General features: G+C 42.3%; 1 long non-coding RNA gene across 3 annotated transcripts; it reads left to right on the top strand.

Annotated features, from left to right (window-relative positions):
- The first annotated feature begins 19,626 nt into the window (after nucleotides 1-19,626).
- On the top strand, nucleotides 19,627-47,210 carry LOC310675050. Of its 3 annotated transcripts, none has more exons than XR_014509889.1 (4): nucleotides 19,627-19,757; nucleotides 40,158-40,259; nucleotides 43,836-44,002; nucleotides 46,046-47,210. It is a non-coding gene; the product is annotated as an uncharacterized lncRNA (long non-coding RNA). The 3 variants fall into 3 exon arrangements; XR_014509890.1 differs by having other exon boundaries at nucleotides 40,158-40,274; XR_014509891.1 differs by having other exon boundaries at nucleotides 40,158-40,301.
- The last annotated feature ends 24,879 nt before the right edge of the window (nucleotides 47,211-72,089 follow it).

The following is a 72,089-nucleotide window of genomic DNA, read 5'->3' as shown; positions in this document are numbered from 1 at the left end:
ACTCTAGGAAGCTGGAGAACCTAAGTGTGTGGGCAAAAGATGGCAGAGCACACTTTCTGGAGCCTGGGGCACTTGCCCCTATTCATCCCCACTAAGTGTTGCTAATGAATTTATTTACAAGTTTATATGTAGTAGTAGCAGAGCTGGTACTACAGACCTGTAAGAGGATATCTCCTGGCTGTAGGGATGAGGTGAATCTGGACTCTTGGCTGTCTTTAAGAAGAAAGTGCAAAGATAATTTGCTGTACCTGAACACAATAAATCTGTCATTCCTGATCTTGCCACTGAGGACCAAAACAGACATGACAATAATCATGGGTTTGGTGTTTTAAAGTAATGGCAGCTATGAAGAGGAGCAATCTGGATTGAGAATACGACTTGGTTTGAACAAAAGGGGTGTAGTTTTGGGGGGCTTGCTGCTGTCCTGATTTGAACCATTTCCCTGTATCTTTAACAGTTTCCAAGAGAAAGAAAACATTTTGTCCAGTCAAAGCTTTCTTTTGCCTGTGCAATGCTAGAACTGTTCTGGTTCACCTGCCCAAATTCCCTCTTCTTCCCAGCCATTAAAGGTCAAGAGGGCTTGTGTTCTCTGCTTCATCTGGTCCGTGTAGGTGACTGCCATTTCCCTTTGTGGGTTTTGTTCCTTAGGAGCAGTGCTGTGAATGCACACCAGTTCAATCATAATTTAGTGCTGCAAATAGAAAAACCCATTCAAGTAATAACAACAACCCTCCGCTAATGAAAACCTTGTGCAAATTAAGTAAACACAGCACATAGTTTAGAAAAGATGTAGCAGTATTAGAATACCAGAAATGACTAATCATGTTAAATAGTATATTCTAATTGCACTAACCTCCTTTTCTTTCTTTCTTTCTTTCTTTCTTTCTTTCTTTCTTTCTTTCTTTCTTTCTTTCTTTCTTTTTCTTTTTGTAGCAGTCTTTGCTAAAAGATAATTGACCTCTTTCTCTGTTATAGCACTTTTGCATTTGGCTTAAATGCATAACTTACATCTCAGCCAATTACAATGTGATATAGCCTACAAGGAAGATTTGGCTGTTGAAGTATTGTTACATGGTGGGATTTTTGTAAAATAACACATAGATATATTTTTTTTAAAAAAGTCAGTGAATTTAAATACCATCATTTTCTTGTTATAATATCTTAGCTGGTTAGAAAGCTCATTTAGGCTGACAACTGAGATCTGATTTCTCGTCTTCCCTTCCCTTCCTCCACAAAAAAGGAGGGTGTGGGGAGAAACACACACACATACCCAGAGGAATAAAAATCTCTTTTCAGTTTATGAAGGCAAATTGCAATTTAGAGAGCAGCAGACAATAGGACTCTGTTAAATATTGCTGCTAGTCGATCTTGTGTATAATGCCTTTGAATCTGGACAGCTCTTACGTATAATAGGGTGTTTCATAAAGAAGAGCCCATGTTGTACAGGATAAATAGCTATTATTATTTCAGTAAGGTTATTCCCCCCTCCTTTTTTTTGCCAGGATGGATCTTTAACAATGAGTGATTCTTTCCTATTTTAATTAATTGATTTCAAGGTTGCTGCCATTATAGCTGGGGAAAGGAATTTATTTATTTATTTTCTTTGTTAAAATGTCTACAACCTTGAGAACAGCTATCAGTTAGAATCCTGTGCTCTGGCTTTTTTAAATACACACACAAACACCACACCATGCAAAGCTCATCAGACCTGGTTTTTGACAAACTGCCAGAGAAAGCAGGTTGCAAGAGAGGCCTGGTTCTTCGTCCTGCATAATCATCGCTTGGAGGTTTCTGTAGAAATGTGAATAAGTATACAAGTGAACTGAAGAAAATCGATAAAAGGAGTTGGCAGTGAGGCTTGCCCATGGAGTCACACCCACAAGAAATGGACTGTGTATGTTGGTCGAGAGAGAACCGAATGCAGTAACAAATGAAGGCTGCTCAAGGGCCAGAAGATTGGACTCATCCTCTGCTTTCAGCTACAGCAGGCATGGGGAGCCTCAGGCACAGGGGCCAGCACTCTGAGGCTCTCCATCAGGCTGCCAGGACTTTCCCCAGGCCACACCCCCTCCCTAGGTACACTCCCCTCTTCCTAGGCCATGCCCCTCACCACCCCTGCTTTGCATCCTCCTTTAGTATTTTTGATTGACTGGGATGGGCCTTCAAAGACTCTTGCTTGCCTGGATGGAGGCAAGATGGAAGGAGTGTTGGTGTGTGTGCGTGCAGAAGTTAGCCTACTGTACAGTTACATGTGTCCACTTCTTGTCTACTGCTGCATGTGGCTCCTGGAAGGTTGCCCGGAACCAGGATGTGGCCCTCATACTGGAGAAGATAGCTCATTCCTGAACTATGGCTTCTCCTACACAGTTTCCAACAGTTGTTGAAGGACATGCAAGTGCTTCTATTCCTATTGCTCCCTCTGCCTGCATATTTTGAATGTCTTGGATGCACCATCATCATCACCTTCACTGTTGCAACAAGATATATTAGTACAGTGGTACCTTGGGTTACATACGCTTCAGGTTACATACGCTTCAGGTTACAGACTCCGCTAACCCAGAAATATTACCTTGGGTTAAGAACTTTGCTTCAGGATGAGAACAGAATTCGTGCAGTGGCGGCACGGCGGTAGCAGGAGGCCCCATTACTGTATACTACATTATGGAATGGATGTTTAGGAGATGAATCCCAAAATCCCAATGTTGTGGACCAGCACTAAAAAATGGCCATATGTGCCTGTAGGTTTAGCCACTGTTGTATCGGGAGTGGGGAATCACCTTTTGAACTTTTCCCTTTCTGGTTTTTACTGTACAAAACCAGCAATTGCAGTTGTGGATTAAAACAGGTTGCTTGCTGTGAATCCCTTAAAGTTACATTGAAACATGTGCAAATATTTCTTGGCAAATACTCCTTGAGAGCAATCCAAATTCCCAGTGTTTCCTTAGCTAAGCAAATTTCCAGAGAACTCACTCTTCCCACATATATTGTCAAATGCAGATGCTTTTTTTTATGAGCTGCTGTTCCAGAAGCAATGGGAAGAATTAGCCATGGATAGATATGAAATGTTAGGGGGAAAGTTCTTCTTCTTTTCTTTTTTAAATGTTTGTAGCCTCTATTTTAGAATACATCTGCTTCAAATCTGTGTCAATTCACTGCACGCTTTCAGTGCAATTTGTTTTTGCAGTATTGTGATGGTAATGGAAATGTTTTTGTTCAATATAAAGCAATAAAAAGAAAGCTCTGTAACGTCAGACTTGAGGACCCGTGTCCTCCCAAATTTTTGTTTTTGTGATACCCCACAATCAGATATCAAAGGGGGGGGGAACTACCTGTTTTACAGTGTCATGAGACATATGCTCTGTTCGAACAACACTTTAGGTCAGGGGTCAGCAAACTTTTTCAGCAGGGGGCCAGTCCACTGTCCCTCAGACTTAGGGGGGGGGGCTATATTTTGAAAAAATAAATGAATGAACGATTTCCTATGCCCCACAAATAACCCAGAGATGCATTTTAAATAAAAACACACATTCTACTCATGTAAAAACACCAGGCAGGCCCCACAAATAACCCAGAGGTGCATTTAAATAAAAGGACACATTCTACTCATGTAAAAACACACTGATTCCTGGACCATCTGCGGGCCGGATTTAGAAGGCAATTGGGCCTTAGTTTGCCTACTGGGCCTTAGTTTGCCTACCCATGCTTTAGGCCCTGGTCCTCAAACTGTTTTCTGGGCTACATTTTCAGACTAAAACTTCGCTCGTGCCACACCGATTTCTTATTGATAAGAAATACATTGAAAAACACAACTAGGATTGTCCTCAGTATCACTTGGTGCTGTTGCTCTCATTTTGAAAAAGAATATCTATCAATATTCTGCAAATAAGGTTACATCAGAACTACACTACACTGAAATGTTTAACTGTTTCTTTGATTGCCCTCGAATCTTCCTGCCACACTTCCCACCCTCTCCTGCCACACCAACTTGCTGCTTAAGATGGGATGTTGCTGCTTTGATTCACTTGTAGTTCACTCTCTTTTAAATGACTGTTGATGGTTTCTTGGCTTTTTATTATTTTCTTTTTTAGTTATTTGCAAGATGCCTAGAACAGCCTTCTCTAGTCTGATGTCTTCCAGATGTTTTTGACTGCAACGCCCATCAGTCCCAGCCAGTATGGCCAATGGCTGAGGGATGGTGCGAGCTGGAGTCCCAAACATCTGGAGGGTGCCAGATCAGGCAGGCATTTGAAGAGGATCTATCCATATAGTCCGTTCAGAACATTTCACTGCACTCCTGATGCTTTAGTGGGACCAAGAAATAGAACCCCAGTGGAGCTACTGCAGAGAGAGGGAAACATTTTTGAATTGCTGGAGTTATCAGGGTCAGAAAACAGGGCTAGTCTTCATTCCTGAGTGCATCCCTTTGCTTTTTGCTACAAAGGTAGATGGCTGGCATTCCTTCCCATGAGAAAAAAAGGTAAACATTGCACTTAAGGACCTTGTTGCATTAGGGAAAAACATGCCCACTGGGTAGTCAAGCATCCATCATAGGGCATGAAATGTATCTCTATGTGCTGTGTGTGTGTGTGCGCGCACACACACACACTCTCATAGCAGGAATCCCTGCAATATACTGGCCTTCCATTCACACACCCCTTGCCATTATAATAGGCAGTTGAGACTAGATTTGTAGAAATTTTATTTTGCGAGACATGGAATAGCTGTAATAAATTTACGTAAATGGCCTCAAAGCCACAATTGCAGAAGAGACCTCTTCATTCAAAACGGTTTGTGATTTAAGAGGTAAAATGAAAACAGCAGGCACCTATAAAATAAATGAAAAAAAAGTGGGCAGAAATAAATCTAATTCAAAAGTTAAGACAATAAGTAAACAACATCAATAGCTTCAGAGACCTCCATGGCCAAGGACAGCTCTTTCTAAGGACATATTTGCACAAGGCATTTAATAAAGAGGATTGGGCTGCCAGTTACAATGTATGTGACCTTGCACAATATGTGCCAAGGCTGCTTCATCCATCACCTGTTCCATCACCAGTTCTACACCAGTGTGCATAGATGAGAGTATGGCTGTTAGTGGCCACTATCCATGAAGGCGATATTCTGCCTCTGCCGTCAGAATGAACAGCAGTTGGGGAGACTGCTGTTGCACTCGTGTCTTGCTTGGGGGCTTCCCATAGGGATCTGGTTGGCCACTGAAAAATCAGGATGTGGGACTAGATGGGTCAGTAGCCTGACCCATCAGGGTACTTCTTACACTGGGATGTGCTTATGATGGCAATGAATGTGAGATTTGTGGGTTGCATAGCAGGTCCCTGTAAAAGGTAAAGGTATACCCCTGGACAATTAAGTCCAGTCAAATGTGACTATGGGGTTGCGGTGCTCATCTTGCTTTCAGGCCAAGGGAGCTGGTGTTTGTCCAAAGACAGCTTTCCGGGTCATGTGGACAGCATGACTAAACCACTTCTGGTGCAATGGAACACTGTGACAGAAACCAGAGCACATGGAGACGCTGTTTACCTTCCTTCTGCAGCAGTACCTATTTATCTACTGGCACTTTGACATGCTTTTGAACTGCTAGGTTGGCAGGAGCTGGGACAGAGTGATGGGAGCTCACCCTGTCGTGGGGACTCGAACCGCTGACCTTTCAATCGACAGGCCCATGAGGCTCATTGGTTTAGACCACAGCGCCATTTGTGTCCCTGTATTGAATCTGAGGAACCCTGGAAGTCTGAGAGGATAGAAAATTGTAATACTGCACATGTTCACCATTGTGTGGTACATTGCCCACAATTAACATAGACCAACATAGTATGAGGAAATATTATCTCATGTTGAGAATAATAGAGGCAAGAAACTTAGATGATGGCTCAAAATAGTACCTTTATATTATTATTTACCCTCCCTTAACCTTAAAGTCCCTGAGTGGGTTACTACAATTTGAATACAACATTAAAAACAGTTTAAAAACTTACATGTACAAAAACATACATTCACAAAAAAGTATGCTGTGATTCTTTTAGTTTGATTCTGAACCCTGAGATTAGAATTAGCCAAACAAATCCAGTTTTCCTGGTATTTGTCAGCCAGTTTATGTGGAATACATCTGTATTCCAGCTGTTTCCTTATGTGTTGTCATTTCTTGAATACTCTAAAGAGCTTACTTCAGTTAAAGGTCTAGAATCGTCCCCCTTCTTTGCACATGTATGTGCTGCAGTTACACTGCACCATAGTTTGTTTACTTGTTGAGGTTGTGTGTAAAGCATTGTTCTTCAACATGTATATTTCCACACAGGCATGAAAATGGCTTAGGAGAAAAAAGGAAAGTATCTTGAGAAAACAAATGGTTGGCACAAAATGTCTGAAATCCTGAAAGAATATAGAATGATCATTAGAGTAGCTTATGAAAAGGGTTATCAAAACATGGCAACTTTCAAAATGACTGGTAGAATTTTTTTATTAAGATTCGGAAGAGACAGAACCACAATTCAACCAAAATTGCTTGGTTTTTATTATTATTATTACTTAGTTGGGACAGTGTCCTGTACTCACTTATCACACACAAGCAGAGGTTGGGTGCAAGAAAGAGATCCCTATTCAGGCAAGTAATGGTAGATGCTTGGCAGCAGATAGAGTGCTCGGGAATCACGAGTTTGGAGTTCAGGGACAAGGCAAAATCAGAACTGGACTGAAGTGACGTTGATGTCTCAACAAGTTTCATGAACAAGTTTCAGCAAGCTTGAAAGGTGAGGTGTGATGTGATCACTTTGTGAGACTCACTCACTTTGCAAGAAAATAGGGGTTGCAAATGCACACACTGTTGGGGCAGGTGCGTCTGCCTTTATCTGCAAAGGGGGTGCCTGGTTCTAGGTAACAAGACTGCATCCTCCTTTCCAGGTTACTGTTCAGTTGTTGCTGCCTCCTGCCTGCCCCTCCAGCTGGTCAGAGCACTCCCCAGCCTCTATGGAGGCTTTGACCTTTGCAGAAGGGTCACTGGAGTAGGCAGAGCTGGAATCCTGGCTCCCCATTCTAAAGTAGTCATGGTGAAGGAGGGAGATCCACTCTCTCTGATTCTTCCTCCTTCTGCATCACAGCTGGCCGATCCAAACCCGATCCCTTCAGCTCTTCAGGGTTCTCAAAACTGTGCTTTTGTTGCTGTTTTGTTGTTGCTGTTTCTGTTGCTGTTGCTGCTGTTGTTGTTACTCCACATTTTCTCCTGGAGGGACTCAAGGCAGCTCAGGGGTAACAGCGCATATTCCTGATATTCTTGATTTGTTCCGGGTGTTCCTGATATTTATTTCTGTTTCAATTTCACCACTCAGGGAAACGGCAACAGAATCAGGAAAAATGCATATCCTTCTATGTAACAAACCTCAGTATTAACTATAGCTATCGTTACTATTTTGGTCCAGTAGGCAGACAGGTGAGATACAACTTAAATAAAAGGTATGTTTAATAGCTACGATCACTGTCTGCTGCTCAGCGATCCCAGTTTTTAATTAGACTCACCAATGCTGGGGACATAACTAGCTTAATGTCCAGGTAAATTTTATGTGTGGCTAAACACAAGGCATTGTCTGAACTTGCTGGCATGAGGTTATATAGGAACCATGGAGGTTTTTCTTCCTTTTCCGGTATTTGAAATGTCCTCTGAATGTACATTTAAGTCACAGACAAGTCCAGTGGATGGTATGCATGCTAAATTGTGCCTAAAGCTTCTTCATGAAATTGATGATGTTGCCCACAATGATCTTGAAAGATCTTATGGCAAATTTGTCCTGGAGACCTTGGGAAATCTTCTCTGCATCTTTATTAGCCAAGTCATCTACAGCATGAGCATTCTTGAATGATACATGACCGTGAACCCGTGTTCTGTTACACTTTCCCTCCCTCTCTACCTTGTGGTTATCTGTGCATCAGCAAATGCTCTTTCATGATAACTCTCAAGGTTAATGTGCATAATGATTCAAGATGTTCAAACGCTGTGACAGTTTTAGCTTAGACACCCTGGACTAGCTCACTAAGTGACAGTTTTTCAGAAATGATCAAAGCTGAATCTTCATGACATCAGTACTCTAAACTATAGTCAGGCTCGCCCTTGGGGTTTAGCTCAGGGACAGATCTATGGCGAGCATGTTGAACTGCTTTGGCCCAATCATGCCTTTTGGTGCTCTGCACACATCAATAAAGGGTCAGCATTAATTTTCCTGCATGATTATTTGAAAGAGTATGGCATTCCAAGTGAATAGCTGTACTAGCTATCTCTGTGTCCATTGTAGCTAGTGGTACAGCAATAAAACTACTACCACATCTGCAAAGCTAAGCAGGGGCTGGTGTGGTTTCAAACTGGATGGGAGACTATGTATTGAGATTGCTGCAATGCAGGGGGTTGCACTAGATGACCTTGGGGTCCCTTCCAGCTCTACATTTCTATGATTCTATGTAGAGATAAAATAGCACCCTTTTGTGGAAACAGGCATGAGGGGAAGACTAAAGGAAGAGCTTTATGGAATCTCAGACTGAAGGTTCAGTCTCAGTAAGGATGAACACATTTGTCAGTTTAGGTTCTTCTCAGCTTCTCGTTTATCCTATCTGTAAATGCAGTTCTCCACATTGCCACAGTAGCTTATCCTCACAACAATTGATCAGCATCTAGTGCACATTTTTCCTAATGTACATATTTAGGTATGCAATTCTGCCTATTGCAATATTTTCTTCAAATCAGATCATGTATCGGCAGATCGAATTAGATGTGACATAGCAAATTAGATGCCTTTACACGGTGATGTGTGCCATAAAGACATCTCTGAACTTCAGTAAATAAAATCACATGGATCAACACAGCCCATCAGATTTACGTATTGACATTTGACCAAATGTTAATGCAGTGCCACACTATTCAAAAGCAGGTTAAAATTACAAAACTAACAAACAGATCGTCTTGAGGGGGCTTGCCAGTAATATCTATGGAAAAGCGAATCAGTTTTCACTGTACGTGAAATTGGAAGTTAAAGTGTGGGGTCAGCCCTAATCAAAGTATTTCTCTTTTTTTTAAAGACTCCCCTGCCCCTTTATGCTTAGACTTCCACCATAGGCTTTCTGTTGTGCCAGAAAAACAAATGTTCTGGACAACGTGAGTATTTTTCTTTCACACGGTATCAGGCAAAGTCTATAATGTGCCTATGGAACAACAGCATGCAGATGGAACTTTGATATACACCATTGAACACCCATCTGTTTATCTTGCATTTGCTGTTCTTTACCTTATATTTGCTCTTCTTTGCCCTCTGAACACCTGTGTACTCACTTTTCTAATACTACTTTCTAATACTTTAAAACTTGAGTGCTGCTGACATCTCACAGGGTCTTCTGATGAGGGCACTGTTCAAGGTAATAACAGTTGTGAACACTGCTTTTTCCTAAAAAAATGTTTGGGGAACTCTCATTTGGACTTAAGAAAACCACCATTTTATAGTTCAAATCGGGGGGGGGGGGGAATACAGTAAATGGACAAAAATACAACGATTCCAGGAAAAAAAAGCACTGGTTGTAAACATCTAACATCTTGGTGTGCCAAGAGCCAGTGTGGTGTAGTGGTTAATAGCGGCAGACTCGTAATCTGGTGAACCAGGTTCGATTCCCCGCTCCTCCACATGCAGCTGCTGGGTGACCTTGGGCTAGTCACACTTCTCTGAAGTCTCTCAGCCTCACTCACTTCACAGAGTGTTTGTTGTGGGGGAGGAAGGGAAAGGAGAATGTTAGCCGCTTTGAGACTCCTTTGGGTAGCGATAAAGCGGGATATCAAATCCAAACTCCTCCTCCTCCTCCTCCTTCTTCTAACACTGCAACCCTATACAACTCTATGCAGATCTAAGTTCGACTTTAATGTTTGACTTTTTAAAAAAGCTGCTTGTTTTATAAATCAAAGGGGATCACCTTTTTAAAAAAGCATAAATGTATTTTACAATACTGAGTGTGTTTGTGTGTGCATGTGTTTGTGTGTGCATGTGTATAGAGGAATCTATAAAAAAAAAACCCAATAAAAAAGCATTGACCTCTAAGTGTAAGGGAAAATGTAACAGGAAAAAAATGAAGTGAGTCATGGGTGAGGAAAACAAATGTGGAAAATACTAGTGAAAGCTACTTCCAGATGGTGAGGGTATTGAGATAGGGGTCATTATTTAAATACATCATAAAGGTCCACCAAATATCCACATAATATCTGCAGTACACAGAAATGTTAAGTACCATATATCATTTCCCAGAATGCTTTTAGAACCTTACAGGTCCACCACATATGATAGAAGGTGCCTTCCTTTTGCTTACATTTCCAGCAGATATTTGCACTTATCTTATACATTTTTGCAAGCTTACTAGGAGTCAAATACCACCGGTACATCATTTTCATATAATTTTCTTTCAACGTACAACATGCTGAGAATTTCACCACTGCCCAAGCCTCCCTTACCTGGATTGTGCAGCGGTGCCTGGCAGCAACAATGGCAGATTCTGGTGAGATCTTGTGACAGGGGTTAAGGACTGACCTGTTCCTTTGGAATGTTGGTACCTACAATTCCTAATAAAAGGCTTCTGGGTTTGTTTGTTTTCACAAAAGTTATTTTAAACATTTTTTTCAATTCATTATGCCGTATTTTTCACTCCATAAGATGCACCTGACCATAAGACACACCTAGTTTTTAGAGGAGGAAAACAAGAAAAAAAATATTCTGAACGAAACAGTGGATGTATGATTTTTGTGGTTCATGCTGTGGCCACAGACATGATATGTGATTTGATGGTGAATTTGAGGTGACCCAATGCAAAAATCCTGAGTATCCATGTGAATCCATGCTTTGTAACCATGTTTTTGTGCCATTGTGGCCCCACGAAATAGTGGGTGCGTGATTTTTTTGGTGCAGGCTGTAGCCATGGACATACCGTGTGATCTGATGGTGAATTTGGGGTGACCCAGTGCAAAAATCCTGAGGATACATGTGCTTTTACCTCCCGCCTCCCAGGCAGCCTCCGTTATCTCTAGCGTCCCTTATTTCCCTCCCAATCCCTTGCTGATCAGCTGATCAGTGGCTTTGTTTCAACACCCCCTTCCCTCTTTCTAAAAAAATGAGCACAATCTGCTTTTTGCCCCTGGACAATTTGGCTCCAGGGACCACGCACTTGCTCCATTAGATGCACAGACATTTCCCCTTACTTTTTAGGAGGAAAAAAGTGTGTCCTATGGAGCAAAAAATATGGTAAGTTCGATCTAGTTCCATGGGGCTCACTGCCATGCAAATGCATATAGGAGTGAACTTCCCCAAGTATCCCTCTTCTTAAAAACTGGGAGTACTTTATTAGAAGCAAAATATGGCAATTCTAGTATGGAAGGAAGTAACAGGAAAGGATGGAGCAGTGAAATAATGCCTTGAAAAAGAAAGAGCCAACACTTCTTTAAACCAGTTAAACCAGTTTAAAAATCCAGCATGCAAATGTTCGAGTCACAATGAATCCTCCCTGCATCAGGTTGACCTTGGACATTTTTTAACAAACTGAAACGTAAAAATGAATTATTGTCCTATGCACTGCAACTAATTAAGAAATCACACATATATACATCTGGTTCAGACCCAGATGATCACCTGCAGCATCTTGAAGGCCATGATGCAGCAGGGATCACATGGTGATATGTGCCAATAGCATGAACTGGAGCCCTCCACTGGAGCCTTCCACCTGAATTACTGTGACTCAGGTAATGAAACCCTGGATGGCTGAAGTCACAGCAGCCATGTGTATAAGGTGCCAGTTTATGAACCAGAACCTACAGGTGATCTCTGATGGTTTGAGAAAGCACCATGGACTCTGCACACTCTCACTAGTGGGGCTGTCCAAGACCAGGCCGTTCTGTGGATTCAAGAACATCCCATTGCTTTCGGAAGATTTTTTAAAGACTCTCTCAAGCCACCCAATGAAGGAAAACTGTGAGAGACAGTGCCTTATAGTGGTTAGTGTGCGCGACTAGAACCATGAAGACCATGGTTGAAATCCCTGCTTGGTCATGAAACTCTGTGTGACCTTGGGCAAGTCTTTGCACCTGAGCCTAATCGACCTCCTAATGTTGTATGGGTTAACACGGAGGGACAAGATATCACAAGTACCACCTTCAGCTCATTGGAGAAAGAAGGGGTATAAGTTCAGGAAATCACCCATGCACCTGCTCACCAACCAGACAACCAATAGCAGAAAAGCGCATCATTTTGTTAGGGTGGCAAAACCTCCTTGGTTACGTAGATACAAGATGAGAAAATGGGGAAATATTTAGTGTTGTCTTTTACACAGGATAAAGTAAGTACTTCTGTCAGTGCAAGTATTTCTAATTGTGTAATCAAACCTTCCCCCCCCCCCCTTTTTCTCTCCACACGCCACTAAATCTGTTGTAGGTGCTTCCTCAATCCTCTAGAGCAGATATGGGAAGGTGTGGGTTGAGCACAAGGGTGTGTGTGTGTGTGTGTGTGTGTGTGTGTGTAAGCCCTGGAGGGGCCGTTGCACTGAGGGGATGGATTAGCAGAATACCCCTCATGCCCCTCTTCTCTGCCTCTCTCTCTGTGTGTCTCTCTCATACACACATGCAAGACACTAAGGAAATGCTAAATGATTTGTCAGTTTTGAGGCAGTTCATTTTTTATAGTTCATTTCCTCGACCATGTAAAAATCTATAAAAAGCCTCCACAAGGAAGTTCTTGGGGAGAGTGTGGGGGTTTCATTACTGGAGATGAGTTGCCCTGTGGCCATTCCTTGCTGTTAATCACAAGGCGACAGCATTGGCTAAAAATATAAAAGGGCAATTATTACCAACAGATTATTTATTTCTCTTCTGCACAAAACAAGGGAGTTAAAATGCGCAAACACACACAACAAACCACGAGAAACCCGGGCTGCTTTTTGTTACGTAGGCTTTAATTTGTATCTAACACTGTGTTCTTCGCACTTCATTAGCCATCGAATTTGTATCTGAGGCGCAGTGTTTTGGGCAGGCTGCTGCATAGTTGGCTATGTCAGAAGCAATTACTTTCATGGATTTAAGATTTTATCATACGAGCCTCTCTTTTCTGCTATCAGACTGGACAGCGCAAACAAGGCCATTAAACATTTCATCATATCTTATCAGCTCTCTGGAGCTTTCATCTCAGCAGAGATTATATCTCACTTTGCATGTGAACAAGGAGGGACGCTGGAGAGAACCTTGGCTAAACCATGTCAGTCAGGCACCCGAAACCTATTTTTCTTTTCTCTCCTGGCCTCTTTCCTGACGCACAGGAATATTTTCCTTGGGCAGCAGTGGCAAACGTAACAGTTGATGACGAACGAATGTTATGTCAAAAACCATGACAGAGAGCACAAGGGGATTAATTGGAACTGGTGCTTGCCAAGGTTTGGCACTAGGCCTCACACTCAGTTCTGATACTCAGAGGTTAGGGCCCTGGCCTGCAACTCATTTTCAAAAGGGCCATAGGCCAGTTTAAGTTATCTTCTTAAAAATCATGGGATTATGCATGATTCTAAATGGTGTGGGTAGGTTCCACCAGTGCAGGAGAATCACTCCCACCCCCCCACCATTTTACCCACAAAGCTTCTGGGCTGCTTTGCCCACCAGCATTTAAAACAGCTCCAGGGTTTACAAGTGAAGCTGAGGCAACAGAGATGCGTTCTTAGCTTGTCTCCAGTTAAGTACTTTGGAATTCATTTCCACAGGAGGCAGTGGTGACCACCAACTTGGATGGCTCTAAAAGAAGACTGTGCAAATTCATGGGGGATTAAGACTATCATTGACTACTAGTTATGATGGCTATATTCTGCCTCCATGGCCAGAAACAGCAGTGCTCCAGTCACTGGCAACCATGGAAGGTAAGAGTGTTCTTGAGCTCAGGTCCTACTTATGGGTTTCCCACTGGCATATGGGTGGCCACTGGGAAAAGAGGTTGCTGGACTAAATGGACCATTGGTCCAGCAAGCCGTTCTTATGCTTTTTAAATGACCTCTATGGACTATGGGGAAAGGGAAAACAGAAGTTTGTGTCAAGGGTGAATCACAGAATTGTAGAGTTAGAAGGGACCCCAAGAGTCATCTAATCCAACCCCCAGCAATGCAGGAATCACAGCTAAAGCATCCCTGATAGATGACCATCCAATCTCTTCATAAAAACCTCCAAGGAAGGAGAGTCTCCCACTGCTCCAGTCTCCCACTGCCTGCTCCTATCATGTGTAGTTTAGCCCAGAATAATTAGGGAATAGGATGAAAGAGCCCTTTGCCTGTGTTTTAGAGTATGTGGATGAGGTGTACAACAAGAGAACCATGTCAAGGCAGCAGTTGTTCTTTATGCTGAGGAGGAGGGAATTAAGCACATCAAAAAAAGTAAGATCATGGCCACTGGTCCCATCACCTTCTGGCAAATACAAGGGGAAGAAATGGAGGCAGTGAGAGTTTTACTTTCTCGGGCTCCATGATCACTGCAGATGGTGACAGCAGTCATGAAATTAAAAGATGCCTGCTTCTTAGGAGAAAAGCTATGACAAACCTAGATAGCATCTTAAAAAGCAGAGACATCACTTTGCCAACAAAGGTCCATATAGTTAAAGCTACGGTTTTCCCAGTAGTGATGTATGGAAGTGAGAGCTGGACCATAAAGAAGTGTACACCTGATGACTGAAGAATTGATGCTTTTGAATTATGGTGCTGCAGGAGACTCCCATGGACTGCAAGAAGATCAAACCTCTCCATTCTGAAGGATATCAGCCCTGAGTGCTCACTGGAAGGGCAGATCGTGAAGCTGAGACTCCAATACTTTGTCCACCTCATGAGAAGAGAAGACTCCCTGAAAAAGACCCTGATGTTGGGAAAGATTGAGGGCACAAGGAGAAGCAGAATCTACTAACATGAGTTTGACCAAACTGCGGGAGGCAGTGGAAGACAGGAGTGCCTGGCATGCTCTGATCCATGGAGTCACGAAGAGTCAGACACAACTAAACAACAACAAACTATGGATGGAAGAAGAATATGCAGAGCGTGGATTTCAAAGGAGAATCACCTCATCTAATCTGGATGGGTTGTGACTTGGATCAGGTCACAAGCCCACTACAGTCCAGTTTTGAGTCTGAAGTCTTGTGGATCCCTTTACCCATGGCCTGAAGGTCCCAGCTGCCTCTATCCATTTTTAATTGGTTTTCTTTTCTTTTAAAAAAGTTGCACAAATCACTTAGCTGCTCACAGCCTGGAGAACGCAGCATGTGGCTCTTCTTGCTGTCACAGGCTTTCAATAGCATGGAACAAGTCCTCCCGGGAGCAATGGAAGTGTATGGTGCTCTGCTGCTCTCAGAGAAGCTTACATGGGGAAACCGTGGCTTCACTCTGTTTTTACATGCCCTGATGTTTTATTTGTTACTTCATGCATTGATCCTGTTCTCACAGTTGTGGGCAGGAAGCCACAAGAAATGAGGCAGAGTGTCCATACCAATCCCCTATCCCTCAAAAGGTATGTTTGGATGAGGTGAGGAAGAGGGAAGAAAGAATAATTCTGTGAGGAGAATCTCCCGGGTATTTAGTCTTCGTGTGCACATCATATTTACTTGCTATTTCCCTGCATGCTGTTTCTCATGTTAAATCTTTTTAATGTATGAACCAGGCCTGCAAAGGGGTGAAAGGTTGGGGTGCATTAGGTCCTGAGGTACGTATGCTGTGTGGTGCTGGAGACCAGACTGAGCCAGGATGCCAGCTGCATATCCAGAGCATATCTAGAGCATGTGAAGAATCAACACTGATTTGATTTATTTTATTTTATTTTATTTTATTTTATTTTATTTAATCTTTATCCTACCCTCCATCCAAGGAGTTAAGAGTGGCTGAGAGCTAGCTTAGCCTGACAGACAGTAACTGACCGGAGGTCCATGAGTAAGCTTCATGACAGGGTGTGGATCTCTATCTGGAAGGGGAAATATTTCAAGGTCAGTGGGTGTTGTATTCAGGCAAAAGCATCTCTCTCTCTTCAAAAAAACCGAACAATCTATTGACAACATATGCTACCTATTTAGACTTTCCCTTTGCCTCAGTGTTAGCTTTTAAACCTGTTTCATTTGAAGGATTTGAAGCGGGTAATATTTAAAACAAAATGACATAAAATCAATTGATCAAAACCAGTACTATACATTATAAAAGAACCAGTACATTATTGAACTTCAGCCCCAAGGGACCAGATCACACAAACATGGATTTACTGCACTCCTCAGAAGTGCTCAGGTTCTGACTTTGAGCCACCAGGGGAATATGCAATTTAGTACTGGTTTTCAATTTGCTATTGTGTTTTGTAGTCTGAATAATTTTATATGTGTAAACTGCCCTGAGGTTATTCATTACAAAGGACAGTATGGAAATGGATTAAATATTTTTTTTCTATCCGTCTGTCTATCTTTATATCACATACCAAACAATCATGTGTTAATTTTTATAAGCAAGACTTCCTTGTTAATAGTTGTTATAAAAGCTGATGTATAGTAAGTCAAATCCTCTGTCCTAACTCTTTGGTCTTTTAATATGTCCACCTTTTGATCTCTCTATCTCTGAATTTTCCCATTTGCAGCTGGAACCTCTTTTCAGTTAAACTGTTTCACTCGCTCACCCCTTTCTCTTCCCCCATTGAACTAGTTTTCTCTCTCTCCAAGCAATACATTTTCTGCCTCTAAGTTGTCTTTTTGCTCTTCTCCTGCAGTCCCTTACATCACTGCTCCTGTCTCTTTCCTCCATGAATTCTTATTTCAGCTCCTATCTTGCCTCATTGTTGGACGCTTTGCTTCTGTCTCCTGCTGTTCTCTATACTTTCCCAAACCCTCCCATCTGCTGAGATACCACAAAGAAAGACTGGAAGAGAAAGCAAAAAGTAAGGCATAATTAGAGATAGTTGGAAATCCTTCGTTCTCCCAATACAGAAAGGTTACAACAGGCTTGAATATATAGTTTTGACATCCAGTTGAGAGAAAGCTCTAGGGCAGTCAGGTCAGCACCAGATTTCAGGGGTCTTTGTCATGCTCCAGCATTTGTGTTTAGAGTGGAAGCATGACTGGCTGGGCACTGGCAGATTTCTAGCTATATGTCATAGGTGCAGAATCCAGACCTTCTGCAGCAGATGGGCTCCCAAGTTACATATTTCTGTACATTGATACATTAGACCAGTGTTTTCCAACCAGGGAGCTGTGGCACCCTGGGGTGACTTGAATGGTGGTCAGAGGTGCCCTGGGCAACACTGGCCTCTGTCCCTCTTTCCTTCCCTCCCTCCTCTGATGCCCTCTCACATCTCAAAAGCTTGTACTGCCATTGTTGCAATAAGCTATAAGCTCCACAGGTGAATGGTGCCTCTGGCCATAAGCTTCACAGGTGAATGGTGCCTCTGGCTATAAGCTCCACAGGTGAATGGTGCCTCTGGCTACAAGCTCCACAGGTGAATGGTGCCTCTGGGAGGCACCTCTCTTTGGGGTGGGGAGGAGGGCAGCTCAGAGGCCAGGGACAGCAGCAGCAGTGGCCTGGAGGACCCCCAAAGAGAGAGAAAAGGAGAGGAGGCTGAGGGAACACTCCATAAGGGAGGGTGTTTGAAAAAGGGTGAGGGGCTGTCAGCTCTGCAGGCAAGGGGTGACATAACTGGGCTGCTGAGCCCCCCAGGGGCGCCGCAGAAAGAATGTAGTTGGTCAAGGGATCTGTGGACTTGGAAAGGTTGAAAACCTCTGAGTTAGAGGATACCTTTGAAATATGACCACAAGCAATGAATTCCATTGTTGAATTCTAATATTTCAGTTTGTTGTCTTTTTTCCACTCTTCATTTTCCTTGCACTCCCAGACTGCAGATTTCATGTCAGAAGGTACTGGATTTGCATGACAAAGAGGTGCAGACATTCTTGTATAAATAAAAAAGAATGGTGCTTTCTGCATGCAGCTGGTTGGCCACTACTAGACCCTTCATCTGATCCAGAAGTCTTCTTCTTAAGTGATGATGATTGGACAAATTTAATTTATGTAACATTTAAAAGTGAACCTACCTGATTTGCACCTTTGAAAATGCTGCCATCCTTTAAATCCACACTTCTCTGAAATCTGCAATGCAGTTCTCCACCCAAGTAATGTGTGCAAAAATGCATATATTTTAGAATGCACGTATTAGAGCAGGGGTCAGCAACCATTTTCAGCCATGGGCCGGTCCACCATCCCTCAGACCATGTGGTGGGCTGGACTATGTTTTTTGGGAAAAAATATGAACGAATTCCTATGCCCCACAAGTAGCCCTGAGATGCATTTTAAATAAAGGCACACATTCTACTCATGTAAAAACACCACACAGGCCCCACACATAACCCAGAGATGCATTTCAAATAAAAGGACACATTCTACTCATGTAAAAACATGCTGATTCCCAGACCGTCTGAGGGCCAGATTGAGAAGGCGATTGGGCTGCATCCGGCCCCCGGGCCTTAGGTTGCCTACTCCTGTATTAGAGAAATGACATACAGAAATGTATTGTACCAGAGGAAATTGCTTTGTGAAAATGTATACATTAGGCAAAACTGCACATGCAAATGTGTATATTAGGAGAAATTGCTGATGAATTTTCATGAGGACTTTAAAAATAGTAATAAAATGCCAAGTGATTTTGGGAAATGCAGAGAACAGAGCATAAGATTAGAAAAATAAGAAACTGAGAGAAGTCAACTGATGAATTCACCCATAGCTATTCTTAAGGATAATATTTTATAATACACAGAATAATGATATACTGGTCAGAAAGATCTTTATTTCTGTGCGAAAGGGGTTCTGCCCAAGAGTGTATTTTGTTTTTGGATATTGGCATGGCAAATGGTTTTCTCTTCTTTGTTGTTGTTTTTTTAAAGGTTGCTTGAGGCAAGAGTAACTGGATATATATTACATGAACATTCTTGGAAACCATACGATAACAGAAAGTCCTGGATAATAAAGAATTTTATTTAAAATAAAAAATAGGGAGTTTATTTGATTCTCCAGTTGTGCAAATGGATTTTATGTACTTTAAAATGAGCTAATTTTGATAGATGCAGGAGCTGTAATAGAGAGATGGTTACTGGAGCCAGACGGTATGAGTTTTCTCTTTCCGATCCTTCTGCTGAGAATTGCTCTGCTACTTAAGGAAGCCAGCAACAAGAAAATAGACAGAAAACGCAGGAATCTAATTCGGTTAAAGATAAATCAAGAGATAATTCTGATGAAACAAAGCTTTGTAGCCCTTGGAAAGCAGCTGCAGAAGCATGATAGAGCATCCCAATATAAAGGAAAATTACTTTGCTCTTTATACAAGCCCAGAATTCATCTTTTCATAGTTATTAGTGTGCCTTTGATAACATTAGTGTGTAATATTTAATTTGGTTCTCCTTGAGAAATCATCATATGTGAGTTCAAAGGAGAGGTGGGGGGGGGGAGCCATACGAGAGGGGTTCCCCCTCCTCAAGGCAGCTGATGGATCACGCTCTCAGCATGCAACAATCCAATGTGAGAAAAGAACAGTATTCATGTACTTCATCACTTGATTAACTTAATACTGCCATTCATCACAAGTCTGCCAGTACCACACGGAGAGATGAGTGGCCTTTAGATCTGGAATCCTGTCTGCTCATGGCTCCTTTTCTGAATTTGCGGCAGGGAAGAGCGAAGTGGTGGGGTGTCAATGTCAAGTCTGGCAGGTGAGTTCTAGTCACTCTCTGCCAAAGCTATTGCCATCCTATGCCCATTAATTCTACCTTGCGCTAAAAAGATTCTTGGATAAAAATCCTTGGATGGCTAGCCTGCCTTGGAATCTTGTATAGCAGGATGCCTTTGGTATCTAGGAACATCCAGGAAAAAGGCTACAAAGCAAGCAAGCCCTCATAAAGCTCTCTTGACAGCAACCTATTCCTAGCCAGTCCCATTTTGGCTACAAGCTTGGTGGCACATAACACTTGAGTTTGCAGTTAGAAGGAATGCTGCAAGATTTCCTCTTTTCTACTGACTAACAAGCCAGTCACTAAGCTACTTTACAACTAATCTGTTTGCCAAGAAAAAGCTTCTCCTCTGTGTAGCACATTGCAGTGGGATTCTGACATATATTCCTTTCTGTTGCTTGCCCTGGTAATGTAAATTTTAACATAATTATGTAGCAGTTTTCTTGGAACACAGCCTACATTCCATATGTTTGTCTCTTTGTGATGGTTTGTTTCCTAAATCTCTGTGTAATCAGCTGGTTGGAAAAGTTTAGCACCTAGTCTTTTTCTTCTAAGGATATGCTGTTTTTCTGCTAAAGACCTCACTGTGCACTATCATCAGGAACCCAACACGTTCCTCTATTATTCACAGTACTGAAATATTTTGTTTATATTTGTTTGCCAAAGTGCCATCACAATTGATTTGTACCGGCAAAGGAACTCAGTGAATTTTGAAATTTGGTCCAGCAATTAGCTTGCATGTCATCAGCAGTCTCCTGCACAGATACTGGCATCTGACAACTGGGAAGAGAGTGATACCGCTTGCAATCATAGTAGCCTATCACTTAGTCATACGAGCTCCTTGGATGCTTCAATCTAGTAGCTCAGCCCTGCCTACAATGCTGTGATCCTTGGAGGTTAGTTTGATGACTATAAGTAGTAGGTGTTTTGTTTGTTAAGGGGCTAAAATTGTGGAACTTCGTGTTTTTTAGAGGAATATTGTAAATCCTTTCTATTCTTTTAATGGCATTTGTAACCACGGTGTGGTCATATTTTTAAAATTGTGTTGTGTGTTTTTTTTAAAGCATTTTGAGCTGCCTGGTGCACCAGTCTGGGACCAAAAGGCATTTTATATAGCAGTCTTTCTATTGATGTTGGATCATCATAGCCAACATTGGTCATATACAGAGTAGACCCACTGAAATCAACGGACCTTAGCTTAAGTTGGATTTGGTTTCTTTATTTGTAAGCTGATTTGTGCCCGTGTTTTAGAAAAAACGCATTCAAGAACTGTAACTAACAATTATTGCAAAGGAGACAATGGTCCTTGGGCAGATGGGTGTGTGCTATGTCTCCTCTCTACAGATGTCATGTTCCTTTACTCCCCCCCCCCCCAATCTAACAGTCCTGAGTTGGCTCAGTGACTGTTATTACAACCACAGGACAACCCATCAGTGTTTGTGTTTATTCAGCTAATCTTTGAGCAGTCTTGACCTTGAGGTGCCATTAAGATGAGACTAATGCTGTGGCTCCACGAGGGTCAAGCTAGACATAATGATAACAGACCCGTCTTTTTAAATGCATTTCTGATGCAATTGTGTGTGTGTGAACTTACTGTGCATTTCCTGTTGCAGAATCATTTCTTGTCCTGCAGTTCCTGTTGCAGAGCAATAACAGCCATCTTGCTGAAGCAATGCCAGTAGCCATGTTCACATATAATGCTGAGCCAAGCCGTTGCTTAACAAGAAGGTGCTAGCTCCTGATGAGGGTTGCAGCTGCTTTGCTTCTCTCTGGTCCTTTTAGCTCACTGTGGTGTGGTAGCCAAGTCAAGGTTTGGTTTAGTGTGTTGTCTGAACTTAGGACCATTTTAAAGATGTGTCCTTAGCTACTATTGGTAAAAGGTAAAGGTAAAGGACCCCTGACAGTTAAGTCCAGCCGCGAATGGAGCAGTGCACGGAAACTGTTTACCTTCCCACCGGAGCGTTACCTACGTGCTTTTGAACTGCTAGGTTGGCAGGAGCAGGGACTGAGCAACAGGAGCTCACCCTGTCACGGGGATTCGAACCTCCAACCTTCCAATCGGCAAGCAAAAGTGGCACAGTGGTTTAACCCACTTGGCTGCTATCGGTAGCCAAGATTTATTCTTTGTTGAACTTTTCAGGAGCCATACTTTTCACACAGCCCTATTAAACCATAGTTGGGCTTACCATGATATGTGAACCAGGCCAATATGGCGCCATGCCTGGAGTGTACAGATGGGTCTTAACATTGTAAAATGGTTGCACACTGTCTAGATGCTAAAAGTCAACCAATTATATATTACATTTCTACTTTCTTCTTGTATTTTTTTTTTGGGGGGGGATTTTGAATTCCAGCCTTTCGCCCTTGGTGCATTTCATAATAGCACAAATTAATACCATAAATAAAAACATGCTTAGTCAGTCATCTGTGGACATTTTGCCTTATTCAACTATTTTTAATTTAAAAACTACAATGGAGTTAGAGTCATCAAACGATGGAGAAGAGAGAAATGAAAAAAATATTTGTCCAGGCAAAAGAGCCAATTTGTGGAGCCTTCCTGCTCCTCTTCAGGGTAGCATTCTGTATCTAAAATATTGATACTAAGCTGTTAAACATTGACATAGAACAACTGACTCAATCCAGCAATGGGAAACGTGTCGGAGGAACAAGTAATTAGCAAATGGTATGAACAAAGAGAGAAATAACTCCTAGTTAAGTAGAATATTGTAAATAATGGATTTTATTCAAACAAGCAAGAGTGTGAATTGCTATAAAGTAAATATCAATTATTCATGCCGTTTAATATTTTATTACACCCCTCATAAACATTTACATTAGAACAGCAGTGAGCTGTACCCTGGAGATTCAGCCTAAGCAAACAAGCTCTCCTCTCCTTTTCTAAGCTCCCGAGCTCACTGTCCATCACCACTTAAGCCCAGGATGAAGTGAGCTGAAAATTGCACCACTTCTGGAGGCTCCAAATCATGTCTTGCTGCTCCGTAATGAGAGGCAGCTTTAGGAATTTCTGAAACAATCATGTCAGGCTTTGAATGAGGCCGGCGCTGGAATAATCACATTCTAAACAGTTGCCCTGATCTAGCAGCTCAATTTCTACCACACAGAGCTCTGTGAAAGCAGGGTGTCTACGGTTTCAGTGCATCAGATTCATGTAGGGTAGTTCAGGCTGTGCTGATCACCTGGCTTGTCCTCATAGCCAGCAGGGACCAACACAGTACAGGTGTACAGCCTTCACAGAGCAAGTTCCCAAAGTCAAGCATAAGAACATGGCCAAAGGTAACAAGCTCTTAGCTTTTCTGTGGCCACCTCACATGCTCCTGGTTAGGAACCATGACACTGAATTAGGGGTACAGAAATCAGGGGGTACCAAGATTGCAGTTGTGTTAGTAAGATGCTACACCAATGTGGCATGTGTTCCACTGTGAACTGTGGCCAGTGAATGGGAATTTATTTAATGTTATATCCCATCCAAGTACTAACCAGGCCCGACCCTGCTTAACTTCCGAGATTGGGTGGGATCGGGTGCTTTCAGGGTGATGTGGCTGTAGGCTGAATTTATTAATTTCATCTAAAGCAGCCTTTCTCAACCTGTGGGTCCCCAGATGTTGTTGAACTACAACTCCCATCACCCCTAGCTAGCAAGGCCAGAGCTCGGGGATGATGGGAGTTGTAGTCCAATGACATCTGGGGACCCACAGGTTGAGAACCACTGATCTAAAGAGTTTTATGCCACTCCCCACAAAATGTATTGAAGTGGTGAACAACAATGTAAAAACTACATAAGAAACATATACGCTATATGGTATACCAAGAATGAAAAGTAAAAAGTGAGCTGGTTGGACAAGAGTCTGGAAATGCTTGGGTGATCAAGAATGAGGGAAACACTTCACTGAAGATGCCCCCCTGAATTTCAAAGACTGCTCCGTAATAGGAGCTTTGCTTTTTGTTCCGAGCCCGTCCCAGACATTCTTCAATTACAGAGCCACTCTGTTTACTCCTTCTCTTTTCTACTCTGTGCCCCTGACCACAGTTTCTAATCTTGGTTGGCTTGTGGCCCAGTGGTATACATAGATGACGTCATACTCAAGTGCCCCAGGCCGTAACTCTCCTAGGTGTGCTCTATGAGGGAATGGGGTTATATATTCTGCTATGTCAAACCTTGCCACCGATTTGAAAAATTTGTTGCATCACAACATTAGGAATTGCAGCAGGTTTATTTTCTAAGCGCTGGACACTCCATAACAGTTGGAGAAAACAAAGCAAAATGTCGCACAATCTGACAGTAAGATGTATGAAATAATGAGCAAGGAAAAGTGCAGTAGTTCAAAAAAGAAGGTATCAGGAAGATGTATATGCTATCTAACTTTTTCGGGGGGTGGGGGGGATGAATTCTTGCAAGATGACTGACCATGTTTTTCTTTGATCTCAGTCGCTGATTTCTTGACGATAAAAACTGTCTCCGAAGATCCAGTAACTGGGTGACTAAGAGCATATAAACTGAAGCATAGATTTGTTACTCTGTGCTGGAGTTGCAAACTAATCCATATTAATGTCCCACTTGTGATAGCCAAGTGGGAAAGTTTCCAAGGCACATGCCAGTGAATGTGGCAGAGTCACATCTGTCCAAAGGAGAAGGATCCAAACTCTAGCCTGTGATTGATTTTGAAAAAATGATAATGGACGCCATGTGCACTGATCAAGACAGATAAATTTCTCTAATTGCTTTTGCTTGGGTAATGTACACTGGCCAACCATGTCAGGATTGTATATTTATACTCATATTTGCAACATATATCTCTTCCAAAGTGTGAAAACTGAAAGCAGGACCTGAAAGCAACAGAACCATCTCCACTTGTGATTCCCAGCAACTGGTATTCAGAGACAGTGGAAGTGGAACATAGTCATTCTGGCTAGCAGCCACTGATAACCTTATCCCCCATGAATTTGCCTAATCTTTGAAACATAATCACCCACTGCTTTAATAAGACTCAATCTCCCCACTACACTTTGCAACAGCACCACAGCCAGAGGAATTAACCAATAGTGGTGGGTGCAGATAGGACAATGTTGCTTAGCTGCTTTCTGAACACTGAGTACCATAGCTGCCAGTTCCTGGCAGGAGGAGGGACAACGCTTAAGGAGCTCAGTGCCAGTCTGATGCACCTGCAACCCCACCTTCAGTATGCTTGCACCCTGCTGATCTCCTCATGGCCCCTCCTTCTTAGAAACAGGCAGCAACAATTGGTGTTTGGAAGGCAAGTGAGCAAAGATGCTCTTCCTACTGGATTTAATATTGTTTTAGTTTTCATTTCCACAAATAAAGCTACTTGTGTTTTACCTAGTCCAAGAACTGCCTTCTTAGTTGTCATAAGCTGGAAAGACAACAGAGAGGAGGATCCCGGTGAGGGGATTAGCCACAACTGGTACACATTGGGGCAAGCTGGGGATGGAGAACTAGAGGTTGAAGGCGTAAAAGTACTCACAGGGCAACAGAGGACAATGAGGGGATGGGGGTCAGTGCACAGGAACCAGAGAGCAGGACCCATCACCAGAGCCAGAGGGGAGGCAGGCAAGTCACACAGCCCAGCTCACTAGCTGGCCAGGTGGGGCTCATTAGTTAAGGAAGGAGGTGTGTGATTCCTCAGCTGGATTGGGCTCAGGACAAATAAGGATCACAAGTCTTGTCAAGCCCAGATGCTGCAATCAAGATTCAAGGGATAAAAGGGAAGCAGAGCTGCAGTGCTTTGCCTGCTCAACTTTCCCATGTTGATGGACCATGGCTTGGATGTCCTAGGAGCTCCATGGGACTGTGCTTTTGGGGACTGAACTCCAGGTCCCCTAACCCTGGATTGGCAGCAGAGGTGGGAACCTGGCCTGACTGTTGGACTTTGGACTTGGCTTGCTGTATTGAACATGGACCATGTTTCTTGATCTGTTGGGTTGCCAGCATTTGCCCTGGGGACTGTATATACCAGTGGGACTAGTCATGAGGTTGAGGACATTATTTAACTAGCCGATGCCAGGGTTGACAAATCCGTTTGTCAGAATGGATTATGTCAACTGGCACTGGGCTGGTGCTCAGCAGCCATATCCAATGAATTATTATGAATTTCTATTGAACTAATTATTGAATAGTTTGTTTTTTCTTAATATGCCATTGCTTTTGTAAGGATGATATTAGTAGAAATTTTGTAAAAGTGGCATAAAATATTGCAATCTACCCCAGCCAGCATGGCCAACAGTCAGGGATGATGGAAATTGGAGTCCAAAAACATCTGGAGGGCATTGTATTGGCTACAATACAATCTTCCTTTTCTCCTTTTCTTTCTATGTGCCAATTGAAATATATGTCTAAAAACGCTTATCCATTTTACAGAACTGGAGACAGTCAACATAAATTAGTCATACAGCTCATGTAGATCTTATAATGAAAGAGGTTACTTAAAGATAGTTTATTTTTAAAAACCAAAATTATTATATTTGTACAATTTTACCTCTTTGTCCTATTGATTTTATTTGTCTTGGCAATATACAGTTGAAAGGGAGAAATAAAAATGGATTGCAGTTTAATTGTCCTGGAGAGATATTTTTTTTAAAAAAATTGCTGTGGAATTTGGTTTGGAGTTTCAGCAAGTGTGGTTTTTCAGCCATTTGCTTTTCAGCACCAATAATTCTAAAGCAAACGGTGTAATTCTGAGACAATTTTACAGTTTCTTTCTGACTTGGCATATTTTTTATGAGCTGGGGGGAGGCAATCTGTTTTAACAAACCTTACTGCATCCCTACCCCTCTTCTAAAAACAAACAAACTGAATCAAATTAGAACAAAAGCCAGCCACCCTTGATCAAGGGCAAATCTTTAATAGCTTGGTAGCTATCCAGGAATCCACCCCCCCCCCAAGTCATATAACAGTCTTATGTCTGTGAAACAGATTATTACTAGAGTTGAGCTGAATATTCTCCAATAAATCCTTTCAGTGAGAAAAATGGGCTTTTGAGGGAGTGAACGACTTACTGAAAGATGCTGAAAAGCCTGGCATTTTCTCTCACCAGCACGCTGCTGGTGTATAGAGAGCCCCAGCTGACTGTTGCCAATTTGGTCCTTGTTAGGAAGTGTCATTATCACACAAAGTCTCTTCACACACCTTGCCAAGTGTTAAGTGAGGCCCATGGATTAAGGAATTATGACCCATTGTTGGAATGGAGATTTTTTACTTTGAAATTGGAATCTGAGAGCATTGTTTAAGAGGCTGTATTCGTGAAACTGGTACTAGAAACAGCTCACAAATGCTTTGTTTATTTAGTCTATGCTGCATTTCAGAGAGAAGCATCGCAAATGAAGAAAAAAGGACCTCACATTTGATGTGCGGCCTTCGTTTGTAAGTTTTTGTAGGCTTGGAAATCTGGGTCTCCACTTAATACTGGTGGCAGCACAATCATATTCATGCCCACTGAGTGGTAAATACCCCTGGGTTCAATGGGGGTTAATCTCAGGTTTACGTTTGTAGCCTGGAGTCAAAGACTGGCTAGCATTGCCATCTCATGTGTGACATCTATATGAAAGAGAATCTTAAACAAGTAAAAAAGGCAAATGGGATGTTTTTTCTGGAGACCTTTGATTGCAACAATATTGGTCCCAAGCAGCACTTTTGTTAATCTAGTATTCTAGTTCACTTGATGGCCAGCTGACACTAAAAAATATTCTCAGAAAAAGACAACCAAAATGATCAAGGGGATGGAGGAATCCCTTATAAGGAATCACAGAATATTAAAGCTGGAAGGGACCGAAGAGTCATCTAGTCCAACCCCCTGCAATTCAGGGTAAACATCCATGACAGATGACCACCCAACCTCTGCTTTAAAACCTCCAAGGAAGGAGAGTCCACCACCACTTGTGGGAGTCCGTTCCACTACCGAACAGCCCTTACTGTTGCATCATTTGGGACTTTTTAGTGAAAAGACGACTAAGGTGACATGCTGGAAGTTTATAAAATTGCGCATGGCATGAAGAAAATGGACAAAGAAACATTTTTCTCCCCAGGGACTCAGCTATACAGCTACAAATAAAACGTTTTAAATGTGTTGTAAAGTGCAATATACAAATGCGACACTAGATAGTGACAGTGAGCGATGCCAAATTCAATGTATTTTTCAAAACGTTTTTTTTTTTTTTACAAAAAGCATTTTCACCGCGTTTTTTTACATGTGTGTAGATTCCACCCCTTTCTCATAACACTAGAACACATGCGCATCCAATGAAACGGAAAGTTTGAAGATACAGGACAGATAAATGAAAGTAGTTCTTCACTCAGCACATAAACTATGGAACTCGCTCCCCCAGGAGGCAGTGATGACCCCCAACTTGAATGGCTTCGAAACAGCCAAACTCATGGAGGATAAGGCTATCAATGGCTTCTAGCCATGATGGCTCTGCACTCGCTCTACAGCTGGAGACCGTAATGCTTCTGAATACCAGTTGCTGGAAACTCCAGGAGAATGTTCTTGTGCTTGGGTCCTGCTTGCCGGTTTCCCATAGGCATCTGGGTGGCCACTGTGACAACAGGATGTTAGACTAGATGGGCTATTGGCCTGATTTCCTATGTTCATATGTACTCGCCACCCCATCCTTCCCACCTTTGTTTCTCTGATAACAAAAAATTAGCTCTGTGGAGTGTTTGAATATATTATCACTGCCATCTTAGAACAATTTGTAAGGTATGTACAGCGGTACCTTGTTTCTCAAACAGATTGGCTCCCGGACAAATCGGCTCCCGAATGCTGCAAACCCAGAAGTAAGTGTTCTGGTTTGCGAACGTTTTTGGGAAGCCAAATGTCTGCGGCTTCTGTTTGAGTGCAGGAAGCTCCTGCAGCCAATTGGAAGCCGCGCCTTGGTTTTTGAATGGTTTCAGGAGTCGAATGGACTCCCAGAACGGATTAAGTTTGAGAGCCAAGGTACCACTGTATTCACATTTTTTACTCACGGAATTAGGCTGAGGGAATTGGCTAAAGTCACCATAAGAATTCAGGACAGAGTTCACGGCATCTGTTTCTCGCTTTAAACTAGCCCCTTGACCTTTCATCCCTCACTATACTTTTTTCTTTCTGTCATCGACTGTGTCATTGTTTAGTTGCTTAAAATATTTCAAAGGTCCTGTCCTTGTGCACCACCAGGCCCACATATCTGCTCCTCTGGAAGGAGGGATGCCAGTGGGGATGAGAGGTTGATGGCCTTAAGCTTTTGTGCTAGAAAGAGACTGAGAGGATTCATGGGCAAAAGACTGTGCCCTGGACGTCTGCTTTAATACCTGCAAAATGTTGTTGATGTAAAGGCAGCGGATAAAGCTTCAAATTTCTCTTGGCAGATAAACATCTCTTATCCACACTTCCATGATTCTAGGCATGAGGAAATGTCTACTCTCCATTTCAATATTTTTCCTCTTTTCTTCACATATGACTGACAGATAAGTGTGTCAATGACAATGCTGGTGGCAGTTAGGGAACAGCCACCACTGTCACTTTCAATCAGACAGACAGCGGATTTAACAGACTGTAATGGAGATATACCAAGAGCACCCGACTGCCCATTTGTTTTGCTACGATGGCCTGTACTTTTGCAGTTTCCATAACTTTGAAATTCTGAAACCTCAAACATAATTTCAACCAGTGTCTTCCATGACACATGACATCCATGCTTGTGTTGTTGACAAGTAGATTACTTATAGGCTTTTTTTTTTTTTTGCTTTAATCTCCTGAAAATTGCTGGATGTTAATCATTATGTTCCTACCATAAGTAATAACAAGGATACAATAAACCAAATCAGCTCATTGTCTCCTGCCTGTTGCATCTACCTACTTTACTGAAAAAGACCAAGGGGTTTTAGTGAATGCCAATAATTACTAGTAATGGTCAATTGCCCCTCAGCTTTAAAGTCTGATATTGCCTTTTGCTGGCCTGGATGGAAGACAGAAAGGATTGTGGGTAAAAACTAACCTCCTGCACAAAGGTAAAACCTACATTTGTTGCTTCATAGCCTACTTTTGCCTCTGGCCCAGCCCACCACTAGCATGTGACCTGGAAAGTTGCCCAGAAGGAAATGGGTCCATCAGCCTGAAAAATAGTTCCCCATCCATGGCTCAAATCATGTCTTGAATTTTCTAATGTCTACCTTAATTACATCTGATCTGACCCCTCACATTGCGTAAACTTTACTTGAAAAAGAAAAGTATGGACCCATCAATAATTTAAGGCGAATGATGGCCTTACTTTGACTCCGGAAATGTAAAGGCGTACGATGGCGCAAGGAGTCTAGCAAGATATAATGGTATATGAGAGACCTATGGAAAAGAGGCATTAATTAGGGAAAGTTGTATTAGAACCTTTTTTGGCCAGTACATATTAAATATGAGAAAAGGTGTGTGTGTGTGTGTGTGTGTGTGTGTGTGTGTGTGTCTATAATATTAAGGCATAAGTATTATGATACCATCCCTTATGTGCTGTCTTTTTGAAAGAAAAAATAATAATTCTGTGGTCGTCACAAGAGATGAAATAGAAGAACTTAATCCCATAGCAGGAGAACTGTAGCTTTATTGAAAATTAATGTGGAATCTTACTTGACATCAGAAATGCAAGTCAGATCACATATTAATTTTTTAAGATTTGCAAAATTACTGGCTGCAATTTGAAATATTTAAGTTGAAGCCTGATTGGGGGGCCCTTACTTTACCACTACTTTTAAAGAACGTTTTTCAAAAGGGTTTTAAATCTCTCTGCCCAACCCAGTGTCATAATGGGAAGGCAGATTGCTTTGTCTTTCCTGGACTCTGTACACATTCTAAAACTTATTTGATTTAAATATAAATATTTGTATACTGCTTAATGTTTAAAAACTCTAAACACTTGATAAAATAATACAAAGTCCAGTGGTACCTTCCTGCCAACCTAGCAGTTCGAAAGCACGTCAAAGTGCAAGTAGATAAATAGGTACCACTCCGGCGGGAAGGTAAACGGCGTTTCCGTGTGCTGCTCTGGTTCGCCAGAAGCGGCTTAGTCATGCTGGCCACATGACCCGGAAGCTGTACGCCGGCTCCCTCGGCCAATAAAGCGAGATGAGCGCCACAACCCCAGAGTCAGCCACAACTGGACCTAATGGTCAGGACTCCCTTAACTTTAGTGGTACCTTGGAAGTCAAACTGAATCCTTTCCAGAAGTCTATTCGACTTCCAAAATGTTCAGAAATCAAGGCACGGTTTCTGATTGGCTGCAAGAAGCTCCTGCAGCCAATCAGAAGTCGCGGAAGCCCTGTCGGACATTTGGCTTTCAAAGAATGTTTGCAAACACTCACTTCAGGGTTTGTGGCGTTCGGGAGCCAAAACTTTGGACTTGCAAGGTGTTTGGGATCCAAGGTACGACTGTATTCATTAAAAAACAGCAATAAAAAGAGACATTAGAAGTAGTAGACACAATACAATTTTCAACATTATTCATAAAAATCAGCAGGTTTTTTTTTTTTTTTTTTTAAAGTACATAATAAAATTACATGGCTGGGTAAGTTTGACTAAATGCTCTCAGTGGCTGTGCTGCCACCACCATTGGACTATTGAGCTGGGGGGAGGTTCTTGTGGGTCGCTGGGAGAGGATAGGCAGGTCAAAACACGCCCATGAGTCAACACTTTGTCACTCCTGTTGTCAAGGGGATTGTTGTACAGTGTCACATTCAACCAGGCAACCCAAAACGAAAATTCCAGTTGCTGGATAGTTCACTTCTGAATCTTCTGTTCACTTTTGATCGAGAAACAGTTGAGTTGAGCCTCAGGACAAAGTTTAGCAGACGGCAACACAGATACAAATCTTCTAAAATGGACAGTGAATGATTGCTCTCATTCATCAGCTAGCGTTTGTCATGCAGTGATAAGGGCTCTTTCAAAAGGTTTGTTTTACGAGATGAAGAATTTAATAGGGCTGTCTGCTAATTTCAGCCGTTCTTTAAAAAAAATAAAATTGTGCAATATTATCTTGCTCAACAACTCTGGTTCCCTGAGTAAGTTTTCCTCAGTCCCCACATTCTGAGAGTTTTACAAGTTGGACTGATTTTTGAGGAGCTCTATGCCAGTTTTGAGATTTCATGACGTTATGTGTCAAATCTGTTTTATTATTAAAATGTATCATTTCCAAAGTTTGCTGATTTATCATGGTCTTCAAGCAGTTTTAAACCACCCACTTTGTTCTGCTAGCCTCTCCCCATACAGTTACTACCTCTCCCCATACAGTTACTTGATCAGGTACTACCTGCCAGAGGCAACGTTCCTTGGCATCAAATGCCAGTGGTGGACAGGGCAAGAGGCAAAAAATGGCGGATCAATAGATGTGACTCTTATTCTTGAACAGTAGGTTACATCCCAGCCATGTAAAAGCCATAAGCTCCTACACACCTCATCTATCACTCTTCATTCTGCATCCAAAAGAGTAAATGGCATTATCCTGTTTCAAAGACACATTCCAGCTAGGCAAAAGAACTCAGATAGGGTGTGGAGCAGGGATGATGAGAAGTGTTGTGTGGGGCGACTCCCAAGGAACAAACGGAGAGGGCTGGAGCAGGGGCGTAGGAAGGGGAGGTGGGGGCAGCGGTTTGCCCTGGGTTTCATCATGGAGGGGGGTGTCAAAAAGGAACAATTACTGCCCTACTAGGGCGGTTCATAATTTTTTTTTTTTTAATGCCTGCTCCAAAGGTCTTATCTTACTACACTAGGGATTATATAGCTATATCTGAAATTTCATGCATATCAGTTAATATCTTGACTCTCCTCCACGAAAAGAACTGTTTACTTGGCCGTTTTCATATGTCGGGAAGGCTGAAATTTCAATTCAGTGGAGCCAAAACACAATCCATCCTGTAGGTTTAAGTATCTGTCCATAGTCACCTCCTTGTTATCAGAGGCCCATAATCCACATTCCTTTGTAAGAAAATATGAAATAACGTAGAACTATTTTTGCAGGCAAAAAAATAAATAAAAATAAATTCAGTGTGGGTGGGGGTGGGGGGGGGAGAAATTTTCCACACCGGGTACCAACTGACCTTCCTATGCCTCTAGGCTGGAGGGCCCTAGGCCTGGATTTCCTCCTCTTACTCTACCTTATTTGACCATCTAAACCAGGGATGGGGAACCTACTGCCCTCCAGCTATTGTCCTGCTCTCATCCTCCACAGCTAGCATGGCCAATGGTCAGGGATGCTGTCAGTACTAGTTCAGCACTATCTAGAGGGTTACAGTTCTTCTTCCCTTCATCTAAACAATATTTACAAAGTAGATACAACAAAACTTTGCTATGAGAATTAAATGACCAATATAGAATGTTTTGGTGCTTAAAAAAAAAAAATCACCTGGATCCTTTACAAAAATAAATAAATAAGAATGAATTGGCCTCTCTACCACAAAAGCAAACATCAAAGCAAAATATATTTCAGTCAGGCAGAGAGAATCACAAATTCTACATGTACAGTGGTAGCTAGGGTTACAGACACTTAAGGTTACATACGCTTCAGGTTACACACTCTGCTACCCAGAAATAGTACTTCGGGTTAAGAACTTTGCTTCAGGATGAGAACAGAAATCGCGTGGTGGCGGCTAAAGCAGTGCTTCAGGTTAAGTACAGTTTCAGGTTAAGAATGGACCTCCAGAACGAATTAAGTTCTTAACCAGAGGTACCACTGTACTAAAAAAAATGCCAGGTATTTAATTGGAGGTAGCGGTGGGGTGACATTTATAGCAAAGTTTGCAACCCTAACCCCACTTACTTGGGAGTAAGACTAGTTGAATTCTGTAGGAGTTACTTCTGAGTTGAGATGGTTGTGACTGTGCTGTAAGCAGACCAATATTAGGTGAGCGGGGAGGACTGTAATAGTGAATGTTCCACCACTTCCAAACTCTTGCCATTTCATGCTGGCCAATCCAGGAAGTAGGGGGCAGTTTTATTTTGCCTTTGTTCCAGCATGTTTTAATGATGAAAAAGTTACTATGCAAGTGATGTGGACAAGTCTGGGATCTCTCAGAGAAACAGAGGGGGCTTTGAAGCCAGTGGATCGTATGCCTCTTTCACTTTGCCCTCCCCCCGAAGCTTGCCTTTCACAGCCTACTGGTGATCAGCAGAGGTGGGTTTTCTCCATAGCCCAGCACTGAGATGGGGAAGAAAACATTCCACTTACTGTGGAAAAGCACCCCTTTCACCTCTAGCATGGCTGCATTACAAGAAGGTTATATAGCTCAGGAAAGAGAAAGGAGGGCTCCTTGTTTTCTGAGTCTTTAAGACCCTTTTGCAATGGGGTCACACAATAGTATCTTTTAAGAAGAAGTGACTGATTGCAGCAATGGGCTGGATCTGGCCTGTGGCTCTGAGAAGTGGCGCTGTGGGCAAGATCTGGCCTGAAGGCCACAGCTTCACCGCCTCTCCCCTAGATAGATGTTGTTTCCCTAGGATTCCGGTTCATACCAGTATCCCAAGGCTTAAGCTTAAAGAGTGTGTGCATTGAGTGTTTGTTTTTGAGGTTCTGTGGAGGCTTTTTTGTTCCTTCAAACCAAAGCAAGTCCGGTAATTATCATGTGTTTTTGTTTTAGTCTAGATACTGAGAAGAGACGGGTGAGGCTAAGGAAGTGTGATTGGCAGTGGGGAAACCACAGTAAAAATAAACACTGTTTACTTTTTCAATATGCTGGTCCCCCCCCCCCCTTTTGCAGAGTCATTCTGAAGGAAACTGTCAGGCATGAGGGAAATGCAATTGTGCTTTCAGTGCCTTCTGCAATGCTCTTGCTTACTACACAATGCACATGATGGCTAATGATTTGTACGTTCGATATGATATTCAGAACTTGCTTATGAACTTTGAACAGCATTGATTTGCTCTTGGGTGATGTGCATCTTTGTGTTGAGGTTGCATTGCAAGCATTGCAAGGGGATCATCACACTGCTCAGCTTGCCTGAAGCATGACTGACAACCCTGTTGTTTTCCGCACTGGCAACAAGGTCAGTGGGCTACGTGACCAAATTAAATATACCGTGTGGGAATTTGCAGCACACCCACATGGCTGTGAGCAGAAGTGGGTTACACCCAGATTGTGCAGACTAAAATTCAAACTTTGCCCTCAAGAACTGGTAGCTGTCTCTTCTTCGTCTCCTGTCACTGAAAATGAAAAACTGCAAATATACTCTTTCTGTGTTTCGTTTTCTTCAGGACACAATGTAACCAAATGGATAACCTACAGAAAGCACCATCTCTTTGCTATTACAAGTCTAATAGTGCTTGCTTATTCTTTATATATTTTGCTCATCTGTTCCATTCCATCTGGCTGCTGTAGAAGGAAAGCTGGGAAGCAGGACTCATTCTACCAGCACTGCTAAAAGACCAGCTCCTTTGGGGTCCCTTCTCTCTCTGAATTGTTCCCTGGCAGCAGCCATTCCATCAGGCTGCGAGGAGAGAAGAGAAAGTAGGGGGTCCACTCTCTTGGGAGACCAAGCTTAGTTTGACTCCTCCTCTCCCTGAACTGTTTCTGTTCCAGCTGGTCAGTATATGTTATAATGAAACTTTAAAAGAATGAGCACCTGAATTTGCTTGTTTTCCTCTTCCCTCATCTCCCCCCTCCTTTCGTGCCATGCTTCTTAGATTGTAAGCCTGTAGGAAATGATTGTTATAATTTTATTAATCTTACGTAAACTGCTCCGAGAGCCTTTTTGGCTAAAGAAAGGGATTAAGAAATGCTTTAGATAAATAAATAATATCATTCATGAATATTGTTAATCTGAACATTCACTTATTGATTGAATTCTAAATATGCTTTTGGCAGGATTCTGAGTGGCTTTTACTGATACATTTTCTATAAAGTCAGTCCCTTAGTACAGAAACCATGAAGATATAGAAATCGTTCCAGGTTGTACCTCCATTCTAAAACCAAGAATAATAGTTACCAAGCACCAAAATCCCAAGGGAGCAGAAAAGACTTTTTAGGTATGTGACCATGGCTGCACGGATGTTATTGGCCCAGAGAAGGAAAGAAGATAAAGTCCCTACCAGAGAAGAATGGCAGATGAAGTTGATGGACTATGCTGAAATGGCTAAAATGGCTAGAAGAACCAGAAATCAGGAAGACCAAAATTTTAATAAAGAATGGGGAAAATTGTAAAGACCGTTGTAAACAGTTAAAATCATTAGTAGGATTGGAATATCACTTGTAGTTTAATGGTGAATTTTTGGATATAATGGAGATGTAAAAGATCATCATAAAAGATGCAGGAGGAAATGATTAATAATAGGACCCACAAAGGGGAGGATAGAAGTCCAGGCAATTCCTTGGAATCTTCTTTTTATGATCTATGTCTGAGATATGACTGTAAAATTATAATCTGAAAAACCAAATAAATAAATTTACGACAACAAAAAAGAATAATAGTTACCAGTATTAGTGATCCACTATCCACTGGAGAAGAAGAAAACTTTCCCTCTGGACTTTCCAAGGGGTCTTGGGAAAATGAATACATTATGCCTACCTGAGAGCACAACAGATGGCTGGGTCCTTGTAGTCCCAGAGTTCAACCTGGACTGGGGAGCTGAAGCCTCTTTCAACCCATTTAGACAACCTAAGGCAGGGCAGCAATAACAGGCAACAAGCACTTGGACTTGGCATTTGTGTGCAAGTGTATGCACAAACTTACCTTTCCTCTCATAATATACCAGCACTGTGATGAGGTTCTGAGTGAAGACTCCAAGGCTCTGATCACTTGGGAGGTGGAGGGACTGAGAAATGCAATAACCATATTGAAGGCCAAATGAACAATTGCTTGAATGGCTTTAAAAAAAACAAATAGCAGGTATCAGATTTGGGAACTTGGAGCGGATCAGGAGGGCTTCAACCCTTTGTCCCTGTTGCTGTCTTGATCTGAGTCAAGGCCCCCAACCTGCTATTTGTATAGGAAGGAAGCTCCCATTTGCACCAATGGAAACTTTTCTTGCCATGCAAGTTGCAGATTTGGGGTGCACACCTGCATTGGGACTGCAGTGAGGGACAAAGGGTTAAAGCACCCTCCCTGACCTTCCAGTTCAGATCCCACACTTGCTATTTCCTTTTTAAATGTCATTCAAGTAATTGCTAATTGGGTAAATGAGGTCTTGTGCAGCCTGGCTCTGAGTCGAAACGTTCTCTTCCTCTTGACTACCCTAACATCTGATCAGCTCATTTCCACTGTAAGATTCATTTTCTGATTCATAAATAATTACAAGTGGATACATATTTGCCCGTTTTATAGCTCATACTAACAGACCACAAAGCACACCCACAAACTCCTTAGTTCCTTGCACAATACTGAGACGGGTCTCTTGATGCATAACACTGTGAACTACGTGCATTAGCACACAGACCTATAAACAGACAATATCAGCAGAATAAATGAACTTTTAGAAGCCCTTGATACCACCAAACTGATACAGGGATCATAAAGCTATGTTCCCTACAACTGTTTTAAGGCATAGATGTTGGCAGATTCTGCCCCCCCCCCAAATCATAGTGCAGCAGCTTGCAGATCATGCTGTAGACCTGATTCCACAAACAGATCTCTCTCTTTGGTTCAGGCTGATTATGGATTTTAAAGCACTTTGGAAATTAAAATGCTATCAAGGTGTCAGGTTATAGTAATTTACTGCCATCAGGGACTGCTCAAATCAACTGAAGTCAAACCAGAGAATCCTATTTATTACATTGGTTTCCTCAGGGGAATGATTCAGTGACTCTATTTTTTGTTCCTGTGTCCATTTCAGAGCACCCTCTACACTGCATTTGCACCTGAGGGTGACCTTCAGTTGTGCACTTTGCCAGTGCATGGAAATGTCAGAAGCACAAATCAAATTCCACGATCTTCCCTGAAGCGGGATTTCAAGACTCAAATCAATTCACTGCTACACTGAATGTTCACTTGCAGCCCACTCCTATGCCCATTTAGTTAGAACTTAAGTCTCATTGGGTACAGGTAAGCACGGATAAGGCTGCTGTCTTGTATGAATGCAGCCATTTAAATACAAGAGATGTAACAGTGAAGTGATGGGGAATCGTATCACAGAACTCCCTTGTTTTGTAACGTTAACTAATGCCAGTGTAGTGTTATCTAGGGCTGCAATCATAAACACACTTACTAGAGGTGCATTGAAGCTAGAGGAACTTATTTTTTTAGTTTCAGGTAGGTAGCTGTGTTGGTCTGACGCAGTATATATATAGATAGCTAGAGAGATGATAGATAGATAGTCCAGTAGCACCTTAAAAAAGTAAAGGGTAAAGGGACCCCTGACTGTTAGGTCCAGACGCGGATGACTCTGGGGTTGCGGTGCTCATCTCGCTTTACTGGTCGAGGGAGCCGGCATATAGCTTCTGGGTCATGTGGCCAGCATGACTAAGCTGCTTCTGGCGAACCAGAGCAGCGCACAGAAATGCCATTTACCTTCCCGCTGGAGCGGTACCTATTTATCTACTTGCACTTTGACGTGCTTTTGAACTGCTAGGTTGGCAGGAGCAGGGACCGAGCAATGGGAGCTCACCCTGTTGCATGGAATTGAACCACTGACCTTCTCATTGGCAAGCCCTAGGTTCAATGGTTTAGACCACAGCGCCACCCGACCAACTAAGTTTGTTCTTGGTATGAGCTTTTGTGAATCTGAAGAAGTGTGCATGCACACGAAAGCTCATACCAAGAACAAACTTAGTTGGTCTCTAAGGTGCTACTGGACAATTTATTATTATTATTATTTCTTATATATATTATTTTTTAGTGTTAGATGCCTTCTGTCTTCTCCAGCTGCTTTACCAAAACCAACATCTGACGTATGAATCTTAGGCTGGTATAGTTTATATTAGCCTTTGGCCTGCCAAACTGGATATGCTGAATCAGAAGTTAAATTTTAATTGGATAGTAGGGAAGGGCACTCGGGCTATCTGTTGGGTTGTACTTGAAAAATCTCTCTGTTGCTTTTCTATATCTTGCGTTACCCTGGCCTTTTGTGCTTTCAAAGATATCAGAAGGCTCACAGGGAAAGCCAGCATCAGGAGAGAACCCCGCCGCTGCTGCTGCTGTATCTTTCCCTGCATCGGCCTCTCCCCCTCTGTACAACTTCCCATGTGGCTTCGCTTAAATATTTTCCATGAAATTGCATATGTTCCACAGAAACAAATTGACACAAAATGGGGACGGGGGTGGGTTACGCAGTTATTGATTACTTGATGAATATTCAGCAATGTGTGCATTCAGCTGGAAATAATGTTGTCATTTATGAGGTGTGAAAAGATGATAACGGATACAGCAAATGAGAATGTGGTTGTCTTGGCCAACACTATATGAAGCGTAAAAGTCTTTGTTCCAATTTACTATTCATTTATTCTGAGTTGTTAATAATAATAATAATAATAATAATAATGCATTTTGGATTTTATGACTCTTCCCTTTTGCCCATTCTCCACCTCACAGTCAAACCAGGAAAGTTCTGGTTACTGTTAATCAAAGTTTATTTCTATGTGAGCAGACACCTTCCTACTGAATCCCACCTGCCAGCAAGAGGCTGATGATTTTCCTTCTTGTTATGTGAGGCTTTTGGCCTAACCACTGAGTATCATTATATCAAGCAAGCGCAAATCTTGCCTAGTAGAGGTATCAGTGGTACCAGACAGGTGAGCAATGGAGAGAAGGGTGATGGCATATTTAGAGTACAGAAGCTAAATTCTGGGATTTTGTCTGACCCAATTGGCTCAGATCAAATGAAACACGGGGTCTCTTTAAACCCTAATCTTCATTTATTTTATTCATTCATTCATTTAAAGTATATCTTGTCCACTCTTCATTGCTCAAGTAGTCCCAGAATGAGTTATATTAAAATTCAAAAACATTACACATTAATGGCAGGAAAGTGACCAGTGAAATAAAGCAACAATGCAGCAAAAGGCTGGCCAAAAAGGACATCTTCTGTGGGCACCCAAAGCTTTTAAGACTCAGTAGCAGCTGCACCTGGGAAGGGAGGGAATTCTATAATCAAGATGCCATTACAGAGAAACTCCTCTCTTGCATTGCCATGCATCAGTTATGAGGCTCTCCCCCATGGTTCTTAATACACAAGCAGGTCTTTATAAGAGAAGATGCTTTGCTGGGTATCTAGGTCTCAGGCAATATTTTGGAAGATTAAACAAATTGAGTTTGGGTTGGAGTGAATGACCCTAGCCAGGCCTATTCATGGACCCCAGGGCTGACAAGTGATGGCAGTCATTGTTAGATTAACTATCTTCAATGTTCTCAAGCAGATGTGCTGGGAAAGTAACAATCTGATTGAGTATTTTCATTCTTCCTACAGGTGATGGAATGACTCAGCACAATTCCATTTATTTCAGAGGATGATCAAGGAAACAAAGAAACAGGAGTTGGTGGAGATGCTCTTCAGGGAGAAAAGGACAAGGTGGAGGTTTTGCCTGTATGCTTTTGTTATTATCCTATTAAGGTAGGATGAAAAATACTCAAGGCTGGAGTCAAGTTTTATGACAGGATACCATATAAAATACTGTGTGTGTTTATATGCTGGCTAAGAACCCACTTACAGTTATGGGACTGGTTGTGAGGGAGAAGATTAGGAAGCAAAAGAAAGGTTTGCAGTGGGTTCTTTAAATGCCTGTTCTGGACACATGAAATTGTTTCATCCTGAGCTGGACTGACAGAAGCTCTCCAAGGTCTGTTGCAGAAGACCCACCATGCTCAAAAGCCAACAATCCCAGTCCTTTATCTGCAGATCTCACATTTTGGGTTGGTGCATAGAAAACTCTCATTCACCATCTATCTTAACCAAATGGGAGCATCCATTAATGATATGATTGATCCAGAGCTATGTTCTCTAAAATATGTTCTGGGGACAGTAGCTATGGTATGGAACAATCCTATGAAATAAAAGTGGCCCAGAGAGTTTTGCCATTGTATCCAGACAACTTTGACCTTCTGGGTTTTACAATAAAATATGTACAATGTTTTGGCAAAAGGCTCTTAATTGGCTGTTCAATTCATGTTCTACCTTTGAGAAATTTAGTGTGTTCTTAGAATAATGTCGAAGGTATAGTGGGGAGACCATAGAGTGTTGAGACTCCTCAGTAGTGTTTCAAACTTTTGCTCAAAAGAAGGCAGCAGGTCCTGTAATGAAATTGATCTTTCTTGGTATTGAGCTGGACTCTAGGGGCGGAGGCAGGGGGGTGTATTTCAAGGCTGCCTCAGGAGAAGCTTTATAATTTAAGGCAGAAGATCAAGAAGATAAGTAGCTGGGTGCAAGATGTATTAAAGGATTTTCACATCTTTACTGAGTATCTTAATTTTGTTTACTGGGTTGTTCTGGCAAGAGCTTTTTGTGGTCACTCTTGCACCTCTATGGTAGAACTTACATCAGGGTGTCTGAAGCCATAGGAGACATGGCACTTTGGGAGACTCTCCTGCCTGATCAGTTACAGAGTCTCCTTTTGAAGGGGTCTGCTATTATTATAGCCTCAGTTGTACTCTGATAGTAAAAGGGGTTTAGAGTATGTTTAGTTTGAAGCAGATCAAGTGCAAAGCAGGAATCCCCAGGCTGGCCAAAGCTCAGTTTAACTTGAATTCTTACATTACTTGCAATTTCCCCTATTTTGGTAGCTATAGTCTTTTGGATCAAGCAGTTCTATAATAACTCTGTGCTCTTTTGGTGTGATGGTAAACCTGAAGTGCACATTATTAACTCCCAGTCATCCAATTCTGTACTGGTTTAACTTGTTAAGAATTTACTGTTCTGTTTACAACCAGGCATGTTGTGTTCCTGAGGCAGATAATGAGATTGTGGATGTCCTGCCTCTATTTCAGATCATAGAGTGCTCGCCTTTGGCACCAGAAGCACACTAAGCCTCAGGACCTTTAGAGCTTTGGAGATAAGGAGTTGATAAGGCTATTGTTGTTCTCAGGCACTTTTCACCAGTTGACAGGGGTGTTGAGAGGATGATGGTTAGGCAGCCTGGAGTAGTAATAGAGCAGCTAGGATTGTTTTCTGTAAATTTCAGAAATTCATAGGCAGTTGGGTGCAACTATCAAATGAGGGTTGTGATATTTATGTATAAAATATGGCTGAGGGATTTGTGGAAAGTGTGTGTGCGTTAGTAGTTAAAGTTAGCAAAGCCACCCCCATGGGAAAATGAACTAACAATGGAACAATTAAGAGAGTCTATTAAAGGGCAAGTCATCTTCAGTTTGCACCAATTAGGATATAATATAATAGGCTGAACCTGCAAACAGGAAGTGTATAATTGAAAGTACAAGAGCCCATAAACACCAATAGCACTTTGCCTATCCTCACCAGACAAGTTGCTGCTGCAATTGTGTTTTATTATTATTTAAAATAGACACATCAGGTCTGAAAAACAACAAGAGGGGAGGAACACACAGATTTTCCAGTGTATAGTTTCAGGTTTGTGTAAAAAGAAATACAATTTATCTTCTCTCTCCCATTTGACTTGAGTGAGCGTTTGCTTTGTTAAACATTGTTCCGTTTGCTTAATCTGCTTTGTAACCAATGCAGTCTCATAGTATGTACATTCCTAGCCTTTTAATATAATCATTGCTTTTCATGCTTATCCTGTACTTTGCTCCCCCGCATATTTACTCTAGAGTTTTGGTTCCTTTGTATGCAAGGAACTGCTAGTCATATTACATTCTTCCGGTGTTGCCTCTTTTATGTTGTAATCTTGCAATTACAAGATCCATAGTCTTTATATTCTGTCACTAGTAAATGGGCAGGGTGATTCCTTTTGTGCTGGGTGGTTGCTGAGACCAGCATCATGTAGTCATGGTTCCTATGTTCAGCCAGCAGCACAGAAGCAATACCATGACCATAGCAGAAGTGACTTGACTGGTGGGATGGAGATGTGGGAGGAATGAGGCAACAGGGGCCTTGGTGTGGTGCAGGCGTGTTAGTGGAGTCAATGTGGTGCTCCTGCCAGTGCACACACACTACACCAGCCTCCCTGCCACCTACCCTTCCCCATTCTCTGTCTCAACCACTACTGAACAATAGTATTAACTTAACCACCACGCCCAGTCATGAGGTTCCTTTATGATGACAGCAACATGCCCTCCATGGCAATGTATTGTGCAGGGAAAGTACCAATCAATGCACAGGGATGGATAAACAATTCTGTGAGATCAGCCAACATGATACACACAACATGGTACACACAAATACATAGCACAGAAGTGGGCAGCCAGGACCCTCTTCAGTGTAGACAGTGGCGGAGCTTCATGCTCCGGCACTGGTGGGCAGACAGCAGGTGGGGGCGGGGCTGGCATGCATCCTGGGGGCGTGATGCGCTGTCTGCAGGGTCGTGACGTGCATCCTGGTGGTGTGGCATGCCACCTGCAGAGGCGTGGCACCCAGCACGGGCTGTGGGGGCAGCCACGATGGCACGCCACCGGGATTGTGCTGCCGGGGGCAGTGCGCTCCCCCAGGACTCCTCTTTCCTCCGGCAAGAAGGTATCCACTGACAGCTTAAGCGTGAGCTACGTGACTTTGCAAGTGGGTCCTTGTGGGACAGTTTTATAATAGTATATAGAAGTGTTATTTTTAGTATGCATTTCATACTTATTTTGGGTTTTGTGTACACCACTCTGATATTTGTAATACTGGAGATTTTGAAAGGTTTATAAATCTGTTTAAATGATGATGATGATGATAAGTGAATCATTGCCATTCACCACTTTGATGATGATGCTTCAACTCATTGTTTGTGTGCTGATAGCAGAATGATGCTTCAGTCAAGACCTCTTCCCATAGTCAGATTTTGTTTTTCTCAATGACAGCTTGTCTGAAGGGCACTAAGATTATGTACCCTTCTTTTCCTCAACACATTTATATGTCATAATTAAATTGCATTGAATTTTACCTCACCCTTTTCTCATTCATGTAACTGCAAAGTGAAGTTGAATATATAATAGTAAAGTGTCTTCTAAGAACAAAATATACATGGTTGTCTTTCAGACCTTTCTGCTGTACATTCTTCCATCAGCCCCAGTCAAGATGGCCAGGGATGATGGGAGTTGTAGTTCAGCAACAACTGTAAGGCCACAGGCTCCCAGCCCTGTAAAAGAAGAGCCTTTGTCCACAAAATACAGATACAAGAAACCGACAGGATGAGATACCATGAGGTGAGAGTTAGCTGAGAACTATAATGTGCCTGGAATAAATTCAGTTGTAATAATAACAAAATTGGTAGGCCATCAGCAAAAATCAGCAGCTCCTTAAAATGCATTTAATTTCATTTTTATTCACCTAAATACTTCAAAAAGGCTACTTTCTTGTTTCTAATCCCCAAAGGATTAAACATTCAAAGGTTTTTGTAGAACACATAGCAAAATATTTTATTTCAGCACACCAGGTTGACAGCTACCACAGTCGTCATACTTTAGCTGTGGTTGTAAGGGATTGCATTTGGAAAGCCAGTTAATAACAGGTAAGCTCTATCCAGCCGCGTTAGTGCTGAGGAAGCTGTCAAATGTTTGCCATGGTTTCCCCCCTTCTCCTCACATTCTCTTTTATCCTTCTTTTACATGCCCACACTCCTTTTCTCCATCTTTTCCTTCCTTCCTTCCTTCCTTCCTTCCTTCCTTCCTTCCTTCCTTCCTTCCTTCCTTCCTTCCTTCTGAAGTGTAGGTGGGTTCAGGCATGACCCATTCAGCTCAAAACTGATTTATTGGAACATCAGGAACAATAAGAACAAGAATGAAAAACAGGGGCACTTGGCCAGTATATATACCTTAAGCCAGCCCAGGCAACACACACACACACACACACACACCTGTGATAGGTCGCTTTAATACTGCAATTAGCAAATCACAACACTGGCCCTATCTCAGCAGGGACTGGCAACCTGCCAGCTACTAACAATGTCACTGGAGGATTTTAGAATCCTCTCTGTCTTTTGTTATGCAGATGAAGCTCCTGAGCTCAGGCTGCATGCATACAGCCTGGCTTTGGCCTACAATGCCTGCATATATAACACCTTCCTTCCTTCCTTCCTTCCTTCCTTCCTTCCTTCCTTCCTTGTGCCGCTATCACCTTTCTCTCTACACGATTGGTCTTCTTCTGCTTCTTACACCCTGAATTTCTCAACCAAACACCTTCTCTATTGCTGCTACTCTACTACTGGAATTCTCTCTCTCAATGGAGTGTGCCAGTAGGATTTGGAAACTCTTTCCCAGGGTTACCTGTTGTCGTAGACACTACTGAGCATGCTCAGAACTATCTATTTCTGCTAGGGTGGTGGCGGCACCTAGAGTTCCCATGGTTCCTAGTTAATCTGTTAGCTAATTCTATTTCCCAGACTCTCCCAGTAGTGGTTAAAAATGATGCCTTTCCACTGCCACTGTTTCCTAGTCAGGAGTGGCCCATTCCATTTTGCTGCCTGAGGCAAAACGTGAAAGTGCCGTCCTGCACTGGTGCCAAAGCAGCACTAGATCGCTCAAGTTTTCCATGAGATCCCACTGGAATCTGCTGTCACTTCTCCTCCACCAGCAGCAAAGGTGGCAGGGCAGGTATCATGCTCTCAGGGGTGTCGCATCTGGGAGTCCCCCCACCTGAGGCAGCTGCCTCAGCCCACATCATGGGCAGGGCAGCCCTGTTTCTAGGTAAAGGGGTGGAATTGGTGGCAGAGAGGTCTGTCTGGGTAGGGAATGCTGGTTACATGGGATGAGCCATGTCTAGCTATTATTGAACTCCTGGGTTAGAGGTGGGAAACTGTATCTGATTGATGGACTCCCCCACCCTGTAGGCCAAGTTTGATGTCAGGTGGGCTTGTATTATGAAATCTGTGGACAAAGTTACAAGCTGCAAAGCACAAACAGTAAGCTGATTGTCAAGTCTTGTGGAGCCCCTTGTAAAGTGCCCCACAAGACTCAACAATCCACTGATAACTGGATCTTGTGGATTACTTTGCAAGGAGTCACCTAGGCTCATGACAAGGCTCCAATGTTTCTTACCCAGACAGCTTTTGGAAGGTTAGAAATTCATGAAATTGATTGCTTTTTGGAACTGTTGGGGAGGGGGATTAATTTCTGAATGTTTCCAAGTTTTGATTCCATCACAAGCTGTGAAGCATACATTGGATGCACCTTTGCTGAACGGATATTGCTCATTGAAACCTTTGAAAGCAGCAATAATATTCAAAGCTTTCTTCTGCTTTTTTGTTCCAGCTACATATTTGGTGCTGCTGCAAATGTTGCTATTGACTTCTGAGGAAGACTAAATGATATGAATATTGAACAAATGGCATTCCTAAAGGTGATGCTTGGAGACATTTCAACTACATTCCCCTGCGCTCAACGTTCCTGCCGGTTGAGAAATGTGGTACCAGGCCAGACAACCGCAATGATGGAATGGAGTAGGTATTGACAGCAAACGATGCAGAGCGGAAGTAAGGGAACATTTGAAATTATTTGATCCACTACTTTTGATTATATTACTAGCAGGCACCACTTGATAAACTTTAAAAATGCATTATTAGGAGAATGAAAAACTGGCAACTAGTAAGTTGGGTTGGACTCTCTTAAACACAAGGGAGTCTCTACATTTAAACATGCAATGAGGTACACAAGCCACTTTAAAATGCCACAAAGCAAAAACTCCTGCATCTCAAGTGTCACAATGGATTGAAATGACCACAAACCAGGCTTCCTCCTGGATTGAATCTTCACTTGGGGAACTGTCATCTGATCAATCCGCACTGAGCTTCGTTCAGTGACAATTCCGATATGAACCGTATGAGAAACAGATCTTGAAAGAGAAAAACTCAATAGAATCGTAGAATTGTGGTTTTGCAGCTGTATCCTTGCAACTAGTACATTACTATGCTTGAAGGACATCTCAATATGCAGTAGATAAGCAGTTATGAATGGCTATGCTTAACCATTAAGTTAGTTGGTGAATAAGGAAGTTGGGCCATGAAGAAAACTAGGCTCATCCCCCCTGCCTTGTCTTCACTCTCCATCCCTGAACATCTTCTTAAGTGAACTGCTTTCAGAAGAACCCTGAGGGGACTTTCTGGACTTTGGGGTTCATACATTAAGTGGTTGGGGCTGGTGTGTATGCACGCGTGGATGTCACCTGCTTTGGGACTACTTTTGGATGTGAAATCAGGATATTTTAACTGGACCTATTTCTAAGCTTTATGCTCACTTAAATTCTGATACATGCTAAACGAACTGCTAATTGCTGGTTTTCTTCAGTGCTATATTGTAGTGTTGTTGTGCTCTTTATTACGTGTTATTAATGTACTTAGATCCTGTATTTGGTTTTTTATGTGAACCACCATGAGCACAGATGTATTTGAGGAAAAATGTGGTCTAGAAATAAATTGACTATGACTGTTATTATAAATTCTCCACTGATGATTAGGCGTGGTTTGTCCAGTTATGCTTTAAAAGTCGCCTCAGGGAAAAGCATACATACCATGGATGGAGGTAACTATCTTTCTGTTGAGGTCTGCATTTCAGGACATGTCCACATCATATGCCTCAAACAGAAATGGGGCAATCTGCCAACTTTGGTTTGTTTCAGCTTTTTGTTTTTTAAAATGCTACCTCCACAACCAAGCAAGCCCCCTAAAAAGTGTCATTTTAAAAATATAATAAAACGGGGAATTGCTGGACACCAAGGGGGTGTCTAATGTGCCATGGTGCCCACAAATGCCATTTGGGGGACTCCATGTTTATGGGATGGCGACCCCAAGTTACAAGGTGCATTTTGGAGGAATCTCAGCAGATATGTATAATATACCCTGTTTTACCAAGAATAAGATATTGTTTGAAAGTCTGACCTGTTCATTGTACCTGTTTAACCAGATAAAATGGACCGCTATCCAGTGAATTTCATCTTTATGATTTTTTTTTTTATGATGTAGTATAAGTTTTGAAAGCTTGTGCTGCTTTACTGGTAGAATTTTGTGCAATAAAATGACCTTTGTGAGAGGGTTGCTAATCATGCGATGGAGAGTAGTGGCAATGTGGCCTCCAGAGCCGTAGCTAGATGATCTTGCGCCCCTGGCAGAACCTCCCAGATTGTGCCGCCTGGCCACAGACAAATTAGCTCTTCCTTCCGCCTCTCCTCCAACCTGCCTCCTCCACCCATTCAATTCACTCTCTATTTAAAACTATTTCTTATGAGGCAATAATCAATATTTATATTTATGGACATATTTTTTAGCCAGTTTTGTGCCCCCCAATCACCTGCACCCCTGGCAGGGGCCCACCTCATCACCCCCTAGCTACGCCCTGTACAGAGCTAATGAATTGGTGATACAATACTGTATAAAGATTACCAAAGGGCTATATGCATACAGTGGTACCTCTGGATACGAACAGGATCCATTCCGGAGCCCTGTTCGCATCCAGAAGCAAACGTAACTAGCAACAGCACATCTGCGCACGCACACCTTGCTTTTTGCTGTTTCTGCGCACACGTGTGACATCATTTTGAGCGTCTGCGTATGCGCGAGGGCGAAACCCGGAAGTAACGTGCTCCGTTACTTCTGGGTTGCCACGGAGCGCAACTCAAACGCGCTCAACATGAAGCATATTCAACCTGACTGTATTCAGCAGCATAAGTGTATGTGCACCCAAGATGCATTTGTGCATGAGGCTCTAGCCACACACTGTGAATTTGACATGCAATATTGGCTCTGTAGTGAAGTTGTAGCCGATTGCTGCAATGGGCAACCAGAATGATTTTAAACACATGCTACTATAGCAAGTTGATCATGTCAGTTGACCTCGGCCAAGGGAAAACTTCCAGACAAAACATATGCTGAGCAATGCTCTTGATTTCTTTTTACCAAATTTTGCATGGTGATCAAGTGCTTTTTATCCATCACTTCCTACTTCAGTTTCTCATCAGTTTTCTTTTCAGTTCCATCTTGTGAATGGGAAGTAGAACGGTTGTCAAGGAACACTATTTAGCTGCCATGGTTTATATTAACATATGTTAATATATTATATTAATATATTATATTAACACACCCACTTTCTCTGTGGTATGTAGCTGTGTGGTTATATGAAGGTGCACTCCAAATGTGGGAAGATCGGTGAAAAAGTATGACAATCTAGAAGCGGGCACTGTCAAAACAAGAACTGGAAGTTAATCTGAATGGCTGCCCCAATGTGAAATCTATCAGGAAGGCTGTTGCTCTGGAAGTCAATTCATTTAAAGTATGCCCCAGTCCATTTCATAGAACTGTTGTGGTATGAATAAGGAACAACAGTACATTAACGAAACTGGAACTTGAACTGTATTCAAGTTGTAGAATGTTAAATGACTTTACCAGAATATCTGGAATATGCATGACATTATGAACTTTATGCTTGTCTTAGCTGTTTGAGTAATAGAAAATGTACAACATTTAAAGCTAAAACTCTGGATTAGTATCCTGTTCCTGAGGTTCTGTTTTGTTGTGGGTATTTTTAATTATTTTATATTTCCCTTAATTGTGAATTTTCAAGGATGATATATTTACGTGCCAGTCATTGTTCAGGAAGAGCGTGTACTCATTTTTTGATGTTTGTTTTTCCTGTTCTTAAATTTTTGGGAATGCTTGCCAAGACAACTTTTCTAAACAGGACAGAATAAAATTGGCCTCTCCCCCATGTACACGACTTTTTAGAATGCTGTGTGCTTAATAGAATAAACTGTTCCAATGTGGCAAAAATCAGTCAAAGCTTCTGGGAGCTTGAGTTTGCAATGAGTTGCTTGCAGCGCTGATGTGGAAGGATAGAAGCACATTTACAGAACTCTCCTTCTTTCTCCAGTGTCGGGGTCAGAAAATAAACATTGCCATGACTCTTCATATCATGTGCAGTTCTTTGCATGGCAAAGGGCTAATTTCAGGTCCTCGTTGGAAAAAGGACCTGGTTTTGAAAACATGTGGAAAAATGTAATATCCCCTTTTCCAAAATAGCTTAACTCCCTTTAACTCACTGCAGACAGAGTGGAAGCTCTCTAGACTTCATGTGCATCTCAAAATCTGAGCATAGTTTTAGTGCTTGTGGAAGAGGATGACTTTTATCTGGATAGAGAATTTGAGTGTGTGCACCTGCAGAAAGTGTTTCTGCTGAGAGACAGATTGACACAGCTAAAAAAAAACAGACAAGGTATTTCCTCTCTCTTCCACCTTGCTGAAAGGGCAGCATATCTCTTAATGTCTCCTCTTCAACAAGCAAAGGAAAGTTCAGGATAAGTTTCCTCTGCAGGAAAGAGGACCACAGATTGCCAGTGTTCCTGTAATAAGGCATTTACTTATTGAAAATCATTGACTTCCAGTTAACATTATGATAGTTTACTGCAAACACATGGTACTAGTCCCACAGCAACATAACTCCAGAAACCCAAGCAGCAGTGTTTCTAATAATACAAATCAAATTGCTCCTGTCATTGGTTTTGATTCAGAGTTCCATAGGAACAAAGGAATCTGGCTTTTGCAGAGTCAGATCACTATTCCATGTAGCTCAGGACTGTCAACCCTGACTGGAAGCAGTTTTCCAGGGTTTCAGGCAGGATTCCTTCCCAGCCCTACCTGGATCTCCCCCCATGATTCCAGTGTCCACCCATTTGGCAACAGTATCCAGGAAATGGGAAGTACAACTCAAAATACAGTATCTAATTAAAGAGGAAGTGCAATGCAAAGCACCTAATTAAAGAGGTACTTTCTGTTTTGGGACTTAAAATTAATAGTATGTTTTGATGGATGCCATGTCCTCTTGTGTTAATTCAGCCAGTCCTTGTACACTGTTAGGAATGAAAATGTCTGTGAATGATTGGAACTGATTTAAAGCCTTCAAAGGCATTTGTGTAGAAGCTCTTCATGTCTCTAGCTAGCTTTCAGTTAAAACATCCTCCCCCTTCCTGGTGCCTTGCAGGGTCAATAGCTAAGGATGATAGGAGCTGCAGACCAAAACACCTGGAGGGGAGCAGGTTGGGAAAACTGAGTTAGAACCAAGCAGATATTTCCAGCCTCAACCTGCAGGAGGGTGTGATTTCCGGAGGAGCCCTGTGGGTTCTGGGTGCACTGCTGGTGGCTAGTCATCCAAATGTAATTCAGAAGCTTCCTCTGGCAACTAATTGGCCACAAATATGTTGTGATTATGCCCACCAGCTAGCAAGCTAGACAACTGCCAGGTGAGAAAGCAGTTCTTTCCACTCTGCATGATAACATGGTCATTACAATATCCTGTTTAGTGTTAATCATATGGTAATCATATGCTGGGAACAATACAAAGCAAAATAATCACACGGGCCCTCTGCAGACAGTTTGTTATTTCAAATAGGACAGAAACAGAAACTACGAAGAAGAGACGAAAAGAGCTCGATAAAGCAGATGTGAAGCCATGAGAGATAAGAGTCCACTAGTGCCAGTCATAACATCCAGAAAAGAGCAGTCTCTGGTAGTCCAGAACAGACAGCCTTGAAAAAGGAGCTGCTACATCTCTCATTGTGTGAATTTATACACTGGAGCTAAGATCCATTATGGTCTGGTGATAAAGAACTGAATGTGGACCTAGGAGATTTCAGTTTTAACTCGCGCTTCTCCTAGGACTTCCTTGAGCAAGTTACAATTAGCAGGAGGTGAACGCTCAGTCCCAGTTAAAACTCATAATCAGGTCTGATCAGATTATTTCCCCATGTGTCCACTGTACATCTGGTTTTTAATCTGGAGGTTAATTTGGTCCTGATGAAGGTTAATTTGGTCTTGCTTAGGCCCTGATGAACATTGATGGCATTTTACCCAGGAGCATGCTCTGAACCTCTTGCATTTTGCATAGCACATATTGGTCTGGCAGTCTCCTCAGTTTTACTTATTTATAAAACTTATACATCTCTGTAATGGATGTAGGGAGAGCATAAGAGATCTCTGGCAGGCCTAGTACTCTCTCTCTCTCTCTCTCTCTCTCTGTGTGTGTGTGTGTGTGTATGTGGGTGGGTGGGTGTTTGAGAGAGAGAGAGTAATCCTAGACCAGCCTTCCCCAACCTTTGTCTTCCTGATGATTTGGACTTCCAACCTGTGGGAAATTGTTGTCAAATATAACCAGCAAGCATAGGGCTAGTTAATGCATGAAGGGGTTAAGACCAATTGTATTCCTAGACTCCGCTAGGTCACACTCCTCACCTGGAAGAAAGGAAGTTGTTTCTTTCTTTGTTCATTCTCTATCACCATGTGAACTCACCAAGATAAAATGTGCCTGAGCTTTCTTGCTACAAGCTCAGACCACATGCATAGAACTATTTCACTATGTTTTGTATCCCAAGATTTCTGCCTGTGTTTAATTGTTGCTGCATGGAATAACACTTGAATCTGACCTTTGGAGTTTTGTAAGTAGAGCATTTAAACTTACTAAATGATGTGATTTGTTCGTTGCAAGAGGGACAGAGAGGGGAAGTAGTGTAAATGACCTAAACAGGATATTTAAAGGGTCTAACAGCCTATATTCCTCACATTTCACTGTGCTGCATGATTCTGTGATTTTAATACTCTGCTGTGGGCTTTCTCTTGCTGATGTGTGTGTTTAGCCCCACACTTTGGATCTAGAGATCCAGGCACTTCTTTCATTAATTAATCCACATGGATGATTCATCTATCTACCCCATGCATCTTCTATCAGCCCATGCCAGCATAGCAAATAGATGGATATAATGGGTGCTGTGGTCCAAAATATTTGGGGGCCACAAAGTTGGGGGAGGCTGTGCTGGATCTCGATGGGGCACAAATAAGTGAGTTAAATGATCCAGAGGAAGAGGAGGTGTTGTCTGTGGAAAAGCAATGAAAAGGCTAAGGATTATGTCTGTGGAAAAACCATGAAAAGGCTAAGGATTATCACTGAAAACCTTGAAGTCCTCATAGATAATGTTGGAACAGTTGGGAACGCTGGATAAAGGGGAGTCAGTCGTCAAAGACATGAAGGGTAGGAGTAGAACAGGCTGGCAGAATGCCCTGCAGAAAAGCAACACAGGGAAATGAAACTGTTCGTGAAAAGCCCTCTTTACTTTCTGCTTTCCTCCTGTCCACCATCTTTTCCGAATGTTACAGGAGAAGTGCCGCAGAGACAGGGTGCCAAACATGCTCCAAGCCAACTGTAACTCCTGAGGCCTAGTTCATACTCATTTACACATGCAGGCCAACTTTTTCATACCCTCCTTAATTTATCAGCCTTTTAAACACCATTATCAATAGTTCTTTTGTGAAGCTGGTGGATTGCCTTCATTCTTTGTGTTCTTACAACAGACCTTTGTTTGGGTTTCCCCCTCCCCCCCTCCAAATTGGTTGGCGTGATACCTTCTCCAGTTCATTTCTTTTACCTTAATGGCATCTTAGGTGAATTATGAGGAGGCCTTTGAAAATCTCACCGACGAATGTACAGCCACAACCCGCCTTCCTGGGGTTCCTTTGTTTAACCACTGTGTAGTTGTTCAACTTTTCTCTTTTGAACCTGAATGAAACGCAGTGTACTTTATTTAATTTCTACAGCTTTTGTTAGCATAGCAGAGTCAAGGGGGATGGCTGCTTTGTATGACCTCTCCTCCATGGGAATTGTAACTATAATGGGTTTAATTAGCTATGTGGTATTGATGTGATTAGTTATCCTAGCGATTATACTTCTTTAATAAAAGCGCTTCATTTGGGATGCTTTTCTGTTCGGCATTTGTGGAGTTCTTCCGCCTGTATTTCACAACTGTCTATACATCAGAACTGTGCACATATTTTAACAGCACTGACAGAGAGAGGTTATCTTCTGTGGCTAAAGATAATTGGGAAGTAATGATTTTGCCCCCTGGATTCAGCAGTGCTCGCCTTTAAAAAGCAAAGGAGCTGTGGGGAAGGGGAAGGATAAGGAGATCATTTAATAGGGTTAAAAGCTGTCTTTTGAAAATGATCTTCTCCTAGATAGTCTCTTTTTGCAAGATACCACACACTGGGGCAGCAAAATTATCACAGGGCATATGATTTATTTAACAGTATTGTTGAAATAGCATATTATATATAATACACCTATCTAGGATTCCAGAGACTTTTCCATACTGCTAAGGAATAACTTGCTCTACGAGCGCCATGTCGTATTTTAACAGCATATGCAGGAAGTCTTCAAATTATACCAACACAAACGTAATGGGAAGAATTCAACATTGCACTATTGCAAATGTTCTCTTTGTGGCTGGGGAAACCCAGCCATACGGGTGGGGTATAAGTAATATATTATTATTATTATTATTATTATTATTATTATTATTATTATTATTATTATTATTTGTGCAAGCATATCAGCTTCCCCGACGGAACAATCTCCCTGCCCCAGAGCTGCTCTGGGGGGTTCTTCTGACTCCTCCGAGTGAATTTCGGGGAGTATGGGGGGAGGAGAGAGCCCTGTAGCACAAAGAGAAGCTGTTGTGCACAGGTTCCACTGACAGGGTATATTAGGTGAACCCCACCTAACAGGTGTAGATGCAGACAGTATGAGGGGTGGCTGTTCATGTTGGGAAGTTTATTAGTCTCATGTAGGAAGATGGCTGCTGGTTCCCTATGTAGACAGTACCGAATGTGATCATATTAAGCATCCTCCAGGTGTGTTCCTATGCGTCCTCAGCTGTTCTTATAGAGAAAATTAGTAGTGAAATTCAATCTAGTGAATTTTAAAATGCATCCTGATAGAAGGACAAATGACCATTTCTTAATAAGATACCTTCTGGTCATGGTGGGTACAAAGGGAACCAAGATGACTTCTTTTACTTAATTGTTAATGACACATATTATGTTATTATTATGAAAAAATATGAGGTGCATCATATTAAATATGAAGGGAGTGGAAGGGAGAACCCACAAATGGTTAGAGAGATCCATGGGAGGAGATTAATTTACCAAACTCTGTCTGGATGACCCTGAGCTTCATCAACAAGCATGAAGCATTACAACTTATTTTGCTGCTCAGAGCTTGTGCCATGTGTGGGTGAGGCAGGGGATTCTTTGCTAATGAAATTGCTTAGGAAAATAATGAAGTCCGCCCACCGTTATTTTGTAGGCATGAGGTGTTATTTCTTTGCCTTCTGCCCTGCTTTGTCTCGATTATTAAGGATTGCTAACTTGAGTGTGAAGGAACGTGTAGCATCCCTGTATCTCTTGATATTGCCTCCCCTCTTCCTCCCACACTGAAAGAGAAAATTGGAGACCAAGGCATGCCCTTATTTGCCTGCTACACATGATACTGAACAACATGGAATGTTGAGGGTCATTCTATTTCAGCCAAATACATAAATAAAGCTGAGCATGGAAGATTGGGAAAGACATCCCTGAGAGATGGTACCTGTGAGCACCCTGTATTCTTCTCCTTTATTCACTAGGGAAGCTTCCCCCCTCCTTCCCCCATAGCTCATTAAATCAATAAACTCAAGTGTCCTTTATTTTAATCCTCTAATCCAGTAGCAAGGAGAGTGGAGGTTAGGCTTTTCAGATCACTGTTTCAAACAATGGGATAACATTGACAAAAAAAAGGTTGATTCTTATACCTTGGTGTTCATGAAAATGCTAAGCAGCAGGCTGGCGCTGGGCTTCTCGCCACTTCCCTTTATTTCATTTTTCCCGTGATGTAAAAAAAGAATTTAGAATCTGCGACATGCCAAGCGGCAAAGACAGCAGCTTTCTGAGACATTTTGTTTAGCTTGATGTTGTACAGCTGTGATGAGATAGTTAAGGAGGCTTCAGTGTGTGCATCCTGCATGCATTTCTGGATTGACAGTTTACAGTGGCAGGCTCCTCTTTTCTTCCCCATAAATGAGGTACAAATAAAAACAGCTCATACGTTCTGAAACTGAGCAATACATAAAGTTCACAACTGTGATAAGGGCTGAAAGTAAGCATTTTATGGGTGTTGAGATAGGGATCTTTTCCCTTATATTCTGGGTACAGCATGGTTATCAACTCAGTCAAGTATACGCATACACAAGAGAGGCTTTTACCACCCAAGTGATTTTTGTCACTTGCTATATCTCGAACCGTTTCAGTCCCTAAGCCACACCCACTTTGCAACTGCTCCGAGACAGGCACATGAAAGTTACATACTCTTTCATCCTCTGCATTGGCAATAAAAAGTTGCAAATGGGTGATAAGCAAGTTGTCAGAATCCCTGCTCCATGATTGCTGTCATGGGATTGTTGTCTTTCACATGACTGCATATGTTTTGACTCCACAGAGTGGGAAGTGACAAAGACAGGATGTTTGTGTTACTGTGTTCTGTGAAGTGGGACTATTGTCCTTTGTTCTTTCTCTCTTTGCTGTCTGGTGCTAGAGAGAGAGGGAGCCATGTTGCAGTGCTCCGTATGTGTTTATATGCAAATAAAGTAGATTAGCCAAAATGCTGAGTTGCTGAGGTCTGTTACGCATGTTGCGCAAACTCTGCGGATCCCTAAGTGTGCCGACGTCTGTTGGCATCGGTCGCTGTGATGTTTGCGCAGAAGAAAGCTTTTGAAGCTCCGAAATGATCGACCAGGAGGGAGAGTACATGCCAGTTGGGCATGTGTCTCTGCCAGGGTCCTACTCGAGTGTAGGCTGAGCTCCTGGCATTCATCATTTTACTTAAAAATAACGTGAGATGCCTTCTTGAGCATGGGAGCAAATCTGTTCACTTTATCTGCGCAATTTCATTATGACACCTACCTTTATTTCTGAAGCAATGCAAACAGGATTTCTTTTTGTGTGCAGAAGGGACGGATTCTCTGTTCGGTTACCTCCTCTTTTTGGGTGGTGGGGGGCTTCCTGGAACTGCACCTAACTATCAGTACATAAATGGAATCTTTTTTGTGGACCTCAATTTATTGGTGTGCACACAAGAGTGGCACAAGAGAGAGATGACATCTCCGGAATGCCTCCATCAAGTAGCTAAGCAAGTATTATTCCATGGCACCAGTTTGGGCTCATGGTGTTGATGCTCAGTTTAAAGTGCTGGTTTTGACATTTAAAACCCTAAATGGCTTGGGATTAGACAAGAGGATTAGACAAATTAATAGTGGTTTCTCTAGACAGCTGCTTGAAGGTAGTCACTTTCAAGGCAACAGCTCCTCAGACCTGTGGTCTCCTTTGGGTTGCTCAGCACATCAATGATAATAGTTCTTTCTGACCACCATGTGCCCTTGTAGAAAGTTGTGTTGACACCTGAGTGAGAAAATCCTGCAAGTGCCTCTCCCCGAGAGTAAATATAAAGGTAAAGGGACCCCTGACCGTTCAGTCGCGGATGACTCTGGGGTTCCAGTGCTCATCTTGCTTTACTGGCCGAGGGAGTCAGTGCACAGCTTCCGGATCATGTGGCTAGCATGACTAAGCCGCTTCTGGCGAACCAGAGCAGCACACAGAAACACCATTTACCTTCCTGCCAGAGCGGTACCTATTTATCTATTTGCACTTTGATGTGCTTTTGAGCTGCTAGGTGGGCAGGAGCTGGGACCAAGCAATGGGAGCTCACCCCATTGCTGGGATTCGAACCGCCAACCTTCTGCTTGCCAAGCCCTAGGCTCTGTGGTTTAGACCATAGCGCCACCCACGTCCCTGAGAGTAAATATACAACCATGTTAAAATAACTAACTAACAATTTTCTGCACTTTCATGACATCTAAAATCTGCTGCCTGGAGTGGCTGCCTCACTCTGCGTATTGGTTTGGCCGTCCCCGTCTCCATGCTTACAGAATTCAAAAAGATTTGACCAAATGTCTCTGAAGACCTATGGACTACTCTAGATAGAGTGTGTGTAATAACTCCTTGACACTGGTGAAGGAGCCATCAACCGTGGTACAAAATATACACTGTTCCTTTCTCCTTGACAATAGATGAGAAAAGTGATTACCATAACTCCTAGGATTCTCTGCAGAAAGCCATGTCCTTTCAGTGCACTTTAACTGATGTGGATGTGTTGCTTTAATGATGCAATATTTGCTAATTTTATTTTTCAGGTTGTACTTAGCTGTTTTGAGTGCCTCTTTTTGGAGGAGAAAGGCGGGGTATAAATTTTTAAAATAATACAATATGCATTTTTTCACTGCTTCCTTAGTCTCTTATATTCCCAAGGGACAGGTGGGATTCCCTTGCCTGCTTGTCAATGTCTCTTGCCTTTTCTCTTTCAAATGCAGGTATATTCCTCCACCACTGCTATTACCTTTCTCATATTTTGCTCAGGATTAGTCCCGGAGAAGCAATGGAAGCCTCAGGAATTTTTTTTACTGCAATGTGAGTGCAGAGCAGTCAGGTGATCTTATGCTGGCATTCCCTGGGGTCTTCGAGTACCTATGCTGCCCCCCCACCTTTCCCTCCTTTTGCAGAATTTACTGGAGCAATAAATCTAGTGCAATCATGGAGAAAAATTAAGGCAGAGGATCTCTGGAGAGGGGTGGAGAGAGAGGGAGAGGGAATAAGAGCACAAAGAGTGCAAAAGCAGACGCAGAATGGTTGTGCTACTTTCCCTTTCCCTTATTGTCCCTTTGGCACGCTTTGCAGAAACATTTCTCCATAGTAGAAAAGGGAGGGGAGAGGATGGAGGGAGAGAACAATTTGGATGCTAAAATGAGCGCTGTGGAGCATGACACAGCCCTGCAATGTCCATATTTCTCAGGAGCTGGATGCTAAGCATTTAAGTAGGTTATCCAATACTGGGGAAGTCACGAGGGTGGCACAGTAAATGATACCTTTGCCCAAGGCTAACAATAAGGCAAAGATAATCGTGGTGTATCAAGACACAATGCGTGTCATGCTGAGGAACAAAGAAATACAAACCCCACACACCTCAGAGTGTGTCAAGGAAGAGAGACCTTTTCAGTGCCTCTCTGACAGGTTTTGCATGCTTGATCCGACAAAAGGTTGCACACCTTTGTTATTGATGCGGCAACCTCCTTCCATTCACGGATTCCTCTCTTATGGTGCAAAAAGCCCTAGGTGACATTTTGGGTTTTGTCTTTATGAACTTTGAAAAAGAACAGGAACAATAAATATATACTTTTGTTGAAAGCTTCAAAATCTAACTAGGTCTTAAAGATAGTTAGGGACAAAGGCCTTACCTTTTCTGAAATGTCAGGACAAACTAGCTCTTTCCAGTTCTGTTCTAATTTTTATATTGGTTTCTGTTGGGTTTTATGTTCACTCATTTCATTCGGGGCAAATTTTCAGGGCTAATCTTGAAGCTTAACAGCGCTGATATTTTAATATTCACCCAGTCAACCTTAAGCGTAATTCTCAGAGATGGTAAACCTGTTGTGACACTATTACTTCAGATGGCTTGAGTGGACTCTCGTAACTGAATGATATACATTACACTCAGACATATGTAATTAGTTTGTCAGAGGAAAGTTCTCCCTGATATCCCTTCTACAATGAAGAGATTTATTTTATAGGAAGGAATATTTGTACCTGTGGTCTTCAGCATGAAGTGGTGCAGACCAGGCATAGGTCTGCTTCTGCTGAGAGAACAAAACTCATAATCTTCATCTTGTGCCATTAGTACAGGGATGGGGAATATGTGGCTTTCCCTGTGTTACTGGATCACAAATCCCATCATCCATGACCATGGCTGTGTGGTTAGGGCTAATGAAAGCTGGAGTTCAATGATATCTAGAGAGCAACAGGTTCCCCATTTCAGGATTAGCAGATATACATATAGCCAAGATGGAAACCTGTGGCCCTGATATGTTGTTGAGCTGTAACTCCCTTCATTAACCATGTTGGCTGGGTCTGGTGGGAGCTGGATGTCTCCATCCTCAACATGCAGTGAGGCAGCTCTCTCCAGTGGCAGATCATGAAAGATTTTACAGATCTGAGCCATGGGTGCTCTTGTGCAATTCTTGCTCATCTCAATTTGGCTTTTGCTGGAGAACTTTCCAGTGGTTTGTGACCCGGGTTGATTACATGCCATTTGAATGTTTCACCAAAATGCCCAGGGCCAGATTTATGCACATGAAATGAAAATGATCAGTCCAGCTTAAGCTGATCTAGGTCCAATATATGTGGAGCTGTCGAAAGTTACAGGAAAAGTTTAATTCTGCATTTCTTATCCACCCCTTGCTTCTCGCTATCAGCTTCTTTCTGAAAGGCATGCAAGATCAGCCTGGGAATGTTTATTTGGTATCAGATATTCCTCTCATTGTCAGCTGGCTGCTCCTTGCAGATTGAAATCACGGCTGAATTTCAGCAAAACAACCATGGAAGTTCTTTGTTCTCTGGGCTTATGAAATGAATGTTGGTTTCTGCAGATTCATTTGGTCAATATAACTAGGAAGATTTACACACACACGCATGTGCATACCGCTGAGTATTTATTTCCATCTTCGGCCAAAAAGAAGCCTCTTTTAGTGGATCGCTGCCTGGATGGTATCATATCATCCAGCTCTCTCTGCCTGCTGCACTGCACAGGATAATAATGTTGAAGAAACCTTGTAGCATGTGGGGGGAAGGGTTTAAAAACATCATACTGAGACTGGGCAGCCAGCCAGGGGAAGGGACAGAAGTGAAGTGCTCCTGGAGGTTTTCTTTTTTTAGACAATGATTACTGAAGGGGAAAAGAAGGCCAGTTATCATAGCAGTCCTTTAGAAATGAATAAAGTATTTACTGTAGACTATTGGAAAATCCTTAAATCTCTTTTAAAGCAAGACTTCTTATGTATGCGTAATGAATAGCATAAAACTGCTAGGCTGTGGGGGGGAATAGCCAATTTCCCTCTGTCTTTGCACAATTATTCTCAATTGGTGCTATACATTTCTGCACACAGACACACAGACACACACACATCCAGGCCTCTGGTGTATAATCTTCCATGGGAGCACTGTCAAAATCATTCTCATGGAGGCCAGCCCATGGAAAATGTTATGTTGGAATGAAGAAAAAAAAAGAATCCACACGGATTTTTCAAGAAAGATCCGTTAGCGAGAGCTGGCAAGATTCTATGGCTTCTCGAGACAATTGCTTTGTTGTGCAATAAATGCTTGGTTGTTGCTCAGCTGTTGCTGGGTGCCCAAGTGTCTTTCCTCAAGCTAATGCAGGGAACCTGCAATTCCCCAGTGCTCAAATGGTACAATTTGTTGTTGCTGGGGAAATGTGACTTGCTGCACTACTCACCTAACTCCCCAACTTCACAGAGTGGTAATAAATGCTGTGCAGAAGGCGCTTGCATTCACATGCATGTATGCATGCATGTGCCTTTATTCCTGTGTGGGAGGTTTCCGCTTTCCCTTACCAGTGCTGGAAATAATGTCTCCTAATATATGTCTCTAACCTGTCCATCATCAAAGAACCCCCAAACTAACAAAAAAGACCAATGGATGACTGTTTACCCAAAGCAATAATTTGTTTATCCCCTGTGTACTACATTAGAACACTGTGTCACTGACAATGCATCCCAGCTAACACGAAGGGATCACGTTTTATTTTGAAAAGGTATCCTGTACTATTTTACAGATGGATCTTTACTGAGGCAGCCTTGGGGATTTTCAGTTCTGATGTAGGCCACATCCACGTTATGCATTTAAAGCACCTGGCTCCCTTTCCAAAGAATCATGGGAACTGTAGTTTGTTAAGGGTGCTGGGAAATTATAGCTCTATGAGGTTAAACTGCAGCTTCTAGAATGCTTTGGATGTGACCAAAGTATTATCCATGTATGTGTCTCCTTCAGAATGATTCCCAGTAGGATAATGTAGACAATATATCGGAATCTACCTTATGCTACTTTCTTTTCCAGACTCCATATTCCCATTCCTAAGTAACAATAGCCTTCATTCATCTCAGGAATCCATGGAGCCTCTTATTTGAGCCCATGTATTTTCCCTCCTCTCACCTTCTTTTGTGAATGAAGAGAGAACATTTCAAGAGCTAGTGTTTTATATAAAGACAGAAAACTGTGTATTGTTTGTTACTTTGTTATGTGTTTTTGTATTTTTCTATTGTAAACCACTCCATGGTCCTGGGATGAAGGATGGTATAGAAAAATTATTATTATTATTATTATTATTATTATTATTATTATTAGCTATAGTTTGTTCAAGCCAGAGGTCAGTGAAAATGCTACCCACCATGGTTCCATTCACAGTTCATCGAAAGGAGATATTTTGGCAGGGTGATGGGCTTGACAGTAAATTTAAGCTATTTGTGTGGCTGCCTTGATACTTGATTTCTTTGTTGTTGTTTAGTCGTGTCCTACTCTTTGTGACCCCATCGACCAGAGCATGCCAGGCACTCCTGTCTTCCACTGCTTTCTGCAGTTTGGTCAAAGTCAGACTTGATTTCTTAGAATGCTCTATTCCAAAGTTTGAACATTTTGTTTGCACGTACAATTTGAATTTGAAATGGTTTAAGTAAGGGCACTCAATTGCTCCCCACATTGAGGGGGGCTTGGCGCCACGTGACATCATACATGCAAGCACTGGCCGGCAGCAGCAGGCTGAGGGGGATGGTGGCCCCCTCAATATGGAGGGGGGGGGGCAAGCCCCCTACTCACAAATATTCAAGGGATTGAAGCCTCTTCTGCCCCTATAGTTGATGCCCCTGGTTTTAAGCCACTAGTTCATAAGGTGAACCTCCTCCAAAACTCATAGATTTTTTGCCCTTTGAGTAACAACATACATGTCGGAAAATGCTCAATAGGAAACTATGACAGACAGTAATGAGCATCCTCGAAAGGGTTTCTATGGTAGTGCTGACTGCTGTAAATGCCTGGGATACTGAAAAAACCATGGTCTAGCTAAGGGCACTGTATTTTTAGCTTCTAAAAATAAAGCCAAGGGTAGCCATTAATGGTACATCAATGATTCTTGACTTGGTAGGGACTTAAACCAGCAGTACAGTTCCATGGGAAAATGTTGCAAAAAAGTTGTATTTCATTTAAAATTTAGAAATATTTCAATGCACATACACTCAAGAAAAATAAAACATATAACATTTCTATGACCACATGTTTGTATAATCCAGGCTCTTGAGAGCCAGCCCTAAAGGAAAGACCTTATTCCACAGCGCCCAGCAATATGTGCAGAGCACAGGCTCTAGAATGTGCCCCACCCACTAATATTGTTTACAGATTGACAGAGGACCCCTCCAAGATTAAGTCCTGTATATCCACTGCTGTGTTCAGCATGGACCCTTGATCTTTTATTTTTTCCAATAAACCATTGTGCTTTTATATACCCATGTGGAACACAGATCAAATTTTCCTAGGCTACTGGTCTTGGGAAGCCTTTTGCTAACCTAATGTGAGCAAGCTGTTTTGACTCAGGTCTGCATTTTGTCAGGTAAAATGCAATACTGTAATTACTGTGTTGGTCTCTCCCTGATATGCGGGTATCACTGTGACCTCTTTGCTGTATGCCAGGCATGTAAAAGCATTATGTGTTACCAGCCGATTTCTCCGTCACTGTTAAAAGCTCTTAGCTCTATAGAAAACCAGCAACGTTCCAAATCATCACTAATAACATTATGGGCTGTGCTTTTGTGTACCATTTCTACAGAATTCTGTAGTGCTGCAAAAGCACCCGATATATGCTGCTAACTAGCAGTTAACTTGATGCAAAGCCTTGGACATTTGTTCATGACATGATTTTTGAATCTGGGTTACTGCTGATGAATGCAGCACAATTTCATAAAGTAAGTCTTTATTCAAAGGCAGTGTTTCTATATAAGCTGCCCAGGCCGGGAAGAGAAAAAGGCTGAACCTGATAAACTGCAGACTTTATTACCACTTCTTATATTCCAGGGCTGATCCTGACACTGTAAATAGGCTTCAAAGCTTAGCAGCCTTGGTGAAAATGTTTTCATTGCAGAATAACAAAGGTTCATGTCATTTACAATTTAGGTTACCAGTCATAATTATGAGACAAGTGTGGTTGCAGTCCTATACACGCTTATCTAATTGACCACAAATAGATTTACTTCTAAGTAGACATTGCACCATAAGGACTTTAGAAGCTGGCACACAAGGTTTTGTTTAGCTTTCGCGGGGTCTATATGATGACATTGGCCACTTCATTTCTTTTTTCTAAATTCCAGTTTATCCTTTCTGGTGAAAACCTGATAAGTAAAGAAGAAAGAAATCTGTTGCCAGTGCCCTGATTGTAAACAAGGGCTTGTTGTTAACATATAAAGCCTTGAGCAAGGCAGTGCCAGGCTACCTGAAAGACTGCCTCCACCTTTATAGACTGTAAGATCACTAAAATCAGATTATATTCAACCTTTTCAGATTCAGGACCCACTTTTCATCCACACAGGTGTTTGGGGACCTATTTATTAATCTTTTTACTATATTGACAGTGCTTCTGTTGTGACCCACTTTGGATCAGGCCTTGCCCCTCTCCCTCTGCCAAACTCACTATAAGGTCATCATAACAAAATACATTACTGTATGTTGACACCCAGGAATATATTTTCCCCACAAGTGGAACTCAGTTCCGGCACTTCTCAGGTGGGCGCCTCTGCCGTTCTAAGAGAACGAGGGAGGCATTCATGGTGAGTTTCAGCTCCTCTTTTTCTAGAAAAATAGCACTGTTAATACCAAAGGCAGCTGAATAGATACTGTAGTTATTTATCCCTTAGACCGGAAATGATTGATTGTGTGTGTTGGCAGGACCCTCGGCTTCTAGCTGCTTGATGCCCCTTCTAGGCCAACATTTATTCCACCTGTGCAGGAAATGGACCAGCAGAGCTGCTCTGCTCAAAGAGATGGCATTTATTCACGCGTGAAGTCATAGCACAGTGATTTGAATCCAGTGGGCATATGTTCATTGATCTCTGAGCTAGACTCAAGTTCGCAGAACAGATTTTAAAGATATTCTGAACCCTTGCCCAGTGCACCTTGATAGGTTTATACATTGCAAAGAGGGCAGCAATGGAATGTCAGAAGCACAAGTGCATCTGATAAGATATTTTGTGGTTTTATATCTTGATTTTATTCTGTGAACCGCCCTGAGAGCCCTGGGTATAGGCGGTATATAAATTCAATAAATCATCATCATCTGAAAAATGGTTATTGCGCTCACAGTGATTATAGTGTGAGTAATGGAGAGCTGGGAAAATGAAGCTGGCACAACTTTATTAAACATATGGATTTGGCATATGCAGAAGCTTGGGAGGGATAATGATAGTGGAAAGAGGTCCGATGCCTGAGGTGAACAGTTCCCTGGGAGTTCAGGAGCTCATTCAAGTTGTGGCTCAGTCTAGCACCCCCTAAACCCCTGATCTCTCAAGGAGAAGCCCCTCCCTCCCAAGTGTTATTACAGGGCTCCTGGTCCACCACATATTTCCACCCTTTGATGTTCTGCTCTATATGACAGCAACATCAAGGAATGTCTTGTCTGTGTAAACAGGGCATAGCAGACATAATGCCATGGAGAGAATTTTCATACCATGTCACATAGCTCTATATTCTGTGCTCTTCAATGTGTTCAGCTGCCTGTTGCCAATTGAACAGTAATCAAGTGTAGTGAATCAAGGGGATGTGTGCACACATGCATGAACCAGACCTGAATTGGCCACTAACAGAGCAAACTGATAAAAAGGGAGAGCTGGATAAGTTTGTGCAGAAAATTGGAGAAGACGACTCAGGAGGATCATAAATGGGAGTTTACTGCAAAGTTAATTTAGGTATAAAGGTTTGTGATGCTAAGCTGAAGGAGGGTACAGAACCTTAGACCTGAGGGCCAGATGTGTCCTCCAGGCCATCTGGCTGGTCTTTGGGACTCTTCCTAATCCGTTCCTCCTCCCCAGACCACCCCTTTCACTGGCCCTGTTCCATACCCTCCCCATTTCCTTTTGCCTGGCTGGAATATCTTCTCAGACTATGATTTGTCTTGCTTGCCTTGAAAGAGGGATGTGCATGTTTAGCAATGTCAGGCTTCATGGAATCCAATCCCCCACCCTCATGGCCGGCTGCCAGTAATGGAAAGACAAGAAGCTCTTACCTATGTCTTTTGTTCAATATTCACACAGAGAGGCATAGAAATGCAGCCTCTTTGGCAATGGCATTGATCCGAGTAATCTCCTCCCCCCTTCCCTTCTCATTCATCAACAGCACCATTACCCCTTACGGTGCCTCTTAGCTTTCTGCTCTCCTACTTTCATTGCTTGCCAGGTTCTGGGAGCAGGGGGGTCTGGAATGCTCTCTAGTGATAACGTGTCGGCCAACTGTTCCTGCTCTGCTTCTCCCATTATTTCCCAGCTTTACCCCTCTTCTATCTCTGAGATGCGACCCTCTGCAAACCACTGTTTTAAATCTATACTGTCCTCCTCTTCTCTGGAAGGTTCAGGAGAAGGGGGAGGTGGCTCCACCATTCCTCCTCCAATGTCCAGTCCCTGACAAGCAAGCTCTGACTTTCTATGCCTGGAATGCACAAGTGCATAAGTTAAATCTATTATTCCTTCATATTTTTTCTGCCTCTGAACCCATCTGGCATCAGCACAGGCCCCACATGAAGGTTGCCCACAAAGAAATGTGGCCTGAAAAAAGTTCTCCATCCATCCGCTGAATTGCCACACCATGCCTCTGTGCAGCCTGGCCTTGTCCTGAATAAGTTGTGCATAGAAGAGATTTGGAAGAGCCTTCTTGGGATCTGTTGATGCTGCACAGCCAATACATGGTCAGCATAAAGGGGTGGGTTGTTACGGTTCTTGAGAAGGTAAAGGGACCCCTGACAGTTAAGTCTAGTCATGAAAGACTCTGGGGTTGCGGCACTCATCTCGCTTTACAGGCCGAGGGAGCCAGCGTTTGCCTGCTTCCACAGAGTTTTTCCAGGTCATGTGGCCAGTATGACTAAGCCACTTCTGATGAAACCAGAGCAGCGCATGGCAACGCCGTTTTCCTTCCCGCCGGAGGGGTATCTATTTATCTACCTGCACTGCTTGCTTTCAAACTGCTAGGTTGGCAGGAGCTGGGACCAAGCAATGGGACCTCACCCTGTTGCGGGGATTCGAACCGCCAACCTTCTGATCGGCAAGTCCAAGCGGCACAGTGGTTTAAACCACAGCGCCACCCGCATCCCCATTCTTGAGAAAGAAGAAAGCAATTTTGCGTGTGTGCAACTTTTGCCTTTCTTTGGCTTCGAGAAACTTTTGAAATCAAGTTAATTAAAAACATCTTATTTAACACCTTGCATTTGATTAATCATCATCTTAAGAATGTGTGAATGAGATTCTGAAGTGTAACAGAAAACGATGAGGCACACACAACCCTAACGCATCTCCATTTCATTAGCAATTCTTTAGTTAATTATATAGAGCATTTTTAATTTACTTTAGCAAATTTCTTCCTTGGTGGAACTTTTGGAAGAGGTTCACCGAAGAAAATGAGCGAAGGTGAACTGAGTGTATTTTATTCAAGTGTTTTATTGGGTAGCAGTAGAAATACGGCTGCAGATAATAGCTTCAGTTCAAGGTTCTAAAGAATTTCAAAACATAAACCATTGCATGAAAGAAAATTGTCAGTTTATGCACTGCTAAATCTCTTCTGCAAAACAACATAATTTGCCCTTGCCAAGGGAAACACGAACACATTTCTACCAAAAAGATCCCACGAGGATTTACGTCTCATGAGAACCAAGCACTGAATAAAGCATAAGTGCTAAAATTTAGAGAAAATATATTCATTTTTATTTTAACCACAATCTTATGTAAGAATATTAGATGAACCTTAAAGTTAACGGGAGGGAAAAGTCAGGAATGCACACAATTTTTGATCCCAAGTTTGATTATTAAATGAGAAATTATATTTGACATATGTAAACAGCTAATCTCATGGCAAGACAAGTCATATTTTAGGCAATCTGCAGAAAATGTCCAATATACTGGAAGAAACTTAAAATGGAAATGGAGAATATGCATGTAAAGTAGGAAGAAAAACCAATAGCTTGATACTATACAGAACTACTTTGAAGTACAGTCGTAGCTTGGATCTCAAACGCCTTGGCTCCTGAACAAATTGGCTCCCAAACAATTGAAACCCAGAAGTGAGTGTTCCAGTTTTTGAATGTTCTTTTTGAAGCTGAACGTCCGACGGCCTTTGAGGGATTTTTTTTTTGTCAGCTGCACTTTGGTTTCCGAACATTTTGGAAGTCAAATGGACTTTGGGAACAGATTCCGTTTGACTTCCAAGGTACGACTGCAGTAACATTGAGTTCAGGAGGACTTATGCTCAGTTAGCAGTAGGCTGCAATCCATTGTAAGTCACATCAAACAGCCTTACATCTGAATAACATGTATAGGATTTTGCTGAAAGAATACCTTTATCATCCTGTTCAGTATTGATAAAGAAGATAAATGATTTGGAATGTATGTCCCGTAAGAAAAGAAACCAGGTGTATTTAGGAACATGGGAAGCCTCTTTGTACTGAGTCATAGAATCACAGAATTACAGAGTTGGAAGGGACCCCAAAGGTTCAACCCCCTGGAGTCCAGAAGTCACACCTTTGCTTCATCTAGCTCAGTATTGACTACATTGACTGGCAGCAATAATAATAGTAATAGTAATAGTAATACTAGTAGTAGTAGTAGTAGTAGTAATAATAATAATAATAATAATAATAATAATAATAATAATAAATTTATTTATACCCCACCCATCTGGCTGGGTTTCCCCAGCCACTCTGGGCAGCTTCCAACAGAATATTAAAATACAATAGTCTATTAAACATTAAAGCTTCCCTAAAAAGGGCTGCCTCTCATACGTTTTGGACAGAGATCATTCTCTGTCCCTAGAGATGCTAGGAACTGAACTGGGGTGTTCTGCATGCCGGGCGGACACTGTACCACTGAGCTATAGCCCTTCCCTGAATGTACGAAAAGAATAAGAGGAGATGTGATGAACTGTTTTCTCCTATCACAAAAGTTGCTAGAAAAGAAACTTGGGACATCTGTTTCCTGGGATGCTGAAGGAAGGTCAGAATGCAATGGGTTTTGCTAGCAGCAAGGCAAATTTTGAGTGGATTTAAGGAATCTCTCCTAACTTTAGGTATAGTTGTGCAGAAAAAAAGCAGGAGGCCCAGGTCAATGGAGGAAACTTCCGGAGCTCTAAGTAGGGCTGAATGAGAATAAATTGGAAATTTTATGCTACAATTATGCTTCAGATTTGAAACTATATACAGTGGCACCTTGGTTCCCAAATGACTTAGTTGCTGAACAAATTGGGTCCCAAACACCACAAACACGGAAGTAGGCGTTCCAATTTGCGAACTTTTTTCGGAAGCAGAACATCCGTTGCAGCTTCAGCTTGAGTGCAGGAAGCTCCTGCAGCCAATCGGAAGCCGCTCCTTAGTTTTTGAACGGTTTTGGGAGTTGAACATACTCCCAGAACAGATTAAGTTTGAGAACCAAGGTACCCCTGTATATATATTCCTATATGTATTTTGTCTCTGGGAACCTAACCTTGAAATAAGTTCTCTATATGAGCAATGCACCAATTCCAATTCATGAATGGTTGGGTTATCGTCGTTACTGAAACTTTCCCAGTCTACAGTTGTTTTGCTTTGTGTGAAATGATAATCAAGAAAGAGACCCTTCTGGGCTAGCCAGTCTCAAAGTGTGTGAAAAACTACCAAGAACAAACCACAACATGGGCAGAATTTTTTAGATGCCAGAATGCGTGACATATGTGAAGAATCAGATAAAGATGGGTGAAGGGAAAGGCACAGAAGGGGGTGGCAATTTATGTTAGAGGATAGGAAGAAAGGCTTGTAACTCTCCACCCCCACCTCAACTAACTAACCAAGCAACCAGCAGAAATTTGATGAATCTCAACATGGGGTGGGGGTGGGGAAGGCCTAGAAACTGCTGAGAAAGTCAATAGGCAGATTGTTCATCACATATTGACAGCAGATTAACCGAGCAAACCTCCAGACAATGCAGATTAAAGACATGAAAAGAAAAGCAGGGTGGAGCCTAGAGGCAAGAAGTCACTGCAACATCACCAAATGGCATTGCTTTTGCCACACTTAACAGTATCTCTTTATTTGTGCTGTTAGACGTTCTGACAAAAAAAATAAAAAATCCCTCAAAGACGTGATGGATTTTCTTTGCTGTTCAGACCCTTTATTCCAAGCTGCCTGTGTTAAAAGAAACACACACACACACACACACACAGGTTTAATGCTAAAGAACTCTGAAAACCTGCCAAAATGCAAAGAAAAAGGAGGGAGGGGAAACATACTATGGAAGCCATGAGGATTCACACATCATACCTCTTCTAGATTTAGAGAGATTAAACCAGAGGTTTTCAACCTTTTCAAGTCCACAGATCCTTTGACCAGCTACATTCTTTCTGTGGTGCCCCTGTGGGGCTCAGGAGCCCAGTTATGTCACCCCTTGCCTGGCAGCCTCTCACCCTTTTTCAAACACCCTCCCTTGTGGAGTGTTCCCTCAGCCTCCTCTCCCCTCTCCTTGGGAGTCCTTCAGGCAGCTGTTGCTGCCCCCCCCCGATTTCTGAGATGCCCCCCCCCCCGGCACCATTCACCTGCGGAGCTTATAGCCAGGGCTGCTTTAATAAACAGCTGTGTAAGCTTTTGGGAGGCAGAGACGTGAGAGGGAATCAGAGGAGGAAGGGAATGAAAGAAAGAAAGAAAGAAAGAAAGAAAGAAAGAGGAACAGAGGCCAGTGTTGCCTGCGGCACCCTTGACCATCATTCAAGGCATCCCAGGTGGATTGAGAAATTATCAACATGGAATGGGACATCCCTATTTTCACTGGAGAAATATTGAAGGATATGCTTTCTGGGTGCCCCCTCCGAAAGAGTGTTGGAAGGCGGCAACAAGGGTACCCACTTTTTTTTGGTTTTGGTCCCCTGACTATGGAATGCTCTTCCTACCCACATGTATATATTTTCAGTGCCAGGCATTTGATTGAATATAACAAACTGGTTGTTATGGTCAGTAGGCTTACCTGCTGCTGATGTTTGGAGCTGCTAGTGACAATTTCTGAGGTGGTTTTTTTTTTTAGGTTTGTGCTGTGTTGATGGTTTCAAGGGGTTTTTTTTTTTAAGGGTTGTAAGTCACCCAGAGACTACTTTGTGTAAAGCAAATAAATAAGAACAGAAATCTTGTCTGGGGGGAAAAATATTATTTCCAGGATGGATTGCTGTGTAAATTAAATCAAAAGCAGAGATAATGGCATATCCTTTGGAAACAATTCCACTGGCAACGTATGCTAGCAAGGCTTTTGAGTTTCACAGAGCTGTTATGCAGGCAGGAAGAAGTCAAAAGCTGAACTGCTTATAAATATCAGCAAGAAGGCTTACAACTTAGTCTGCAGATAAACAATTTACATGTTGAAAATCAGTTACCATCATGAATTATGATTTGACTTCAACCTCAGTAGCTTTTCCAAATCCAATGGTGAATAAGTTTTAGTGATCTAGTTGGATTAAGATTTCCAGTGGTACAGAAACCATGACTTTCTCACAACCTGAGAAATCAACCAGTCAAAGGAAGAAGAGGACGCTAATTTGCATCACTTATAGGCCGCATAATTCTGCTTCTCTTGACACAGAGTTTGGGTTTCCTCCAGGCAGAATTTGGATCTCTCAAAGTGCAGAGCCTGCAAAGCCATGCTAATAATGCTCTCTTCGGAATCTTTTTCCTGATTCATAATGGCACTCTCACTCCTTTCCTGCTCTGAAGTGATTTAATTTGTTTTTATCATCACAGTTGCTTTTAACAGCAGATGCCTAAAATACTCGACTCCCCAGGAAGCTATAATAATGGACTTTGGATTCTGTTTTTCAAGGCAACTGTGAGAGAGCACTACATTGTGGCTCCAAGAGACCCAACTAAACCTCATGTTTACACCAAAGAAGGAAAGGAAGGAAATGAGTGTCACATTTTACATCACACTGGACAGTTTTGTTCAAGTCTCATCTTTTCATCTCCCTGGATTTCTGGGGGAAAGTATGAGGTGTATGTCCCACTCAGCATTGCTGCAGGCCTGGCTCCCAGATTTAGCTCTCCAAGCCTTTCTCTTGGGACTCTCTCCAGCCACACCCTTCACTGGCCTTGCTTCATGTGGTCCTTGAGTGTCTTTGCTTGGTGGGAATGTATCCTTGAACTCAACTCAAGCAATGGCTCTTGTTTGCCTGGATGAAACAGAGAGAAGGCTGAGTGAGTCTAGAAACGATCCTAACCTTACAAAGGTTATATTTGCATTGGCCCACCCACTTTTGCTTCTAGCTGAGCCCAGCATTGACATTGGACTGCTGGATAGTTACCCAGAAGG

Source organism: Podarcis tiliguerta, assembly GCF_965153285.1.
Source record: "Podarcis tiliguerta genome assembly, chromosome: 3".
Lineage (NCBI taxonomy): Eukaryota > Metazoa > Chordata > Lepidosauria > Squamata > Lacertidae > Podarcis > Podarcis tiliguerta.
The sequence above is the reverse complement of the archived record's forward strand: the minus strand, read 5'-3'. Positions and strand labels throughout refer to the sequence as shown.